This window comes from Rhinoderma darwinii, chromosome 4 (genome assembly GCF_050947455.1).
Source record: "Rhinoderma darwinii isolate aRhiDar2 chromosome 4, aRhiDar2.hap1, whole genome shotgun sequence".
Classification (NCBI taxonomy): domain Eukaryota; kingdom Metazoa; phylum Chordata; class Amphibia; order Anura; family Rhinodermatidae; genus Rhinoderma; species Rhinoderma darwinii.
The window spans coordinates 385199777-385271865 of record NC_134690.1 but is presented as its reverse complement, the minus strand read 5'-3'; the positions used below and the strand labels follow the sequence as shown (position 1 = coordinate 385271865).

The following is a 72089-nucleotide window of genomic DNA, read 5'->3' as shown; positions in this document are numbered from 1 at the left end:
TTATATTTTTCTCCTCAGTTTTATTTGTTATAAGAGATAATAAGATGATTATTCTGAGGTATGGTTGTGTCAGTATTGCTATTCTCCTTGTTTTGGTGCTCGTTGTGTTGCAATCTTTATCTTATATTATCTCTTTTATATAGTGTTCTATTTCTATGACAGATCCCATGGTTTTTATCACTATTGATAGTCGTCTTCTACACTACGATACGTTTCTTCTGGGTTTATTTTTCTAGTCTGTTGGAAAAACATTGAATACAGACATTATTCAGCCTAAGGGCTCATTCAGATGAACGTGAATAACGTCCGTGTGCTGCGCAGGAAAATCACGCGCAGCACGCAGACCCATTGATTTCAATGGGGGCCGTTCACACATGCAGGAGTTTTCACACAACGTGTGTCCGTTGCGTAAAACTCACTGCATGTCCTATATTGGTACGTTTTTCACGCACCTATCGCCCATTGAAGTCAATGGGGGCATGAAAATCACGCACAGCATACGGATGCACATCCGTGTGCTGTGCATGATTTACGCATCAATTCAATTGAAAATAATAATAAAAAAAAGATGTGCTTTGCTAGTAGGTGAATAACGCATGCCCCTCGCAAGCACACTGATGCATAACGGACCAGATTCACACGCATTTTTCACGTGCGGGAATCTGATACGCTCGTGTGAATGTAGCCTTACAGTTATATTGCTCCAATACATGTGATTAAAAGTATCCTTGTGTATAAAGCAACTCTGCAGACCTATGTGTCTTCTTGGATATGGTGTAGCTTAATTTTTTTTAATGAAAAAAATATCTGATAAACTAAGTTCTATATTTACTTTTAGTTGCCACCTATAATACCCCTAGGGCAACATAGTAACCATAAGACATAATCTATGATTTAAGAAATCCTATATACACCTCATATTATTGTATACACAAGACAAAAAATCCTCTAGACATATGTTAGTCCAAAAATAAAATTTTTATTGTTCCACAATGGGAATACCCCCCTAAAGATACCCATACAAGTACAAACAATTTAAAACATACTTAAAAACGAACAGAGACCAAGATAATCAATTCACCACCATGTCCCATATGTTATAGTGATACATAGTATACAACAAGTATATGGTGACACCAGTAACAGGAAGAGTATAGAATCTCCAAGCTGATATCAAGTCCTATGGTATCAGTCTCTCCACTATCTGGGTAAAAATGGTTGTATAAACCACCATACATGATATTTAGCATAGTTGCATATTACCTGTGGCTGACATGATGGATATTGATGGTCTCAGAGAAAACACCTCGACGCGCGTTTCGCACCCTTCGTCAGGACGTTGCCATTTTTTACTGGATGTTTGACCAATAAAAGAACATATTGATTGAAATTTGGGAGACGTGTGCTGCTGTTCAACCATGCTTTTTCTGAGGATTACATTACGTCAAACTGGGTTTGTCTGATTTTACAGCGGGACACCGCTCCTGATATCAGGATTTGTGCTGCTTCAAATACTTTATTTTTTGGATATCCTGTGGATATGTCATAAATGTCTCTCATGGGAAAACCCCTTTAAAGTTATGGTAATATGGTAATATTACTAAATGGTAATGTCACAATCTAGGGGTATGTGGACCCACTGGGCCGCTCTGCTGTAGCGGAGAGGCAGCTGACCAAGTCACAGTCAATGCACAAGTCTATACAATGAGTTCGTAGCATTAAAGTACTTAAGATAGTCCAGACAATGGCAGAGGCTTTAGCACGGATGTGGCAGGTTGCGCCATACGTGGCGGATGAGCGTAGGAGCAGCAGGTTGCACCAGACGTGGCGGACAACCAACAGTAGATGCAGCAAGTTGCGCCAGATGTGGCGGATGACAGCAGGTGCAGCAGGTTGCACCAGACGTGGCGGATGACAGCAGGTACCGCAGGTTGCGCCACATGTGGCGGATGACAGTAGGTGCAACTGGTTGCGCCAGACGTGGCGGACGACAGTAGGTGCAGCAGGACACGACTCCAATACTAGACAGGCTCAGGAACAAAGCACAGCATGGGATATAGGGTACTAGTAGCAGGGCTCAGGAATACTGGGAACAGGATAACACTAAAGGACCATTTGCAATACAGACATGGGAAGACTACAACAATGTTCAGGAGAGAAATGAAAGGGCAGGGCCCTATTTATAGTTCAAGGTGATCTGGAGCATAATTATTTAATTACATATGCGTGCGCTGGCCCTTTAAGGCCGGGAACCAGCACGCCCTCTAGTAGACACTACGGGACAGGCCGGCCGCATGTGCTGACGTCTCTGGGGAGGGAGACGCCTGAGGGAAGGGAGAGGTCTGAGGGTGGAAGGAATGTGGAGGTTGCGGTCCGTGACCGTGGTGGTAACAGGTAATATACCCACCGACATTCTAAAAATCCAAATTCGTACTCCTATCCCCAGAACTTTGAAATGAGCCACATAAATATAGCATACTATGTTAGTATAGGTTAGCAAGAAGTAGGGAACAGGTGGAAGGGAGTATGGCTGCACATACAGTAGATGGAGACACATAGCTCTGCATAGGAGCTGTAGACACAAAACTGTAAGAGATTTTTTTTAAATCAAGACTATTTGCAAATTTGCCTCATATTTTTTTTCAGATGCATTGGAGTAAATATTTGCAAATATGGTTTGTATTTCAGTAATAATCTGGATAAATAGCTATAACAACTTTATTAGTACGTTTATCCATGTCATTTTACTATTTGTTTTTTTTTTCTAATTAGAAATACGAAATGATTTAATTACATCGCAGTGCTGCAAAATGAAAAACTGTTCTATTTTACAATTTTGACTTTCATCCAAACAATCTCATTATTTGTGGCTGAGGGAAGACTATTTCAGCCTATGAATCTTGCTGTATATTTGTAAAAAATCCTATTTCTTTAGGGTGCAGTAAGAGGCGCAGCACATATATCCTTCATTACAAATGAAATACGTAACAAATCACAAAGCTATATTTTCCAGACATCATGTTTACTGGGAATATCACAATGACAGTTGTTTTATTCCAGCAACACTGAATGAGTCTCTGCTTCACGTTCTATTAAGAAGTTACTTCATGTCTTAGTTAGGGCAGTCATACAGAAGCTACCTCCGTCAGTCCCATAGAGAATGAATGGAGCGGCAGAGCGCATGTGTGACCGCTGCTCCATTCAAACAGAGGACTCGGACCCCATTCTCATGACCGGTTGGGTTCCCTGTGGTGGGACCCCCAATAATTAAACCCCCACCGACTGAACCCTCATCACCTATCCTGCAAATAGGTGATAACTTGCTATGGTGGAACAACCCCATTAAAGGAATACTCTGGGCAAACTAATACACAGAGAGGGCAGTGCATGACACAGCGACTCTCATGAAACACTCATATTCCTCCTCCTCAGCCCCTGCGCTAGGCATAGCACACTGTATCAGTTTTCCCTGGATTATCCTTTTAGAAGGCTTCTCCGCTTTGGACAATCCCTACTTGTTAGAAGGGGCTCTTGATAATCAGCTACTCTTTATGTGCCCCCCCCTGCTATTATCCCCAGTGATCAGCTGTAATTTGTTTTGGAACTTGGCAGTACAGTAAGTGTTCAATTTCTCTGCAGCACCACCACAGGGCACATTAAGCATTACACAGTGCCACATCAAATCAATGGTTTATCTGTGTAATGCAGGACAGGTCCACCAGAGTGAGGGTGCTATTTGTAACCGCTCTGCTCTCCGGCCAAGAGACGAGGAACCTGAAAAGAGGTCCCCCCATCTATTAACTCATACCCGAATAGGGTATATGAAAAAAATTTTTTTTAAATTGGACAACCCCTTTACAGAGGTGTTTGGTGGATGTGTTATTTTTTTCCCGGAAAGTAATTTAAGAAAAAAAAGAAAAGAAAATATTTACTAATATACATGTCATAGAAATTCCTTGTTCCTGAAAGACTACAGCCATATCTAAAAATTATACGACGACATCGGCATTCCATCCTTGTAAATTCCTGTCCATGACAATCACATGACTGCCTTGTCCCTAAGCTTTGGTGCTCTTCAGGTATCTGCCACTGCCTTTCACTGTACATGTATGGGAGGAGCCTAAAACAAGTCTGTGTATCATGGAGATGCAATGCATTATATAGCAGATATAACTTTCTGCGACCACTTCTCCCCATGTAGCTATAGCTACTGTAGCGCCCATGGCGATGGGCCGTCGGGGTTACTCATCTCCCGACGCCCGCAGCCATGGATCTGTGAGCGCTGGTCCCCATCTCCTTCGTAGGAGATGCCAGCGCTCGCTTCCACGCTCTGGTTTGCTGTGTCCCGTAGTGTGCGCGCACACGCTCGTGCACGCTCTTAAATGGCTAGCGCGCGCATGAAAACAATCATCATCATCAACTCACATGATTTTCTGGACTATAAGAAGGCCTCTGCCCTTCTGAACCTTGCCTGATTGTTGTTTGTTGTATCCTAGTTTGTCTTTTTCAGTTCCCAGTGTTCCCTGTTCCTGTATCCTGTTTCCTGTATCCCGTGCTATCCTGGACAAGTGCCGTGCTGAGCTGTTGTCGTGCTGTGCTGTATTCTACGCCTGTTCTGCTACTCCATGCCTGACGTCTGCCTGCTGCCTAGTCCCAGCCGAGCCTGCCTTGCTATTGTCCGAGCTGCCACTGGTACCCTATACGAACTATAGACTGTGACCTGCTCCCTGTTCGCCAGCTGCCATACCGCCAAGGCGGTACGGTCCAGTGGGTCCACGAACCCTACGTGACATCTACTGAATGTGTAGTCCCTCATACTGAAACATTATGTCACATTAATTACAATATCTTTATGGACTTAGTGCAGTTTAGTTGGGTTTTAAAGTTCAAGAGCAGATATATCACCTGTTATATATTCGGCAGTCTACTTACCTCTAGATTCATTTCAGATTTTGCTTGAAGATATTTCGTTGCTGGTGCCGTGGTTTTCTTGCATATTTCCCCTCTTAGACTATTAGTTGACATAACTCTGTATTGTAGTTAGTAACCATAACTGGAGGACTTTCTAAGTTGAAGTTATTCAAGTTGAATTGAAATATATATGTTTAAAGGGGGTGTCTCATAAAGACAACCTCTTCTCTAAAGAGAGTCGACTCGATCAGATGTTATCACCGCAGAAAGTGCTATTTGGCCATACATTTCCCAGGGTATATGTAGTATTATATGCTGGTCATTCAAATGAATGGCTAACCATGTAATACATGGACGGAGTAGGCCCGCTAGATTGGAAGTCGCTCTTGCTCTGGATTATAGAGTGGGGATCCCCATTAATGACGTCCATACGCCCTAAAACAGCATATGGACAGAAGTTGTTTTTGATGAACGAACCGTTTAAGGTGACATATTTTATTTTTCTATAAACAGAGAGAACATCAAACCCATGATGGATCTCCAAACTTCATAACGATACTTATGTATTGATTAGTAAATGCCTAGCTCAGTCCGATAAGGTGTTGGAACAACGCAGGGGCATAGGGGGTGCCGAGGTAGGAGTCGCATTAAGACCCTTCCAAGCTTCATGCTCTTCATAAATACAATTCTAAATTAGATTTTTTTAATGATGTATCATACAATTTTATTACAAATCTGAATGTCTGATCTCCATGTGATTTAAGCGAAGCCAAGAACCCCCATCCTCCAATAAATACAGAAACATGACAAATTGCAATGCTCATTTCTTTTTATGAACTTTGCTTTGTAGATTTTCACCTCTTGAGTTGAAGAATAAGTAGAATTGATTCTTGGGAAATGTGATAAATAAAACACTTTTAACGTTACCCTCCAGGCAAAATAACTGAGAGTTCTGTGCCGGTAATTACACAGTGCAATACTGGGATGTGTTGTTAATTTGATGCTCGGCTGTGCCTTGTGTATACGTTATTACTACATCATCCATGATTTGTTGTGTTGACTGCTTGAATTGCCTTAATGTGATTATAATCCCTGAAATTGCACCCAAATGTAACATGTATGATATTACACGATACACGCCAGCACTGTAATATAAAAGTCGTGAGGGGACTAATATCCTCTAAGTGGGCGTAATACTGAAAAATGACTTTTTAAAACAATCTATCTAATATGGTTATCTACGATATAGGGGCTACTCGCCCAGGCCACGCTTCTATTTCAGGCTTCGGGTGCTTACTTCTTACAGACATTAATTCAAAGGGTGTCTATACTACAGACATATTTAGATAATATCTGTGGCACTCTGTCTAGATAATTGGGTGATCTTGGTAGGGTTCCCACCCCGTAGATCATGAAGAGATAAACCAGAACACTCCGTAGTTTTAAATTGCAGTACTCTTTTATTCAGAGTAGGGCAAAAAGGAGTTGTGTAACGTTTCGACTCGTATTTTGGCCTTTATCAAACACTGCAAAAACATCCTGGAGAATATGGTGAAAATTTACAAAAACAGTCTGAAAATGATGACAGATCTATTTACAAATCTATATACGTGTATAAAGGTGACGATACAAGGATGTCTTTTTGAGGGCAGAATCTGTATGTCAAAATGACAATCTATCCACATATATTTTAATCATACATACAAGTGGCCCAAATCATGGTCCCAGGTAAGTATAGCACAACATCATGTGCTACATATACAACACTGATGCGCAGTGCAAAGCATTGAGATCACGTGGGTCCAGAGAAGACATCTATGGCAACAAATGGGGGAGAGACCGGTTCAAGTGTCCACTTTAACCTAACTTATACTCTAGATAAGGAAATAGGAACATAGGGAATCTTATCTAGGTAGCCTACATTAGGGCTCATTCAGACGAGCGTGATTCTCGTCCGTGTTCTGTGCGTTGAAACAACGCACAGCACACGGACCCATTGATTTCAATGGGGCTATTCACACATGCGTGAGTTTTCACACAACGAGTGTCCGTTGCGTGAAACTCACTGTATGTCCTGTATTGGTGCGTTTTCATGCACCTAGTCGCCCATTGAAGTCAATGGGTGTTTGAAAACCACAGACAGCACACGGACGCATCACTCATCAAATCAGTAGCCCGATACATTAGAGCCCTGTGCCGGTCTTAAAAAACGGAGCAGATTTGGGTCTTTTAAGCTGATTATTTATGTGCTTATATATCAAAACTATACAGAAATTATCTATGATACTTAGAACTTAAAGGGGTTTTCCGGAACCAATTACCTCATTTCTATTTCACTGCACATATAAAAATAATGTAATTTCTAATATACTTACTTTGATTTCATCTTCTAACACCCAATTCCAGCGCCGGTTACGTGATGCGTCTCCAGTAGCAAAGTCCTTACTTCCGGCGCTAGCCCGTCCATGATCTGAGTTCCGGTTTCCGGCTGGCTCAATATACGGGGACGTCATTCCTGACGTCACTGTACACTGAGGGAAGTGGTGGACCAGATACTCGCTTTCTTCTGATAGTTTCCGGTCTGCTGCTAGGGGAGAGAAAATGACGCGCAGGGGCTGTGATAGCGCAGGAGTGGGCATGCGTGGCAAGCAGTGCTAGTCTCTGAGCATGTGGGGTTTCTACACTAACAGTGTTTACCACGCATGCCCACTCCTGCGCTATCACAGCGCCTGTGCGTCATTTTCTCCCCCCTAGCAGCGGACCGGAAACTATGAGAAGAAATTATGTCAGGAGCCAGTAGCTAGTTGCTAGTAGCGCTCTGACAAGGACTCCGGCGCTGGGGTTAGGGGATTCTACAGAGTCCCAGAGCAGAGCCTATACTAGCGCTCTGCCCAGGACTCGGGTTCTTGCGAAGCCCCTGACAACACTGTCCATATATGGAGAGTGATGTCAGGGGATTACACAGAGTCCCGGAGTAGAACATATATTACTGCTCTGCCCGGGACTCCGGCTCTGGGGAAGCCCCTGACAACACTGTCCATATATAGACAGTGATGTCAGGGGATTCCACAGAGTCCAGAAGCAGAGCCTATACTAGCGCTCTGCCGTGACTCCGGCATTGGGGAAGCCCCTGACAACTCTGTCCCTATATGGGCAGTGATGTCAGGAGATTCCACAGAGTCCCGGAGCAGAGACTATACTAGCGCTTTGTTCAGGACTCTGACTCTGGGGAAGACCCTGAAAACACTGTCCATATATGGGCAGTGATGTCAGAAGATTCCATAGAGTCCCGGAGTAGAGCCTATACTAGCGCTCTGCCCGGGACTCCGGTTCAGGGGAAGCCCCTAACAACACTGTCCTTATATGGACAGTGATGTCAGGGGATTCCACAGAGTTTTTTTACCATTATGTAAGAGAGTGTTGTTTGGTACAGCACTGATATGTCGCACATTTATCATTAGCTCTCACTGATCTAATGAGAGCAGTAAAATGGCAACGGAGATTAGCAAATGTTTATAGCGGGGTGAAGTAGGCGAGATGAGTCCCTGCTGCCGGCGCATTGCATGCTGGGACACAAGTGGTGCATGCCGGGAACTGTATGATCGGATGAGCAAGACAACGGACACACAAAGGTAAACAAAAGAGAATAATGGTAAATTAAAACAATTTAAATTTAGATAACGATATTCAGGGGGCATTAATAGATCATTTGAGAAGCGTTGCAGTGATTAAAAAAAAAAAGTATTGGAATACCCCTTTAAGGCAGACATTTGCTGTAAAGTTTATTAAACAAGTTGAATAGGTAAAAATTAAACAAAAATTTAAATAAATAAATACTCATAGTTCAAATTTATTTTTGTAAGTAATGTCACCTGCAACATTTACTGATTCCTACTTCCATGTCACTAATGCCAACTTTAATCCTGTGCTTTGTAATTGGACACAATAGAAAGTTGATGTGTACATGTAATCCTGAGGGGACAGCTGAGCTGTGTTGTACCCACGGGCATAGAGAGTACATTTAGTGCTGAGTTGTCATAGACAATTGGAGAAAAGGTCAGAAAGCTCATGTTTATTAATATTTTTTTGTAGAATCTGAGACATCTACGCATATAATTGCCAGATATTCCCTATTTCAAGTTTTCCACAGGTCCCCAAAGACTTCCAATAATTTGATAACAAATGTACCTGCATTTGTGATCTTCGGCCTGACCCGTCATGCTTAGAGACGCTACTGCATGCTTGTAGAGTACAGATGTAGCCATCTTTATCTGGACTTTTAACGCATTAAATACACAATGTCAAGGAACTTTAACTTGACTTTTTCAATCACTTTCCAATGGCTTTTGTTGTGTGATATCACACTGCAGCAAGTCATCAAGATACACTTGGCTACATCTGTATCGTGCACGGGTTCAGTTCTAATTAATAGGACCACTGCACAATACTCTTCAGGTGTCGTAGAGGGTTGCCACTGCAATTGTACACACATCGTTCATTTTTACTTTGTAACCATGGAACCGCTGCCACATAGGTCTGCCTCGGAGCTGTATACACAAAGCGAGAAGAGATTTATAAACAAAACGATGAAATTTTTAAAAAAAAGTAGGTCTTAAAGGTGCGCATAACCTTTAGTGACATGTAAAGGATGTTTTAAATATTCAAGAAGAAAAATAAGTAACGTGACTGCGCAAACATTTGTGGTACAGTAGGTGTGGCCATGACAACCTGAATGGGATCACAGACAAATTAACCCAGTAATAGAAAATTAATGTACACACAAAAAAGAACAGCAAACAACTGACACAATGTAATATTGGTTGGGTCTACACTGCAATCTCCTTTTTTATTGAAATGAAACATTCATAGGGTAGTTGGATAAATATTTGTTGTGTGAATGATCTAAAACATAGATCTTACCCGGTGTTTTCATTACCTCATCGCTACGCTCATAAGTCTCTGTAAGGGAAATGCACCATTTGTCAATTTTATTTACAGTTCATAATTTTTAGATGAATGAACATTTTATGTATAAAAATAAGAAAAAGAAAAATATAAAAGGAAACAAACCTGAAGGGCCCTGTCATTAGATATGTAGACAAAACATATTGGCCTCCTGTTATTATGGGCATAGACATATGGGAGTGGGTGAATTAAAAATGTTGTCTGGTTTAGAAAAGCCATTTTAAAATACTATTTGGGGAATTCTGAGTTAATAAGGGGGATCCCATATTCAAAACCCTCATCTATTAACTAGAGTTGAATGGCTACAAAGAGTATCTCTCTGGAGGACCTGGCAAGTCCATGCATTACACGGGCAGTCTCTTAAATTGCAATGGGTATCGTGTAATGCTTCATTTCTCCTGTGGCGGCACTGTAGAGGAATTGAACACTGTTGCCAGATTCCACCTCAGATTACAGCTGATCGATGAGGGTTCCAGGAGCAGGTCACCCTGTCATCAACTTATTATTAGAGGACCATTCTAACAAAAAGGGAATGGCCAAAGCGGACAAGCCCTTTAATGTCAACAAAGCCTTTAACCAGCACAATACTTTTTGTGACAACCAATCAAAATGTCTTATTGTTTATTACAATGGTTTATATCAACATGTAGAGCTTATGTTTTTCATCAGTATGCATTCTTACGTTAGTATGATATTAATACCCTTATTGGAAATGATCTACATGTAAGATATCGGTAATATGTCCAATATCTTTTTTGATCGAGGCAATAGATAATGATTGTCAGAAAATAAATAAAAGGACAGAAATGTGCAGTCTGGGATAATTAGTTATGAAGGGTTTTTGACTTTTATTAAGGAGAACATTTCCAATGTCCAAGAGCTTACCTTTTTGTGCAAATTTCCATTGGGTGATTTTTTCGTTTTCAAAAGTTTATTTTTTGATATTTTTGATATCTCTTTGGTCTTTTATGGTTTCCTGTACTTCCTGGGGGTTTCCAATGTGCGCACTGGTTTGTTCCTATACTATTTATTGGTTAGCTGGCTTTCTATGAGCTTGACCCTATAGAGTGAACTTACATTCTAGACATACAGTAGGTCGGAAACAGTGACCAGCATGAGTGAATGTATTGTGTGTACTGTAATATTGGAATGATATAAATAACAGACCACAAATATTTAATGTGAGTTGTTGAGGGACTCAGCAACGCCTTGCCAACAAGGTCATCTCAAAATATGTTGTGATGTTGGGCACTCTTGCTGCAGGGAATTATTATTATATATTTTTTTATGCTGCTCTTAAAAATGTATGGCCTCTTTGTATGATTTATATGTATTAGGTCCATAGAGACCTCGTAGACCTCATAATTTTGGACTCAATGTAAGTTAGAGGAAGAGGGGGGTTGAGAGACCTTCTATACTTAAGTCAAAAACTGAATTTTTTCATATTTTTTTTAAATTGCAGCTAAATGTTTGACAAACTTCTGATATGTCATAGTGACATATCAGAAGTTTTTATTGCTGAGGGTCTGAGCACTGAGATCCCCACCAATCGCTAGAACGAAGCAGCTGAAGTACTCGTGTGAGCTCTCAGCCTCTGCGTGTCTGTTCTGCTTTTTTTTAGAGTACGGTCTCGTAGACTTTTTATTGAGTCCGTACACCGATACATTTATTTCCGTAAAAAGCCGAACGGACACGAAGCGGCTGAGAGCTCACACGAGCACTTCAGCTGCCTAGTTCTAGCGATTGGTGGGGGTCTCAATTGGGGTAATTTATTAAACGTATTACACCAGTTTTCTGGCGTTAAAAAGTTGCACAATTTGCTGCACATCATATTTGCGATAAAATATGACTTTTAATTTCTCTCTTCACTTTTGAAAAATGGCAAGCAAAGTGGGCAGATTTAGGCTGAAGGGGGTGGGGACAATGTGGGTTCGGCAGATTTACCAGAATTGACACCAGAAATTTACATAAATTAGAGCGCAAAATCTACGCCTGCTCATTGCAGGCATAATTTTCAATTTCTGTCTTTAGGACAGCCAAAGATGCACCAAATTGGCCTGTTAATAAATTTGGCGCATTTTACTCCAACACTTTTTTGTTTTAGACTGACGTAAAAAAATGCCAGTCTTAATAAATCTCCCCTCAAAATTTTAATTCTTACCATTACTGTGCTTAGACATAAAAACATTCTTGCTTTTCAAGCCCTTAGACAATCGTGAAGTAATTGAGTGTCCCTCACGTCTTCATTGAGCATTCTGTGGTCCACCACCGCCGAGAATTGGATGTTGATGATGGCTTTGGCTGAGTGGGAATTTCCGTTTATTAGATAAACATGGGTTACAGTTTTTGTAGAAAGTTTTGGAAAATCTTTGTATGACCAGAAGTGGAAAAAACCGTTTATGTTATTTTCAAGTTTTTATTATTTCTTGGCATTAATCTAAGAGTGAACTACATACCAAAAATGCTAATGGTATCAAATATTACAACCTTAAAGGGTAACTAAACTTTCAGAAAACTTCTGACATGTCAGAAGTTTTTATTGGTGGGGTTCCGAGTCCCCCACCGATCACTATACAGAAGCGGCAGAAGCGCTCGGGTGAGCCGCTTGGTTTCTGATCGGCTTTTCTCGGAAACCGAGCAGATGGTGTACGGACTCAATAGAAAGTCTCTGAGCCCGTACACCAATTGCTCGGTTTTCCGAGAAAAGCCAATCAGAAACGAACCAGCACAGTGCTCACATGAGCGCTTCTGCCGCTTCATTTTAGCGATCGGTGGGTGTCTCAGTGCTCGGACCCCCACCAATCAAAACTTCTGACATGTCACTATGAAGTGTCAGAAGTTTTCTGAAAGTTTAGTTACCCTTTAAGTATACATTACCCTAACACTAGTATACAAATGTTACCAAAACCTTTAATTCTTCAATAACCATAAATATATATACATTAGTATAACTTTTTGGGAAAACGTTTATTTAGAAAAGATCTGTGTATATAAATAGTTACAGAATAATTTCTAGTTACGTCACAGTTGACATTCTAATATGCAGTAAAATATTTGATCTTCTGGAGCCAATCTGCAGTTATTAAAGGGGTTGGCCACATTTGTAGAAGTTCAGCGCCGTTTTTTTCAGTTGTGAAGCCACGCCCCCTTGTTAGCCATGCCTTCATTCCTGATCGCACGATGCTTCCATGCAGAAAATGGCCACAGCTGGCTAGGCATGTGACAAGACACGTCTATCAAACTCCTCTATTGAAACACATTAGTATCATACCAAGATTTCTTCTACGCTTGCGCAGGTCCTGGGCGTCTAGGAAACTTGCGCAGTCATCACAGTGGACGTGGCCAACAAGGGGGAGTGGCTTCACAAATAGAGAAAATGGTGCAGAACTTCTATAAAGTTGATCTTAGTAAGTTGAATAAATACATATTTCCCAAACATTAGTTAATCTAAGACATAAAGTGGCAAACCCTTTTAATGCCAGATTCAAGGAATTAAACTGTAGTCATTTTTATTTCGTTTATACTGTTAATAAATCACGACATGAAAAAATAAGAGCTACGTACTATATATCATTTATAGTGCAATAAGCTGGTAATGTATTTTAGGAAAATTGTCTTCACTTCATTTATGTAATTTAGTTGTATTTTTTAACCGAGTAATGTGAAATACATGCAAAAAACGTCCCCAAATCTGTCTTTGACTTTACTACTTGTTTTGCTTGATTGTATATACGTACAGTTCACTTACTATAGTTTTCTTCGTAAAGAACATTTAAAGGCCACCTTCATCTAAAATGTAAATTGTGTAAAATAAAATCTGTTTATCTTATTGTAAAGTGCACAATATCTTCAGAATTAGAAATTCGTTGGATGTTAATGTACTGTATACTGTATATACATATATTATTATGGTTGGACTGGCCCACCAGAGTACCAAAAATATCTAATGGGCTGAGGCTCTGACACAATTATGGGCCCAAAATTTCCAGTAGAAGACAACCCTACTTGGAGGGGATTTTGGAGCCAAGCACTTGCCACTAGGGTCTATTTCTTATGGGATGTTTCACAAATGCCTTTTTATACTTTATTGATATATGTCCTGTGTGGACAATGATAAACAAAGATTACAACACTATTAAAAGTGTAAATGTATAGGTTCTATATGGCTGGAGAGCGGACCTTACAATTATTTCCTCTGGTGGACACATGGAATGCCAGTGCAACTTTTTATAATTTTATATGGTGATATTAATTTTCATTCTTAGAAAAAAGTGGGTCTGTGACAACATAGCATTAATTTTTTTTGGGTGTGAGGTCACTATATGAAATAGCTGTTGATATGGATGACTTGGATGGCTTAGTAAGTGTGATGTCCACTACAGAATCCTCTAGTAAATATCTTGGCGGGTTTTACGCTAGGTAAGGGTAGGGTCTTTTTCCACCCAACTACCAGACACTCACTTAGATCTGGTTAATCACATGGGTAATTTTACAGCACCAACAACAACAACATACAACTAAGGCGCCATACGGTCCGCAATTACGGACACATTCACTTCTATTGACGGTGGACACCTTTCCGTATATTTGCGGGAAGGTGTCTGGGTTGTAGACGTGTACCGCAAATTATGAAACGTGTCCGCTTTTGCTTTTTACGGACCGTGCTCCCATACTGTAATGTCCGTGGCTACGGGCTGTCAGCTCCAACCTCCTTCTTACAGCCGCAGCCACGAGTCGGCAAGCGCTGGCCTCAGCCTTCTCCACAGGAGACGCCAGCGCTCGCGTCCACTCACCTCTGCCGGATTTGCATAGACAAACTATAGGGAACACAACAACGCTCAGGCATAGAACTAGGGGGCTGGACCCCTCTTATAGTCCAGGGTACTCACGGGTCAAAGTTCGTCCATGAGGTCCGGTGCGCACGCTGCCCCTTTAAGAGCGGGCATGAGTGTGCGCGCGCACCGGACCTCATGGACAAACTGTGACCCATGAGTACCCTAGACTATAAGAGGGGTCCAGCCCCCTAGTTCTATGCCTGAGCGTTGTGGTGTTCCCTATAGTTTGTCTATGCAAATGGTCCCCTAGTGTTTCCTGCTCCCAGTGTTTCCTGTTCCTGTTCCTGTAACCTGTATCCTGATCTAGTGCTGCGCTTGCTGTAGTCGTGCTGTGCTGGATACCACGCCTGACATCTAACTGCTGCCTAGCTCCTGCCAAGCTACTGTCCGTGCTGCCACAGGTACCCTATATTCTATAGATTCTGACTGGCGCCCTGTTGGCCAGCTGCCTTACCGCCAAGGCGGTACGGCCCAGTGGGTCCACAGACCCTTCGTGACACATACTTTGTATGGGAGCATGGGCTGAAACTGCGAGTTGCTGTCCACGGCCGTCCGTGCCCGTAATCATGGGCTGTGATTACGGTCACAGCTGGGTGCATGGGGTCTCAGACTCTGTTCAGTGGCCCCTCTCAGGTGCTGCTTGATACCACCACACTCCTAACTACATTCAATGGGAGATCCTGGTGCCCCAATCCCTATTTTATTAATTGAATACATTTTCCACTTTCTAGTTTGCTAACATTGAGCACTTTCCTTTGCAGGTTCCCCCCACCCCTTAAAATGATGACCAACCTGGAACGACCTCCCTCTCCGATCTATGATCTGTACACCCTTGACTCTGTACGTACTAATACTTAAATATCACATTCTCCAATGTTTACATTTTTTTCCAGGAAAAAGAAGCTCTGACGCTAGTGTGAAGACAAGACACAATGATCGCCAGAAGAAATTTGTGAAAGCCTCAAGCAGCCAACCTACGATCTTTTACTAGAATCCAAACAACATAAACTAATAGCCTAAATGGCTAATGTAGCATCTGTTAAGAAGTCTAGAACGTATTTCAAGCTCAGAACTACAAAATAATCTGTAATTTCTATAGAGTGGACTGTAATCTCCATAGAGAGGACTGACAACAGATTGCCAAAAATTTGATTTCTTGAAATAAAATCATGTAGCATATTATTTCTGGAGGATTTTTTTTTTATGACCGTTTGATAATAATCCAGGATGTATGCTAATCTAAATCTTGTCAGGGTCAGATTAAAGAAATGTTACTGTACCAATATTTCCTTTGTTGACCTTCTATCTAAAGAATTGACAATTAAAAATAAAAAAAGTTCCGTAAAGGAAAACTTCACAGAGACTTTTTACAATAGGGCATTTTATAGATGTCTTAATAATGCGGAACACGCAATTGTGAGAATAGAAATGTCTACTGAGCAGCCAAACAGGTCGCCACATAAATTTTTTCCCACTTTATCAGTCTTCTCAGACATTCAGCAGAGCCAAGATGTGTGACCTGGTTTGCTTCCCTGCATCTAATGAGTTGGTGGCACTTCAGTGGTAAATTCCATTACATCCACTGACCTGGATTTTATAAATGCTAATCCAAAAAACTTACGGTGACAGGTTTCCTATAAAATCATGGTGGTGAGTAGGTTATATGCTTGCATATAGCAACCCAAAATGAAGTATCTTCTTGCAACCTCAACACATTAAACTATACATTTTACAACAAGTACATGTCGGAGAACTTCTCACTAGTCAACATTCAGGTGAACGCAACCTTTAATACCAGAGACATTCACTGCAGAGAGAAGTATGCACATAATGAGTAGGTTTCTAACATCGTAAGAAGACCCATGAACAGAGAAAGGAAAAAGTTACCCAGACAAGTCAGAATACGGTTTTATGTGGTGATGACAGATCCAATTTAAAGAGCTCCTGAATTTAATTGCTTTTCCGCTGTGACCCTGTGGACAGTGTAGAACCTGTAATGAGGCACGCTGAGGGCGCTGTCTTAGCAAGCTGGAATTTTGGATAACAAAATAGAAGGAATTTACATAAAAATATAAATTATTCCTGGAACAGACAACAGGTTCTCAACCTCAAACTTGTGTACGTCGTCCCACCCGAGAGATTGAAGGGCAACAGTCGTCATTCAAATTCAAGTCAAAGTATGACTTAAATATTTATTATTTTGAGAGTGAATTAATAGAATTTTCCAGATCCATATTTGGATTTTCTATATTTGGGGCTGCTGTGATTGAAGCAGTCAGGCAGTGCTAGTCACCCTGGAAGCTGAGGAAACCTGCAGACCCCACATAGACAAGGAGGTCCAGTGAACATCTGCCATATGCTGCCAGCAGATGGGTTTACTGTCCTCTCCATCATTAGCTTTGGACACGCAGTTGATTGACCTACTATCTCACATTTAAGGGGGTTTCTACGTTCTGACATCAGTATATGATCGGTGCGTGTCTGACACCCAGACCCCGCACCAATATGCCAATCCAGCTGCCTCTGGGCACTGGATGTTTTGAATAGTATGCAGCAATTTGAATCAGAAGCAGATAGCTCCGACCACTACACAGCGGCCGTTTGGACAGAACTGCAGCTCGGTCACAATTCTTTGACCGGAGCCATCTGCTTCCGGCAATATCGTCCGGTTCCTGAAGGCAGCTGGAGTTGCAGATCTGTGCAGGGTTCGGGTGTCGGACACGCACCGATCATATACTGATGACCTATCCGGTGGATAGGTCATCAGTTGTCAGAACATGGAAAACCCCTTTATGTGATATCCCCTGACAATTGATTAACGTTACTAGGTCTACTGCAGGTTGCCCAAAGCATTGTTATTCTACCCCTAATTTGGGGAATAAATCAGGGTTCTATTGGTGCTTGGCAGGACCATCATCAGGGCACTACTGGTAGTACTGCATTCAAGACCACCATCAGAGCACTACTGGTGGTACTGATTTCAGGACAGCCATCAGGGCACTACTGGTGTACTGCTTTCAGAGGTCCATAAAAATAAGATTAAAAATGGGGCCCACCCTCTCCAGTCAACTACCACCCATGGCCCACCATTCACTGCTTTGAATATAGCCACTAAATATATTGTATATACAGTTCATATTACGCCCCTTACTTTCCCCTCCATAAGGGCCCAGATATTACAAAAAATTCCCTCATCAAATTTTACACAGTGGGGTACAAAACGGAGAATGGGAAAAGGGGAAGAAGTCCAAGGGGGCCTGAATTTTTTCTGAGACCCACATATTTCAAATAGCAGCCCTGGTGCATGAGCCTGAGAAGCCTTGACTGAGATGAAATTAAAAAGAAAAAACCTTTGTGCTTCTTGGACGAAACCTGAATATATTATCAGGAGACTGTAGTGTTTCTGGGTTCAAACCTGGTGACATCCCAATAAATATTGATGAAAGGGCCAGCCCCTATGTTAATGTATCTTTCTATTGTGTGCTGTACAAAAAAAAATAAAAAAAATGAGTTTTATATATAGGACACAGGACAGGTGCCATGTTGTCTATGCTTTAGGTGGCACAAATTGGGGGATTTTAACACATTCATGTAGCCCTGGATAATATTAAATAACAAAATAAATATATATACTGTATATAACAAAGCTCTGGCATGTATTAATTCAAGTACTCATTGGATAAGGTTCTGCCGTACCTGGCGGACTTATACTTGAGTTCATGATAACACTGTACAAAACTGTGGTAAATGAATGTTATCGGCAATGCAAGGAGGACAATACCGCTGACCACACACACTCCTCCAAGTATTCTGCCAGGAACGGATATAGGGTACATGTCTCCATAGCCCACAGTGGTCATAGAAATAATCACCCACCAGCAGGCTGCCGGGATGCTTGAATAGTCCTCGTTCTTTGTCTCAAGGTCCAAGCCATGTTCCAGCAACTGAGAAAGTGCACCAAAAATGGCCATGGCAACGCAAATAAACACCAGCAACATGACCATCTCCCGGTAGCAGCGTTTCAAAGTGAGGCCAAGAGTCTGGAGGCCAATAAAATGTCTTGCAAGTTTTATTACCCAAAATATTCGCATCATCCTCAAGACTCTAAGAGTCATCCCAGCTCTCTGCAACTGAGGGTTTTCCCCCGTGAAAAGGGTCATGAGAACTGAGATGTAATAAGGAGAGATGGCCAGTAGGTCAATGATATTTAAGGGCCTTTTCACAAATTCACACTTATTCTTGGAGACAATGAACCTGACGATGCACTCTGCTGTGAACCAGCCAATGCAGATAGCTTCAATTATCCTGTGGAAACAAAACATGTTGAATAATTTATTTTCATAATGATATCTAAAAAGACGTCCTTCACGTAATAAAAATGGATCTGCTTTTAACCCACACAATATAGGGGCGCACACCGTATAAATATAGGAACACATACTTTACATTATATTTGTAAATGTAAGAGTTGCATATAAGAATCTTTGGAGTGCTATGGCACTTGTATAGCCTGTCATAGCCGGCTGTTAAAGTGAACCTCTCAAATTTTTATGTTGATTTAAATGTTTTTATTTAAATAGCTGAAAATTTCTCTGCTGATAAATTTCATAATATATCTTTGTAGGGGTTGCATCACTATTTTTCTACTACAAAGCTTCAAACCACTGATGTTCTTCACACAGCCATATAATGAAATTGTAAAATTATGGCAACTGGCTGCCACCACTAGAGGGAGCTTTTAACCTTACTCAAACTGATTTATTAGTTAACAGAACCTGTTTGCTCTCCTGACATGTCTATTTATTAAATACTTGTATTCTCCATAAAGTAACAACTCTAGAACATATTTTCTTAGAACGCTGCATTGTACGTTCCTCTGTTATTCTCCTAGAAATTTATAAATGAATTGACAACTGGGTGTTACTATTTTCTTTATCCAAGGGGAGTGTCCCTACACAGTCTCACTCTGTCAGCACTGATCGGACAGTATCAGTCATTGTAGTGACAACCCCCAACTGGTAACACCCAGTTGTCAATTTATTCATACATCACATGAGGAATAACAGGGGAACGGCACAACGTAGAGTTCTAAGAAAAGATGTTCCAGAATAGTTATTTCATGGGAAACACAATCATTTATTATAACAGACATGTCAGGTGAGGTGAGAGATCCCTTTTATATTCAGTGGGAGCTGAGTAAATTCGTTTTCAGGTCCTCCTAGTGGTGGCGGCAAGCAGGTAAAATTTCATCATTCAATTATGTGAAGGAAAACAGAGAATTTGAAGTTCTGTAAAGAAAAACTGCAGGTTGGCTTCACCCACAATCATACCACATTCATACATTTTAATGGCATTTACTAATTACTATATTTATTAATCAGTCCTGTGTTAGAAATCCTGTTTGGTAAATTTAGTGGAAAACAAACTGGGATGCATATTGTAAAACATTTTACTCAGCTGACTAATCCTTTTGGAACCATTAACCTTAAAGGGGTTATATCAATAGGACAACCCTTTTTAATATGCCCCATTAGGGAATATGACATGTCATAGAGGAGGGTCCCCCACATTAGCCAGAGTCGATGGCCGCCATTAAAGAGTGGCTCTCACTTTGGTGGACTCGCTCTAGCTTCCTATTACATGATCGGACACTTATTTAAATGACCGCCATGTAATACTACATTTCGCCTGTAGTGAGCACTGGAGCGGAAACGAGTGACCACTCACAGCCCGCAGGGATATCAACTGTTCACTGAGGGTTTCAGAAGACGGATCTGCAGCGATCAGTTGATAACTGGGCCCACCTTATAGTAATACGAGGACTCACATCTATCAGAAATGCATGGAGAATACTGTGGAAATGCCAAAAATGTCTGAAATGGTAAAATGTCAATGTTTGAACAATAATATAATTTTATAAATAGATTTATCTATTTTATTTTAGTATATGAGACGTGTCATCCATAATGTCATATTTTCATAAAAATGACAAACTCTAAGAAATTCCATAAAAAACGGGAAAGGTCGAAGGCCCTGTTCATATGTTTCTGCTCAAAACCTATGAAAAGGTTAAAGGCCTACAAGTTAAAGTCTCTATGAAGTCTATTAGAAAAGGGCAACGATGTTCTGCTTGTACTCCCACCGGACGGCTTCTCATCATAGGTCAAGGAAATGTCATTTATACAAACACATAAGCTTTGGTTAATATTGGGATTATTAGACAATGTTTTCTGGCCTTCTTGTCCACGGCGGAAGCCTAGGGTTGTTATTCTATGATTGCTCATGGCAGTTTTACAGCTAATGAAGATGAAGTGAAATGACATTTTATATATTTTATTCTATGAAGACTTTTTTTTTTTTGTTTCCTTCCACTGTTCAACTATTAGAAATTTCAGACCTTGGATATGAATTATTGGCCCGGAGAACCCATGACCTATGAAACAGAACTGCCAGAACATGTGATATAATTATGTAGAAGGACATAGGGTCATCAAAAGCTAGAAGTAATGCAGAACCTCCATAATGACAATAATAGACACTCATTTCTGTGTTGAGTGACTACCGGATGGGTCATTTAGGGCAACTGTACTCCAGTGCGCTAATGTATTGTAGGCTTCTAAATATGCCATCAGACAAATGCCTAGAACATTGCATAGCAACAATTCTAGAATGCATTTGGTGACACTCGCAAATCTTGTTAGCTCAGTATATTCTGCTGTTGTCCCTAAATCTCCTACAGGCTGCTTCCTCCTTCCTATAGATGATATACCACTATTGCCAACCAATCATCTCGGCCACACCCTGCAGTAAGCTGGAATTTTTACTCTGCCTGTGACATGCATGCTGCTGCACAGTTTACAGTCTTCTGCCTCTCCTGTGCATAAGTGTCTTTCCAGCTTCTTGCTCACAATGTGAAATGATCTGTATAACTAAGGTTTGTCCATGCCTGCAATACTCCATGTGTGGGCTAAAGTCTGATTTGCATAGAGGTAATATAAACCCCTTTTAATATATCCCATGATCTTTACCTTGGCAGCAGCTGCCTGGCACGGATTTCTTCAGTTTACTAACCACTAATATTCCCAAGATAAATCTTCATTATCCTAATAAAACCCTAATATATTTGCCAACATGTATGTGGATTTCATTTATTTTAGTTTATATCAACTTTTATATTGTGTAAAACTGAAGCAGAGTTTTCTACCAGACTTTCATGTATATATTTTGAAATCTCAAGAATGTATTGGCAAATAATGGTCATTAACAGCCTAGACTGCACCAACTGGTGGCCAAAGACCAAGGGCTAAAAAGAGCGCTAAGGGGGAGTAAAGTAACAACTGGATATCTCAAGCTTAAAAGGGTTTTCCCATCAAGGACATTTATGACATATCCACAAGCTATACCATAAATGTCAGATAGATGTGGGTCCAACCTCTGGGACCCGCACCTATCTCTATAACAAGGCCCCTAAACCCTGTTCTACCTCTCTGTGTTCCGGCTGACTCATGTGATTCCCGACCATGATTCTCCCTGAGCTACGCTGTTCCTGTAAGTCCCATAGTAGTGAAGTGAATGGCAGCTGCGGAAACAGCGTAGCACGCGGGCTACGCTGTTTCCGTTACTACCATTCAGTTCTACTTACAGAAACAGCGTAGCTCAGCAAGCTACGCTACTTTCTTCTTCATGGTCGGGAATCACATAAGTCAGCAAGAGCACAGAGAGGTTGAACAGGATTTAGGGGGTCCCGTTCTAGAGATAGGTGCGGGTTCCAGAGGTGGGACCTGCATCTATCTGACATTTATGGAATATCCTGTGGATATGTCATAAATGTCCCTGATATTAAAACCCCTTTAATGGTTGTCACTTTCGAAAGCCATTTAACCATTTGTCTGATGCATCGAGCTTTATCAGCACTACTATAATACTATTCTCTGTTGTCATGATTATACTGTACTTGCTATAATACTGCCCCCTATTGTCAATATTATACAGATGTAGCCATCTTCATCTTGACTTTTAACACATTAAATAAACAAAGGCAAGATCCTTCATCTTGACTTTTTCAATGACTTTTCAGTGGCTTTTGTTGTGTGATATCCCGCTGCAGCAAGTTATCAGTCAAGATAAAGATGGCTACATCTGTACTAGCTATAAGGGTATGTGCACACACACTAATTACGTCCGTAATTGACGGACGTATTTCGGCCGCAAGTACCGGACCGAACACAGTGCAGGGAGCCGGGCTCCTAGCATCATACTTATGTACGATGCTAGGAGTCCCTGCCTCTCTGCAGGACAACTGTCACGTACTGTAATCATGTTTTCAGTACGGGACAGTAGTTCCACGGAGAGGCAGGGACTCCTAGCATCGTACATAAGTATGATGCTAGGAGCCCGGCTCCCTGCACTGTGTTCGGTCCGGTACTTGCGGCCGAAATACGTCCGTCAATTACGGACGTAATTAGTGTGTGTGCACATACCCTTATACTGCCCCCCTATGGAAATGAGTATCACTACTATAATACTATTCCCTTTAGAACGATTAATCTTACTATAAGGGTATGTTCACAGGCTAGACTAAAAACGTCTGAAAATACGGAGCTGTTTTCAAGGGAAAACAGCTCCTGATTTTCAGACGTATTTTAAGCCACTTGCGATTTTCGCAGCGTCTTTCGCAGTGTTTTTTTATGGCCGTTTTTGGAGCTCTTTTCTATAGAGTCTGTGAAAAACGGCTCCAAAACATCCCAAGAAGTGACATGCACTTCTTTTTCGCAGCCGTTTTTTCACCCGGCCGTTTTTCATAATGGCCGCGTAGAAAAATGGCCCGTTGGAACAGAACGCCGTTTTTCCCATTGAAATCAATGGGCAGATGTTTGGAGGCGTTCTGCTTCCGATTTTTTGGCCGTTTTTCGGCCGTGTGAAAATACCCTAATACTGCACCTCTATGGACACGATTATAATCAAACCCCCTATGGAAAAGATTATAACTATTGTAATGCCCCTATGGACAGGAATATAACTACTATAATCCTGCCTCTTATTGACACGAATATAAATAGTAACAAAACACCTCCCTGTAATGGTCATAGTTTACTCATCCAATGAATCGGATCATTTTGTAAATTATCCGAAAGCTCATATTCTCACATTTGTCTATAGTTTTGTTGTTTTGAGAATGGAAATATTGCCATTCCGAATATCGACCCTCTATGGAGATCCTCGATTTTATTGTATATCTCAAAGGATCTGTATTTAAAATCCAGTCTGGACTTAGCAGCACAAGACTATTTCTGGGGACAGCAGATGTCAGATGATTTGGGTTTTTCATCGAAAAAGAAAAGAATTAGAAACAGTATTGTCTTGAAATGTATCTGGGGACGTTACATCTGCAGACAGATAATATGTCCTCATGACAGTGCGAGGATAGTGATCCTGAAGATTGTCAGCAGCCGCGCAATGTGCTGTAAATTCATGAACTCATCTCATCTTAAAGGAGTTGACCGGGCACAGACAACTAATGACCTGTCCACAGGATAGGTAGTCAGTATATGATTGGTGGGGGTCTGAGACCCGGACCCCGCACTGCGCCCATCAGCTGGTTCGGATGCCTTCGGGAATTGGATGTTATTCAGTATTTCGAGCCAGAAGCAGTTGTCTCCGTGCTCTGCATAGCGGCCGGATCGGAGCCATCTGCTTCTGGCTTACACATCCGGTGCCGGGACAGCTGATTGGTGCAGGGTTCGGGTGTGGGACCTCCACCGATTATATACTGATGACCTATCCTGTGGATGGGTCATCAGTGGTCCGTGCCCGGACAACCCCTTTAAACATAATTTCAGTATATTTAACAAACACCATATTCTCCTACAAAAAGTAGCTACTAAAAGTTATTAAAAGTGTATTAAAAGCTGATGTTTTGGATCTTGGTACTAGACATCGGTTGCAGCAACATTATATTGGTCTTCGGTGAAACTTTTAATAGCGCATGGTTGTGACAACTGTTCATTTTTACAGAACTTTTCTGTACTTTAAAGGGGTTGTGTCATGAAGACAATCCCTGTTCATTTTAAGGCATATGGACATCACAGAGGGGGGGTCTCTGTAAGAGTCGCTCACGTTCTGGCAGACCCTAAACGTACATTGTATTACATAGCGGACATTCATCTGAATGGTTACCATGTGTAATTCTACATTTACCCAACAGCGGCAGTCACAGGGGAAATGTTAGGCCAGCTTTTTGCCCCTTTAATTTCATCTCACCCCTGCATCTCACAGTTGTAACGTCTATGGCCACGGCCCGTCGTTCCTACTTCCCCCTCGACGGCCGTGGCCATGGACCTGTGTGTTCTCTGCTGCGTCGTCCCCCAGTGAGGCGCCAGCACTCACTTCCTGGTATCGAGACTGTTTCCCGGAGGGCGCGCGCGCCCGTGCGTGCACAGTCTTAAAGGGCCAGTGTGCGTATAATTGCAGGAAGTCTGCAATCAAGCCCAGAATGTTACTGGACTTTAAAAGGGGCTCTTGTTCTTTGCCTGAGCGTTGTTCGTTACCCAAAGTTTGTCGTACTAATGGTCTCCTAGTGTCTTCCAGTTTCCAAGTGTTCCCTGTTGCTGTATCCTGTATCCCGTGCTATCCAGATCTAGTACCGTGCTGAGCTGTTTTCGTGTTGTGCTGCATTCCACGCCTGTTCCACTACTCCACGCCTGACGTCTACCTGCCGCCTGGTCCCAGCCTAGCCTGCCTTGCTACTGTCCGAGTTGCCACAGGTACCCTTTCTGGACTATAGACCCTGTACTATACCTGTTTGGTCAGCTGCCGTCCAGCTACACGGTACAGTCCAGTGGGTCCGCACCCCACATCGTGACAACAGTGCATTTTATCCAGATGTATCAGAGCTGGTTATGTCATTTGATACAATATGTCATTATATCACTATGAGGTATCATGGTGTATTATAGGACTGCAGGTAATCCTACTGAAAGATCAGAATTTAGAGCAGTCATTCCCAACCTGGGTTCCCCAAAAGACGACAGCAGGAGCTGCAGGGATGGCAAACTCATCCTGATAGATGCTTGCCATGAGTACAGGCAGAGATGTCGACAAATCACATCCAAAATATGAAATCATGGAATACTATAACCTCCCCTACTGTTCCCCGGGAGGGAAAATATTTTTCAGGGGTTCCCCTACAGTAATGGGAGTCACTGATTAATAGTGTTATCGCAGTGCCCGAAAAACAGGTACAACTCTACTACATCTGTATTTGTCTGTGTAAATACTAGCTCGGAGAACGGTTTACATTCCCCCATTATATGTACAAGTGATTGGTCCACTGGGCAAAACCAGTATTTTGAACGTAGCACGGCTCTCCCTTCAGATCTCTTAGATTGTAAGCTCTTGTAACAAGAGTTCTTCTTTATTTACTTCATTGTTTGTAGCCTTTTAACATTTTTCTATATTTGTCAATCTGTATGTTTACTGCCTCTTGGATTGTAAAATGCGTTAGTGTATTTTAGAGCTATAATAAGTAAGGTTATTATTATTATAACTTCTCTGCCATACACAGTTCATTCGTAGGCTAAGTTCACACTTGCCTTGTATAAGCCGTTACACTGATCCGTTTTTAGATCAGAATAAGGATAAAAGCAGATCCCTTAATAATCCCATTGAAATCAATGGGATTTTTAATTGCATCCGTTCACGTCCGTTATGTTAGTCATCCGTTTTTTTGACGGAGATAAAAGTGCAGAGTACAGGACTTTTACACCGTTCAAAAAAACGGATGTGTAACGGATGGGTTATTTTTATCATTGGTGTCAATGTTAAACGGATACAAACGGAATGTAATCCGTTTGCATCTGATATTTTGATTTTAATGGGATTTTTAACTGATACGTTTTTATCCTTAGGCTCCTTTCACATTACCGTTATAGTACGTTTAGGACTCTTCCGTCAGAGGAAGAGGTGAAAGAGAGTCCAAATGGAAAGCATCGCTTCCGTTAGTATTACCATTGATTTCAATGGTAATTCTTTTGTTTCAGATGCTTTCCGTTTGCCTCCGTTTCAGATTTTTTTGGAATGGAAGCAAAAGTTCTGCAGACTGCACTTTTGCTTCCGTCAAGAAAAACGGAAACCTAGCAAACGGAGGCAAACGGAAAGCATCTGAAACAAAATAATTACCATTGAAATCAATGCTTTCCGTTCAGACTCTCGTTCATCTCTTCGTCCGACAGAAGAGTGCTACAGTAAACGGAGTTTAACGGTAGTGTGAATATAGCCTTATTCTGATCTAAAAATAGATCAGGGTAACATTATACAACGCAAGTGTGAACGTAGCCTAACATAAATGGTTAAGGCTGAGTTCACACGTCGCAGATTTCACACAGATTTTCAGCGCAGATTTTACACTTTGCAATGCAAAAGGGTGAGATCTGCGTCAAAACCACAACAAAATCTGCGACAACTCCGCAACGTGTGAACTCAGCCTAAAGGGGTTGTCCAGGATTAGAAAAAGAAAAGTATATGGCGGGGAGATACAATTTAAATTTATGATGTTATTAAGTCTTTTTTTTCTATGGATCTTGTCTTTTCGTAAAAATATTTTTGGGGAAAATAATGAAATGATGACTACAGGATTAGATCACATTCTGGGTTTGTTTGTAGTCTGTAATGAGTTGTCAATGTACGAAACAGCCTTGCCATATGACGACACTCATCACGATGTCACTGTGTGTTAAAGAGGCTCTGTCACCTGATTTTGCAGCCCCTATCTGCTATTGCAGCAGATCGGCGCTGCAATGTAGATTACAGTAACGTTTTTATTTTAAAAAAACAAGCATTTTTGGCCAAGTTATGACCATTTTTGTATTTATGCAAATGAGGCTTGCTAAAGTCCAAGTGGGTGTGTTTAAAAGTAAAAGTCCAAGTGGGCGTGTATTATGTGCGTACATCGGGGCGTTTTTACTACTTTTAGGGCATGACCACACGTGGCGGATTTCCTCCGCAACTGTCCGCATCAATGCCGCACAGAATCTGCGTTGCAGATTCTGCTGCGGATCTGCACAAAATGTGCAGTAAATTGATGCGGACTAGCTGCTGCGGACTGCGGTAAAAGTACTTCCCTTCTCCCTATCAGTGCAGGATAGAGAGAAGGGACAGCACTTTCCCTTGTGAAAGTCAAAGAAATTCATACTTACCGCCCGTTGTCTTGGTGACGCGTCCCTCCTTCGGCATCCAGCCCGATCTCCCTGGATGACGCGGCAGTCCATGTGACCGCTGCAGCCTGTTATTAGCCTGTGATTGGCTGCAGTCGTCACTTAGACTGAAACGTCATCCTGGGAGGCCGGACTGGAGACAGAAGCAGGGAGTTCTCGGTAAGTATGAACTTAATTTTTTTTTACAGATAGATGTATATTGGGATCGGTAGTCACTGTCCCGGGTGCAGAAACAGTTACTGCCGATCGCTTAACTCTTTCAGCACCCTGGACAGTGACTATTTACTGACGTCTCCTAGCAACGCTCCCGTCATTACGGGAGCCCCATTGACTTCCTCAGTCTGGCTGTAGACCTAGAAATACATAGGTCCAGCCAGAATGAAGAAATGTCAAGTTAAAAAAGCAAGACGGATCCGCAGCACACATGACATGTGCATGACAGCTGCGGACTTCATTGCAGAAATTAGAATCTCCATTGAAGTCAATGGAGAAATTCCGCCATGAGTCCGCCACTGCTCCGCAACAGACAGAGCATGCTGCGGACACCAAATTCCGCTCCGCAGCCTATGCTCCGCAGCGGAATGTTACGCCTCGTCTAAACGAACACTGCTAAATTAAAGTGTAAGTCAATGGACAAACGGCTCCGCTGCGGATTAACGCTGCGGAGTGTCCGCAGCGGAATTTAAGTGAAATTCCGCCACGTGTGAACCCAGCCTTACTAGCTGGGCGTTCTGACGAGAAGTATCATCCACTTCTCTTCAGAACGCCCAGCTTCTGGCAGTGCAGATCTGTGACGTCACTCACAGGTCCTGCATCGTGTCGGCACCAGAGGCTACAGTTGATTCTGCAGCAGCATCAGCGTTTGCAGGTAAGTAGCTACATCGATTTACCTGCAAACGCCGATGCTGCTGCAGAATCATCTGAAGCCTCTGGTGCCGATGTGTCCCCGCTCGTCTGACACGATGCAGGACCTGTGAGTGACGACACAGCGTGATCTCTCGAGAACACGGCTGTGTCTGCACTGCCAGAAGCTGGGCGTTCTGAAGAGAAGTGGATGATACTTCTCATCAGAACGACCAGCTAGTAAAAGTATTAAAAACGCCCCAATGTACGCACATAATACACGCCCACTTGGACTTTTACTTTTCAACACGCCCAGTTGTACTTTTGCAAGCCTAATTTGCATAACTACAAAAATGGTCATAACTTGGCCAAAAATGCTCGTTTTTTAAAAATAAAAACGTTACTGTAATCTACATTGCAGCGCCGATCTGCTGCAATAGCAGATAGGGGCTGCAAAATCTGGTGACAGAGCCTCTTTAACTGCGGTTATACATTATATTATTTTAACTTAACCCCGCAACGACCGGCGTATAGTATTTTTACGTCGGCTGATCAGGGTAGTTCTTCTGTGCTATGTCGGCACTTCAGAAGAACTTTCCCTGCATGGTGCTGCTGAAGCCCGGGCTGTTAGTAACTGCCTCGGGCTTCAGGGCAATGATCGGAGACCACTAGCAGTGTTTTCCGATCATATTTAACCCCTCAGATGCGGTGCTGAATAGCGAGCGCCGCATCTGAGTGATTTTAGAGGGAGGTGGCTCCCTCTCTCATCCCACTGGCATCCCCGCGTGCACCTCGGGGTGCCAATGGTTTCTATGGCAGCCTGGGGGCCTAACAAAGGTCTGCCTTTAGTAATTGCCTGTTTGGCCGTGCCAGAGGCATGACCTAACAGGTGCCTGTCAGTTTTACACTGACCGGCAATAATACACTGCAATACAGAAGTATTGCAGTGTATTATAATATTGATTAGAAGTGTGCACAGTAAAGTTCCCCAGTGGGACTAAAAATAAAGTAAAAAAAAGTTAAATAAAGTTTGAAATAAATAAATAAATGTCCCAAGTAAAAAAAGAAATAAGAAAAACACTTTTACCCCTTACAAAATACTTTATGAAAAAAAGTAAAAAGTTACTCATATTTGGTATCGCCGTGTCCGTAACGAACCCAACTATAAAATTATTACATTATTTAACCCGCACGGTGAACGCCGTAAAAAATATAATAAAAAACAACGCCAGAATTGCTGTTTTCTGTTCATCCTGCCTTCAAAAGAATTTGATAAAAAGTGATCAAACCGTCACATCTACTCCAAAATGGTACCAATACCAACGACAAGTCGTCCCGCAAAAGAAAACCCTCATACAGCTGCATCGGTCAAAAAATAAAAAAATTATGCATCTTAAAATATGGCGACACAAAAGCAAATAATTTTGAAAAAAATGTGTTTTTAGTGCGTAAAAGTAGTAAAACAAAAAAATCCATAAAAATTTGGTATCGCCGCAATCGTAACAACCTGCTGAATAAAGTTATTATGTTATTTATACCACACGGTAAACTGCGTAAAGTTAAGACGCAAAAAAAATGGCGAAATTTCAGTTTTTTTCCAGTACCCCACTAAAAAAAAGTTATTAAAAAGTTAATCAATAACTTATATGTACCCCAAAACAGTGCTATTATAAAATACAACTTGTCCCGCAAAAAAAAAAGTCCTTATACAGCTATGTCGATGCAAAAATAAAAAAGTTATAGATCTTTGAATGCGACGATGGAAAAACTTACAAAATTGCTCAGTAATTAAGGTTTAAAATACTTTCGATATTAAGGGGTTAAAGAGAACCTTTCACCTCCCCATACATGTGCAGCTGAGTGCAGCATGTAATGGGGAGGGCTGCACAAACCCTGGGGCGCTGTACATTTTTTTCTACCCTCCTCCGTTATTTAGATATCGGTGCCGTTATATTTGGCGCCCCATATATTTAAATAACCCCCTGAACTGTCAATGGGGCGTGTACTGGCAAGGGGGCGTGTAACTATGGCTGTGACACTGTCCAATAAGATACGGGCAGTGTTACAGCAAGAGCTGGATAGAGGAGAGGGTGTGTGCTGCACTTTTTTTTTTTTAAAAAACAGCGCCACGCTTGTCGTTGGCTTGGGTCTGGTATTGCAGCCCAGCCCCATTCTCTTTAAGGCGAATAAGACTGATTACTATGCTCCGTCCATACATTTGCCATGGCTTGTGATACCATGCAGCGGTGCAATATGAAATGTTACAGTTCTGAATAGTTTACAATGCAGAAGCCGGCAATCTCTATTACACAAATTGTTTTAAAAGTGCGAGACAAGAGGATGATGGGAGTAAGGATTGCGAATACATTTCCAAGTGACACATTTTGTTTTCAGTAGGAGTCTTAGAGGCCCCTACGCTCCCGCCTGTCACTACTCATGACCACACAGCCTGTCACTCCAGCTAGTGACATCATTGCTTCTCGCTGTGGGGACGCCTCTGGTGGATTTATGGACTGTAGTGTGTATGTAGGTAATAGATATTCTGTAAGAAGTGTGCAGTGTTGTGGAGACGGCTCCCTGTAAGTGATTACTAAGCATGGCTGGTATGTAAAGCTTCAAGAAAGCAAATCGGCTTCAGAAATGTATATAAACCAGGCGTTCCCAAGTGTAACAAAGTCCTACCAGTGCTAATTTTGAGAAGACACTCAGAGGTGCCACCGCCGAAGCCTGGGATGCCGAGTTATCGTTTGTTATGAATTTATAATAAAGGGGCATTACTCCTTCAGAAAATAATAATAATTGTAGAATAAAAAGTTATACAATTTACCAATATACTTGTATCAATTTCTCATGATTTTCAGGATCTCTGCTTGTTGTCAATTAATAGGAACTTTCACTGTTTACTTCCAGTGGATAAAATTCTGTCCATGGTCATGTGATAGACACACAGGTGCACGGCTCGTTTCATGGTCATGTGATAGACACACAGGTGCACGGCTCGTTTCATGGTCATGTGATGGACACACAGGTGCACGGCTCGTTTCATGGTCATGTGATGAACACACAGGTGCTGGGGTTGTTAGAAGACACATCTCTAATTCATACTGTAACTGTAACGAGCCGTGCACCTGTGTGTCCATCACATGGACATGGACAGATTTGTATCCACTGGATGTAAACAATGAATGTTCCTACTGAATATCAAGCAAAGATTTTAAAAACCGTGAGGAATTAATACAGCAAGTAAATTGGAACATTTTATAACTATTCATTATACAAAGAATAATCTTGATTTGCTGAAACTGGACAATCCCTTTAAATAATGAACTAACATTTACTAAGGTATATTGGTCATACAGCACAATGGTAATAAACACGCATGCACACCTATACACATACAAACAAGTGTACAGTATACAGAAACCCACACATGTACATAATGTACCCACAGGTACATATATATATATATATATATATATATATATATACATGCACATAACACATATATGTACGCAGTCACATAGTACAATGTATTTTAGCGTCTATATTAATGCCTAAACACTGGGATCCTGCTGGTTCTACTGAACGATCATATATCACCACAGAATCCTATTGACCTACCATATTCATGCATTTATGTATTTATAGGGACGTCCTCCGGATGTTTCTCCAGTTTTCAATAGTTTTAAACTGCGTTTATGACATTTCTGGTCAAGTTGTGGCCTAAATCCCCTGGTTAGGTTGTCCCAGGCGGCTGGTGGTATGTCCTCAGGACGCAGATACAGTTGAATCCAATGCTTACACAGGGAACCGTCAGCTCCCTGCTTCAGCATTCAAATATGGAGTCCCGGGCCAGAGCAGCGTAAGCTCTCTGGCCGGGGACTCCTGTCTTAGAAAAGCCCTTGGATCACTGTCCTTATATGGACAGTGACGTCAGTTGCTCCCCCAGGAGTGAAATCCCCGGCTAGAGCAGTGCCGACGCTCTGGCCAGGGATTCCGACATCTTGAAGCCCCTGGCATCACTGTACATATATGGATAGTGACGTCAGGACTACTACTGGAGGGGAATCCCTGGCCGAGGATTCCGCTCTAGAGGGAACCCCTGATGTTACTGAACATATATGGACAGTGACTTCAGGGGCTCCTTCTGAAGCAGAATGCCCGGCCATAGCATGGCCGATCCTCTGGCTGGGAATTCCCTTCCTAGAGGGACCCCAATGGAGCTATCTACAGGGAGGGAGGGTTAGCGATATCTACAGGCAGGAGGGCGATATCTTTAAGGGGTGTGTGGCACTATCTCCATGAGCACTGTGGCACTATATGGACACATCTACATGGACACTGTGGCACTATGTGGGCACTGGCACTTTATATGTGGGCACTGTGGCACTATTTGGCCACTGTGGCGCTATCTACATGGGCACTGTGGCACTATGTGGGCACTGGCACTTTATATTTGGGCACTGTGGCACTATATGGGCACTGTGGCACTATATGGGCACCATCTACATGGGCACTGTGGCAATATGTGGGCACTGGCACTTTATATGTGGACACTGGCACTTTATATGTGGGCACTGTGGCACTATGTGGGCACTTGCACAATCTATGTGAGCACTATCTACAGTGGGCACAGTGGCACTATCTACAGTGGCATTGTGGCATTATGGGGCTTTATACTGTATGGGGCATCATACTGTATTTGGGCAGCTATGGGGGCATTATACTGTATGGGGGCATCTTTGTGGGCATTATACTGTATAGGGGCATCTGTGTTGGCTTCATACTGTTTGGGGGCATCATACTGTATGGGGATATTATGCTATATGGGGGCATCTGTGTTGGCTTTATACTGTATGGGGGCATCTGTGTTGGCTTTATACTGTATGGGGACATCATACTGTATGGGGCATTATATTGTATGGGGGCATTATACTGTGCGGTAGCAGCTATTTGGCATTATACTGTGTGGGAGGCACTATGGGGTATTATACTGTGTGGGGGCAGCTATAGTGGCATTATACTGTGGGGAGGGACTTTAGGAGTATGATACTGTGTGGGCTGAACCGGGTGTGTATGGGCAGGGTTTGAGCGAGGTTAGAGGCGTGGCTTAAAAGAAAAAAAATTTCCCTCTTTGCGATACTTGAAAGTTGGGAGGTATGGTTGTCGTAATATGAAGAACTATGGAGATACAAGTAGACAGTCCCTGCAGCTGCTAAAGGAACCATAGGTCATATCTCAAGTTGCCCCATTTCCCTTCTAGGGGTAAACCCCATTTAGGTTACTAAGTGTCATGCTGCCTTTCTCCCATAACAGAGAAGTAGGAGGGTTGGGGTAAACAGTGTCAGGCCCTTCTATTAGAAATAGAAGATGTAATGGTATGAACCATCGCCACGTGGGACCATATATTGATATTTGCTCCCCATACCAATGTGAAAATATATCAAAGCCCAATCGAGAGATCTAATGATCTTTTCATACCTGGTTGTAGAGACATCCACTACATGTAGCAGAAAGAAGGTTACTCTATCAGCATAGTCGGGTTTCTTTACTGTAAAAGCAGTGATTCAGGATGTAATGATGGTTGATTGATTTAAAGGGGGACTGGGTTTTTTCCCTTAAATTAAGGACCACGAGCTTCTGTCTCATTGGGGTTGTTCACCTTTCTTTGTAGGATAACTGGTTAAACTATAAGGACTTACATCTTTTTTCAATCTTATTATGTACTCTATATACTTGTAGTTTTCTATTTTCCTTCCTGACACATTAACACAATTGTAATCCATACCCCTTAGATCAATGTGTAGTAACTCAGGTCCCTTATAGGAAAATCAATATAGCTGATCTGCCCTGAGCATATAATATTCCAACAAGACCCTGATGGCGTGGCGTCATATAGTCATTCAGTGAGACGTTCAGCGCTCTCGGACATATTTATACAGCGGTCACTGGAAAATGTAAATAAAAATCTGTCACCATGTCCCGGATTCGCAGATCGTCTTGTTGCTGAAGCAATAATTATCCTTGAGTGTAACGTGCGGTACACGGTGTACGGGAGAGAGGCATGCTCCGCAAACTTTATACTCGTGCTCTAAATCTGTCTGCTCAGAACGGCTACGTAATTACATTTCCAGGATCGCTGTATATAAGTACGGGTGGGGGAGGGGTGCAGGTCCGCTTCCTTTTTCTTCTTATTTCTTTCATCCTCTTAATTATTTGTAACCTTACTATGTTACTATATACTCTCTGATATTTTCCATTTTTCTTTTATTATTATATTTTATATTATAACAATTAAAATCTGATAATCCTTTATACTTGAGTACAGCATTCTCTATCACTGCCATAAACTTCAAGGCTATGTTCACACAGGGCGGATACGCTGCGTACAGGTACACAGGTACACAGCGTATCCGCTCTGGCAGCCGCAGGGAATTTCCACCGAAAACACGCGCGCACCTAATTGTAGTGCAGTTTTTCCGCCGTTATGTCCGTAGCGGACAACTGCATGTTAGAAAGAACAAACATACACATACTTACCCCTTGAGATCCTGCAGCCCGGCCTCCTAGGATGACGTTTTCTCCCATGTGACCACTGCAGCCTGTGATTGGCTGCAGCAGTCACATCATTGGAACGTCATCCCAGGAGGCCGGGCTGGATGCAGGAGCAGAGTATTCTATGTTTTTCCTGTCTGATTCATATGGAATCCATCAGAAAATTGTGGCATGTTCCATTGGCTGTCATACTGTAAGGTAGAATATCTTCTTAAAAAGGACCTGTCATTTCTCCCGACATGTCTGTTTAATTAAACACTTTCATTCCCATAAAATAACAATTCTGAAGCAACTTTTCTTAGAAATCTGAGATGTTCCTCTGTTATACCTCCTGGAAATGTATGAATAAATTGACAACTAGGACACACCCTTTAGACATTTAGGGTTACGCCCAGTTTTCAATTTGTTCATACATTTCTAGGACGAATAACTGAGGAACAGCACAACAAAAAAGTCAAAAAAATTGTTATTTTCTGACAAATACAAGTATTTACAAAAACAGATGTGTCAGGAGAGCTGACAGATCTTTTTTAATACGGTGCCATTTGGAGGCACAATATGGCGGCACAAAGAGTGCCTGCAGCTCTGCAGTACAGAGCCATAGGGACTCCATGCTCCAACATACAGACTCTGTGTACACAGCTCTGCCATGTGAATGAGCCCTTACATAGAAAGAATACAGGCTGCCATAAACAGCACCTATAACAAGGGATAAATCATATTTTACAATGCTTTACTGTATAATCTGAGTGCCGATACTTCAATCCTATGCTTGTGCAAAGCAGAATAATTATTGGACAGATGTCTTATCCTACGAATAGTCCAATAGTTGGGAATTATAATAGAATTAAAGTTAATTACTGACCAAGCTCTGCTATAACAGTGAGTGTAGCCCCCTCCTGGATCCCCCACAGCCGCCTATCACAGACACTCATACCACACACATTGCCACAGGGCTTGGAAGATAATGTCCATCCATCACTGGCAATAGCTTGTTATATACAACGCATGCCTGTATCCCACCCATTCCAGCCCTGTGGTATCATGAGCGTCTTGTCAGCTGGCTCAAGGGTGGGTAGACTCAGCAACAAGAAGGGATTCCTCAGTCAGCTTAATTTAACTCATTAGCTTGCTGAAACAGGCTGTTTGTGCTGTACAGATGTAGCAGAGCTGAGTTGTGATATCAGTATGTATTATGTGTGGTTAGACAAAGGGTTAATGGTCAAATACACAAATCCAGCATTGCTACATCTTTCTCTTTCTCCATATTTATATAGGAATCCTGGGGCTCTGCGGCTATTGTGGAACTACAGATCCCAGCATGCAGCTTTTAGGACATGCTAGGGGTTTTAGATTAAAATAAAGGTAAAAGAAAAGTGACATGTTGCAGACTGCTAAAGGCAGATAAAACTTAATGTATCACTCTATAAAATGTTGTACTTTAAATTTTTAAAAAATGGCGCTGATGTTATACGGCAGATTTTTTAAGAATTACACCATTTCCTGCGGTTCTTGAGATTTTATTATTAAAAAAAAGCGAGCTTTTAAGGCCAGCGTGATACCGCATATAATGTATCCCTATGGGGTCCCACTATGATTTTTTAGATAATCAAACGCATTTTTCCCCCATGTGGGTTCTGTTAGGCTGGGTTTAGATGTCGCAGATTTGTTGCAGATTTTCTGTGTGATTTCTCCGCCAAAAATCTACACCAATTTACAGTACAATACATGTAGATTGGAAAATCCCATCGATATGTAGCGGTGAAAATTAATTTAGTTCAATATTATCCAATCACGATTTGACACCATATTGTGATGCGAGAAGGCTTCACCCTTAAATCTCCGAACATCGCATGTGATACTACATAAGATGTACTCATCGCATGCAATTTTGCCGTGTGATATTGTGCGAGATTGCATCGCAAAAAATTGTGTACAATGCGTCATAATGGTCACTGGTGATGTGACGCGTCCAGGAACCGCACTTGTGAATAATAAACTGTCTCATATATAAATATATATTCACACACACATATACACACGCATAGATAGTGCAAATATAATGTGTTTGCAGATGTAATGGATACAGTATATGTTTATAAATGTCTGGTGTGATACTTTGTGCAGTATACAGTAAGGGTTAGTAGTATGTAAACAGTACATAATAGGTTAATATAATGCATCAGGTGGCATCTATTACTATTGACCTATGCCTGTTCTGTTTGCAGCAGGATATATTAATATACACCTATAGTGTGTGTGTGTGTGTGTGTGTGTGTGTGTGTGTGTGTGTGTGTGTCAATGACTGGGAGAGAAAGGGTTAATGGGTAATGCGCACAGATAATGAGGTCTATCAGGACTACTTTACAAGTGTTTATATATCTTCTAATCCCTCAGCTCTGCAAAACTCAAGTAACTTCTGTGGAGCAGCTGACTCCTATCTGGGTAATGTTATTTTCTTCACTTTAACATTGCTGGGGTCTTTTTTAGTTTTGAATGAGTTAGAGCAGTGGTCTCCAACCTGCCTGTGGATCTCCAGCTGTTGCAAAACTACAACTCCCAGTATGCTCTTACTGGAGTAGGCTGTAGGAATATAGCATGCTGAGAGTTTCGCTACAGCTGGAGAGCTACAGGTTGGAAACCACTGAGGTAGAGGGTACCAAGGGTGACATGACAATTTAATAAGACCCCCCAAGACAAACGGACACTGATAGTAGTGATAATGACTGCTCGTACCCCGAAGGTTCCCATAGACTTGCTGTATACCTGTGTTCTTCCACGCTATTATTCTGTGCTGTCTTCCAGTCAGGTAAGGTGCTGGCACATAAGACTACCATGGAGACAATGACAAAAAGAATAGATATCACAGCCAGGATCTGAGCTGCCAAGGATGAGGTGGGGTCCTCAAAAGTCCTCCTCATGCGCCCCAACCACTTCTTTTCCCCTGGTTCCTGAAGGTCCTCCTTGGCTGCGTCCTCATCAGGCTTGGTCTCATCAGACATGTAGGTGTAGGTGTCGGACATGCGGTCATCCAGCCTTCTTTGACAACAATATTCCAGTTGGGAACATTCCAGCCCCCAGTAGATCATCTCATTGTAGAAGGAAAGCTCACACATTTGCGGAACAAACCTTAGTTTTCCATACTTGACATACCTCATGATGAACCCAAATGCCTCAGAATGCCTGTCAAAGAAATACTCATTCCTCTCCTGGTCATAATCATCACAAACCTCTAAAACATCCTTCTCCGAGGAACAGCTGTGCAGCCTGCTCACCCTCCTCAATGGAAAATCCTTAATCACATCCTGAGAAAGGGAATACCTGGCACCCCCAACATTAAGGATAAAGGGATCCCTTGAAAAGTTCATTGCTGAGGCCAAACCGTTGGGCGCTGTCCTTCAGTACCACCCACCAGCAGGTGAAGGACAAGCCTAGAGTTGTTCTTCTCACCTCAAAGTTTTAGCTCTGCTGGCACCTCCTGATTGCTTCCAGCCTATCTCCCCTGGTGGATCCAAAGAGATCCTTGATACATGGCGCAACATGTTTGACCAGAGGAGCAGAATATCTCAAGGCACCAAGGAAAAGTTTAGTAGAAATTCTTGACCCAGAAGGTCCTGTGATGCAGCCTCCTCAAAGTCACCTCCTCAAACTCTTTAGTGTCTTCTTGTTCTTCGCAAACACACATTAGATCTCCCACACACAATGTATTAAGAATGAACTCCTTAGCGACTGAAAGGAAGAATAGGAAATATAAAAGGAAGGGAGGGAGAAGTGCTGAGAGCCACCAGCTCTGCTGCCTCCTGATCTCCAGTGTCTGCTGAACTTTACTCAATGTGAGGAGCACTCAGAGGGAGGAGGACGAGGAGGAGGAGGAGGGATGGGAGGTGGGAGCAGGCTTGTGTCTACAGAAACCTCTGTGGTTCTTTTCTGTCTGTGTCACATGAATGTACTGTATATATACTGTACAGCGATCAGCCTGCAGAGCTGTATATACAGCAGCTTCACACCGCCACTGCACAGGAACAGAGTCCTGGAAATGTCCTACTACTTACACCAGATACAGGTCCCTGACTCCTCGCTTCTTAGGCTATGTTCACACCTCATGGATTTGCCATAGGCAGAAATCCACAGCTGATGCTCGGATTTGTGCTGCAGATTGGTCAGCGGGTCCGCACTACGGTTAGCCCTGTTGTAATTCTATAGAGCTAATCCGTGGCTTTTCAGTGTGGAATCCGAAGCAATAACAAATTTTAAGATCTGCAGTACATTCATTCTCCATGTGGATAATTTCTTGAACATTTGTATGGGGTATAAACACTCACATGCATTGTTCACTGAAAGATAGCGGATTCTGACAGGATTTAGGCGTGGAATTTAGGCTTTAGAGTTTACACGTCGCAGATTTGATGCAGATTTTCAGTGCAGATTTTACACTTTGCTATGCAAAAAAGGTGAGATCTGCGTCAAAAGTGCAACGAAATCTGCGACAAATCCGCATCGTGTGAACTCAGCCTTATACCTAAATCCTGCCGGAATATCGGTCATGTGACTGACTTTGTTTTCTTGCTTCCCCCCACTTCTTTCTTTCTTTCTTTCTTTCTTTCTTTCTTTCTTTCTTTCTTTCTTTCTTTCTTTCTTTCTTTCTTTCTTTCTTTCTTTCTTTCTTTCTTTCTTTCTTTCTTTCTTTCTCTTTTCTTCCCTTTCTTTCTCTTTCTCTTTCCTTCCCTTTCTTTCTTTATCTAGTGATATCTATCTATCTATCTTCTTTCCTTCTTTCTTTCTCTTTCTTTCTTTCGTTGGATTGGGCCTCTTAGTTCTACTAAATGAAAATATTAAAGGTGCTTTGTAAGATTAGAATAAAAGAGAGTGTTTTTTTCCCCCCTAGAGACAGTGCCACCCCTATACTAAGACTGTGACTGGTAATGCAGCTCAGCGACATTCACTTGAATGAGTCTGAGCTGCAATACCAGAGATTGCACATTAGCGAAAGTGGCAGTGTTTCTGCAAAAAAATTATCAGACCTTTTTTTCTAATCCAGATAACATTTCATTGAATTGTGCATCTCTAATATTGCGGCAAAAGTTTTGGGAGACCCTGTTTCAGTATAAGGCTGGGTTCACACGTGGCGGAATTTCACTTAAATTCCGCAGCGGACACTCCGCAGCGTTAATCCGCAGCGGTGCCGTTTGTCCATTGACTTACACTTTAATTTAGCAGTGTTCGTTTAGACGAGGCGTAAAATTCCGCTGCGGAGCATAGGCTGCGGAGCGGAATTTGGTGTCCGCAGCATGCTCTGTCTGTTGCGGAGCAGTGGCGGACTCATGGCGGAATTTCTCCATTGACTTCAATGGAGAGTCAAAATTCCGCAATGAAGTCCGCAGATCTTATGTGTGCTGCGGAGCGTATTGGTTTTACTACCATGACATTTCTTCATTCTGGCTGGACCTATGTATTTCTAGGTCTACAGCCAGACTGAGGAAGTCAATGGGGCTCCCGTAATGACGGGAGCGTTGCTAGGAGACGTCTGTAAATAGTCACTGTCCAGGGTGCTGAAAGAGTTAAGCGATCGGCAGTAACTGTTTCTGCACCCGGGACAGTGACTACCGATCTCAATATACATGTATCTGTTCATAAGTTCATACTTACCGAGAACTCCCTGCTTCTGTCTCCAGTCCGGCCTCCCAGGATGACGTTTCAGTCTAAGTGACGGCTGCAGCCAATCACAGGCCAAGCACAGGCTGCAGCGGTCACATGGACTGGCGCGTCATCCAGGGAGGTCGGGCTGGATGCTGAAAGAGGGACGCGTCACCAAGACAACGGCCGGTAAGTATGAAATTCTTTGACTTTCACTAGGGAAAGTGCTGTCCCTTCTCTCTATCCTGCACTGATAGGGAGAAGGGAAGCACTTTTCCCGCAGTCCGCAGCAGCTAGTCCGCATCAATGTACTGCACATTTTGTGCAGATCCGCAGCAGAATCTGCAACGCAGATTCTGTGCGGCATTGATGCGGACAGTTGCGGAGGAAATCCGCCACGTGTGGTCATGCCCTTACAACATGCTTATTGACAAAGCAATGGCCAAAAAAAAAAGGTTTGCTGGTTTGGAGAACCATCACTGACTTTAACCCCTTTGACACTTTTTGGATGGACTGGAAAGTTGACGATGTGCCTATTATTGAATATTTTTACATCCGACCTCCCTGATGCTCCTGTGGATGAATGGTTTGGATCTCTGCTTTAAACTTGGAGGTTAACATACTTTTACTCATGTAGCATATTTGCAATTTTTAGATTATTTTATTGTCATTGCAGTCTTCACAGTTGTATTCAGTGATACAAATTGTATTTGTTTTTTTGTATTTGGTATTTTAAGGGCTTTATTGAATTCATTATGTAGACGTGACCTCAAGGCAGTGTCATTTATACAGCAAGTGACATCATGATTTTACTTGGTGGACAGTCTGGCCTGTCAGAGAGAAGCCTTCAGACAAGTATTTGAGCTGACTTATGATTAGTTCCTTTACTTGATCTGTCAAGACTTTTCCAGTCATTTGTAAGATTTACAGTGAATGTTCTTATTCGTCCTCTGATATACAGTCTAGTTCTTAAAAAATCTGGTTTAACCCCTTCCTACTGCAGCCATTTTTTGTTTTTTAATTTTCGTTTTTTTTATCCCCACCTACCAAGAGCCATAACTTTTTTATTTTTTCCATCAGCATAGGTGTATGTTGGCTTATTTTTGCCAGATGATTTGAAGTTTTTTTAATGACATCATTTAATGTAGCAAATAATCGATTAAGATTATGGCGATACCAAATTTATGTTTTGATTATGCTTTACTACTTTTACAAGATAAAAACAATACATTTTTTTGTCATATTCTGTGGCTCATAACGTTTTAATTTTTCTGTTGATGGAGTTCTTAAGGGCTTGCTTAAGCTGTTGTTTTTATTGGTACAATTGTGGGATAAATCCGACTTTTTGATCCTTTTTTATTTTCTCTAAATTTAAAATTTTTGGAGAGGCAAGGTAACCAAAAACAGCAATTCTGTCAGTTTGATTATACCAATTATGTTTATTTTCTTTATTATTTAAATAATTTTACATAAAAAATAGGAAAAGGTTTTTATTTTTCAGGAAGATAAAGAAAATCTTCCTTCTTATCTTCCTTCTACTCCATACGTGTGCCGACACGAGGACCCGTGCGCAAGTCCATTGATGCGATAAGGTGAGCTGGAGGAATCCTCCCAAACATTTTTTCTTTTTATTTTTCACTTTTAATGTTATATATATATACACTACCGTTCAAAAGTTTGGGGTTACCCAGACAATTTTGTGTTTTCCATGAAAACTCACACTTATATTTATCAAATGAGTTGCAAAATGACTAGAAAATATAGTCAAGACATTGACAAGGTTAGAAATAGTTATTTTTATTTGAAATAATAATTTTCTCCTTCAAACTTTGCTTTCGTGAAAGAATGCTCCATTTGCAGCAATTACAGCATTGCAGACCTTTGGCATTCTAGCTGTTAATTTGCTGAGGTAATAGGGAGAAATTTTACCCCATGCTTCCAGAAGGCCCTCCCACAAGTTGGATTGGCTTGATGGGCACTTCTTGCGTACCATACGGTCAAGTTGCTCCAACAACAGCTCTATGGGGTTGAGATCCGGTGACTGCGCTGGCCACTCCATTACAGATAGAATACCAGTTGCCTGCTTCTTCCCTAAATAGTTCTTGCATAATTTGGAGGTGTGCTTTGCGTCATTGTCCTGTTGTAGGATGAAATTGGCTCCAATCAAGCGCTGTCCACAGGGTATGGCATGGCGTTGCAAAATGGAGTGATCGCCTCCCTTATTCAAAATCCCTTTTACCTTGTACAAATCTCCCACTTTACCAGCACCAAAGCAACCCCAGACCATCACATTACCTCCACCATGCTTGACAGATGGTGTCAGGCACTCTTCCAGCATCTTTTCAGTTGTTCTGCGTCTCACAAATGTTCTTCTGTGTGATCCAAACACCTCAAACTTCGATTCGTCTGTCCATAACACTTTTTTCCAATCTTCCTCTGTCCAATGTCTGTGTGCTTTTGCCCATATTAATCTTTACCTTTTATTAGCCAGTCTCAGATATGGCTTTTTCTTTGCCACTCTGCCCTGAAGGCCAGCATCCCGGAGTCGCCTCTTCACTGTAGACTTTGACACTGGCGTTTTGCGGGTACTATTTAATGAAGCTGCCAGTTGAGGACCTGTGAGGCGTCTATTTCTCAAACTAGAGACTCTAATGTACTTGTCTTGTTGCTCAGTTGTGCAGCGGGGCATCCCACTTCTCTTTCTACTCTAGTTAGAGCCTGTTTGTGCTGTCCTCTGAAGGGAGTAGTACACACCGTTGTAGGAAATCTTCAGTTTCTTGGCAATTTCTCGCATGGAATAGCCTTAATTTCTAAGAACAAGAATAGACTGTCGAGTTTCACATGAAGGCTCTCTTTTTCTAGCCATTTTGAGAGTTTAATCTAACCCACAAATGTAATGCTCCAGATTTTCAACTAGCTCAAAGGAAGGTCAGTTTTATAGCTCCTCTAAACAGCAAAACTGTTTACAGCGGTGCTAACATAATTGCACAAGGGTTTTCAAGTGTTTTCTAATCATCCATTAGCCTTCTAACACAGTTAGCAAACACAATGTACCATTAGAACACTGGAGTGATTGTTGCTGGAAATGGGCCTCTATACACCTATGTAGATATTGCATTAAAAACAGCACATTAATAATGTATAGAGTGTATTTCTGATTAATTTAACGTTATCTTCATTGAAAAAAACTGTGCTTTTCTTTCAAAAATAAGGAAATTTCTAAGTGACCCTAAACTTTTGAACGGTAGTGTGTATATATATATATATATATATATATATATATATATATATATATATATATATATATATATATATATATATATATATATATATATATATATATATATATATATATATAAATATATATATCTCCTTGAGCGTTTTATTACAATTCTTTTTTAATTTTTTCAGTCCCACTGTGGGCCCTAAACATGCGATCCAAGCGTTTGATTGCTTAGATAATACACTGCATTACTTCCGTATTGCAACGTCCAAATGAAGAGGAAGTGAAGCAGCACTCAACCATTTTCAAGCCTTCATAGAGAAGGTGAAACATTGTAGTGGATGTTGGATGAATAAATCAATTTTTTTCTGAGTGCAGCTTCACTTTCTCTTGATTTGGACGTTCAAAATATAAGGAGAGGTCACTCCTTTATTTGAAGCACAGCACCGGCCTAGTTAGGCGTATAACCACAGTGCTGCTAAAATCCTCAGTTTTTTTGTCCGTATTGCAGTGTATTGTCCTCTTAGCATTCTCCTTTTAAACCCCCTGGCTGGTCTCAATAAAAGTGCTAACATGGCAGACCTGGGGGCCTTTATTAGGCCTTCGGCTGCCATGACAAACCATTGGCACCACAGGGGTAATGGGGTGACAGAGAGGACCCTTCCTCTGTCTGACGGCTTACATGCCGTGTTCACTATTGACCATGGTATTTAAGTGGTTAAAGGGCCTGAATCTGAGTTATCCCGGCCGTTACAGCAGGGTGTCAGCTGTAATAAACTTCCCCATCCGTCTTCTGTCGTACATGTACGACGAATATCTGGAAGGGGTTAAACTAAGTTCGACTAAACTAAGTGTTAGCAATATGTAATTTCTTGTGCCGAGCTGTGTCAAGGAGCTTGGTTGGTGGCACGTGGTGCTCCTATGGCTCTATACTACTGAACACTGGCAATATAATATATCGTCTGGGCACAATTGACACTGGCACTATGTATATGGACATTGTATGAGTCTATGTGTTCTCTGTTCAGTTCCTTTTGGTCACAGCTGTGACTATTCTGGGAAAAATGTGTGACTCTATGTATCTATGTGGGCACTATATGGCACTATGAGGGCACTGTATGGCTCATGTGGGCACCATTTGTCTCTAGTATGGAATTTTCTCTGCATTATCAGGCTCTTTGTGGGAAAAAAATTATTACTGTTTGGCTTTGTGTTAGCATTGTATTACACCATGTGGTCAAAGTATGGCGCTCTATAAAGTATTTGGTTAATTATGTTTTTTCATATGCAACAAAAATATTGGGCTATGTCAGAAAATAAGAAAATGCAGGGATATCCATGACCAGGGACCCCATCAATGGCAATAATTCAGAACTCATTAGTACTCATCAGAGATTTCCATAATTCAGTCTTTGATTCTATGGCCTTTCTAATCAAGCCCCAGGGGTGAAGGAGGTTCCTGCTGACAGATGCCCTTTAAATTCCCTTTTAAGTACAGAGATATAAGTTATAGGATTTATTTCTGGATGTGGCTCATACAGTTATTTTTTGTGATATTACTTTTATTAATCTGTCAAAATAGCAGTAGTGAAATTAGTTGCTAGATATTATGTGGATGCCAGAACTTAGAAAATGACATGAACATACACAAAACTGCTATCTTAATGGACATAGTTTTTTTTTTCCTTTTTCTATTGTAGACTCCCAATTCATTCTGTAGTCGTCTCTGTCTATTGATTTTGATTACAGATTTTCGGACTACGCCTGGTACAGAAAATAGATTAGGTTTAATCCCAAAACGAATCCAAATTCTACGTGCGTGTCTTGTGTATATTGTTAAAAATGTATTTTCAAAGGAAGCGTTCATTTATTAAACGACACAATAATATAATTGGGCAGTCATGTCTAAGAACGAATGCTGTTATACCTAACAGCATTTCAGAAAACTTTAATGTATGTAAGTATTCACCCCCTGAATCAATACTTTGTGGACCCCCTTTTGCTGCTATTACAGATGTAAGTCTCTTGGGGACTTCATTAGTTTATCACATCTAGACACTGGGATTTTTGCCCGTTCTTCCAGGCAAAACTGGTCCAACCTCTTCAAGCAGTGGCGGACACAGACTGCAAAAGGCCCCTGTGCAGATAATGTGCCAGGGCCCCCCCGCCCCCCCCCCAATACCGACAAAGTTACCTAAACATATATATGCATATAAAAATAAACCTTACTAATAAAAATTATGAAGGAAGATTTATATTGTACATTTTATTACCAGTTTAGAACACAAGTAACACATTTTTTTCCGGGTTAAATTCTTATCTAAACTAAGTCCCTAAATGTGGGCAAAGAAAATGAAAAACCTATACTCACCTCCTCCGGCGCCTCCGTTCCCCCTCCGCAGCCCCTATCCCTTTCTGTGTTTACAAAGCTGCTGTGGTGACGCGCGGTCGATGGCACATGACCGCTGCAGCCAATCAATGCCCTCAACAGCGATTTGCTGTGGAACTACTGTCCTCAGCAGCACACCAATGAGGAGTTATTGGCAGCAGCGGTCACGTGCCATCGGCAGCGCGTCACCAGTGCAGCCTTGTACACTTGTAACACAGACCGAGACAGGAGGATGGGGGCTGCGGCGGGTGAACGGAGGCGAGGGAGGAGGTGAGTATAGTTTTTTTATTTTCTTTGCCCACATTTTCTTTGCCCAGCTACTGTCCACGGGGGGCCCGCTGATGGGCTCGCAGCTACTGTCCACGGGCCTCTGTCCTCCGTCCCAGTCTCAAATCTCTGGCATTGAAAGATGTCCATAAGAATTGTCCTGTATTTACTGCCCTCCATCTTTTCTTCAATCCTGACCAGTTTGGCAGCCCCTGTCCCCACAGCATGATGCTGCCCCCACCATGCTTCACTGTGGGAATGGTATTCTTGGGGTGATGGTAAGATTTGGGTTTGCACCACACATAGCGTTTCCTATGATGGCCAAAAAGATACATTTTTGTCCCATCTGACCAGAGAACCTCCTTCCATGCGTTTGCAGAGTCTGCCGCATGCCATTTGGTGAACTCAAAGCGTGATTTCTTATATTTTTCTGTAAGCAAAGATTTTTTTTTTCTGGTTCTTTGAACAAATAATTCCATCTCTGCTGCGGATCTTCGGAGCTCCTTTAGTGATATGGTTGGTTTTTTTGTTGAGTCTCTGATTAATGCCCTCCTGGTCTGGTCTGTGAGTTTTGTTGGGCTGTCTCCTCTTGTCAGGTTTTGCCATATTCTTTCTATTTTGTTATAATGGATTTAATGATGCTTCGTGGGGTGTTCTAGCTTGGTATATTTTTTTTAAAACCCAACCCTGATCTATACTTCTCCACAACTTTGTATCTGAGCTGTTTGGAGGGCTCCTTGGTCTTCATGTCTCAGACTCTGGGCCTTTCAGAACAGTTGTATTTATACTGACACCATGTGACAGATCATGTGACACTTTGATACCCACAGGGAGGGGGACCTTATTCTACTAATTATGTGACTCCTGAAGTTAATTGGTTTGACCAGACCTTATTTAGGGGTTTCATAGCAAAGGGGGTAAATACATATCCACTCACAACTTTTCAGTTTTTATTTTTTTTTCCAATACATAAAATCAAATTTAAAATCCATTTTAATGCAAAGTTGTAATGCAACAAAACAGGAAAAACACTACGTGGGTTGCATATTGCATAGAGTTTTTACTGACAGCCAAATCCTGTTTGCATAGAAACTCCTACAATAATTACAGACTGTTTCTGTTGGACCCCACTACTAGTCTATTACAGCTTGAAGCCATAACCTCCCCACAGTTAAGGCCCTTTTACACTCGCCAATTATCGGGCAAACGAGCATTCACAGAATGCTCGTTGCCGATAATTGCCCCGTGTAAACAGGGCAGCGATCAGCCGATGAATGAGCAAATACTCGTTCATCAGTTGATCGTATCGTTTTAAATGCTCAAAATATTATCGTTGTCGGCAGCACATCTCCTGGTGTAAACAGAGAGACGTGCTGCCGACACAATAGAAATGTATGCGGACGAGCTGACTCGTCGATCGGTGCTCGTTGTACCGGACAAAATTGGCCATTGTAAAAGTGCCTTAACTCATTGTATTTGCAGATCACCTTTTGCTGGCCACTTATGCAGATGTCTTCACCGCCCTGGAGCTATGCATGTATTCCTATCTAATCTATCCAATATTAGTCTTATCAGAACCTAGTGAATAACATACAGTTGTTTGAAAGTTGATACATCACAAGTCTCTTTGATACATTGGCCACAGCTCACCGGAGTGGTCAACAGGGCTAATGCATGACATTAAATATTTCTCACAATCCTAACACCTCATGCACATGACCGTGTGCGCCGTCCGTGATCCGAAGAAAGATAGGACATGTTCTATCTTTCCTCGGATCGGGGACTCGGACCATTTTTCACTGACCCGATTCACCCGCTAAAGTGAATGGGTCTGTGAAGACTATCGGGTGCCACTCGGATGCCATCAAAAACGGCCCGAGTGGCACAACGGTCGTGTGCATGAGGCATTAAGGGTGTGTTGAACAATAGTTTATGTCTGCTAAACAGTTTGCAGGGCAGCCCACAGCCCTGCAGTTTATTCTTGGGACACTCCCACATTTTACGTTAACGTCTCAGAGGACAGCACAAACAGGCTCTAACCAGAGTAGAAAGAGAAGTGGGAGGCCCCGCTGCACAACTGAGCAACAAGACAAGTACATTAGAGTCTCTAGTTTGAGAAATAGACGCCCCACAGGTCCTCAACTGGCAGCTTCATTAAATAGTACACGCAAAACGCCAGTGTCAACGTCTACAGTGAAGAGGCGACTCTGGGATGCTGGCCTTCAGGGCAGAGTGGCAAAGAAAAAGCCATATCTGAGACTGGCTAATAAAAGGAAAAGATTAATATGGGCAAAAGCACACAGACATTGGACAGAGGAAGATTGGAAAAAAGTGTTATGGACAGACGAATCGAAGTTCGAGGTGTTTGGATCACATAGAAGAACATTTGTGAGATGCAGAAAAACTGAAAAGATGCTGGAAGAGTGCCTGACGCCATCTGTCAAGCATGGTGGAGGTAATGTGATGGTCTGGGGTTGCTTTGGTACTGGTAAAGTGGGAGATTTGTACAAGGTAAAAGGGATTTTGAATAAGGAAAGCTATTACTCCATTTTGCAACGCCATGCCATACCCTGTGGACAGCGCTTGATTGGAGCCAATTTCATCCTACAACAGGACAATGACCCAAAGCACACCTCCAAATTATGCAAGAACTATTTAGGGAAGAAGCAGGCAGCTGGTATTCTATCTGTAATGGAGTGGCCAGCGCAGTCACCAGATCTCAACCCCATAGAGCTGTTGTGGGAGCAGCTTGACCGTATGGTACGCAAGAAGTGCCCATCAAGCCAATCCGACTTGTGGGGGGGCTTCTGGAAGCATGGGGTGAAATTTCTCCCGATTACCTCAGCAAATTAACAGCTAGAAGGCCAAAGGTCTGCAATGCTGTAATTGCTGCAAATGGAGCATTCCAAGACGAAAGCAAAGTTTGAAGGAGAAAATTATTATTTCAAATAAAAATCATTATTTCTAACCTTGTCAATGTCTTGACTATATTTTCTAGTCATTTTGCAACTCATTTGATAAATATAAGTGTGAGTTTTCATGGAAAACACAAAATTGTCTGGGTGACCCCAAACTTTTGAACGGTAGTGCATGTGTCGCTATGGTTACAGACTACAAAACAAACCGTGTGTAGTCTGATTCTGCAGTCATGTGTTACTCTGTTTAGTCTGTCCTGTACTTATTGGTAACATACATTCAGTAGATTAGAAAGAAGTAGGACACAGAAGGGAATATGACTGCAGGGTTGTCCGGGACAAACATCAGAATTTTCCCTCAGATGTCAGTATCCTGGGTCCCTGTGTTATGTGTAGGCCACAGTGACGTTTCGTCCATACTGACATTAAACCACTAAAGACGAAACATCACTGCAGCATAACCATAACACAGGGCAGCGGGAGTCCAGTGGTGGCAAAGAATTCTAAAGGTAAGCGTAATAGGAAGTATCTTGTTTTTTTATACCCCTTTCCATCCTCCAAGTCCCTTTCAAGGAAAATTATTTGGTAGCAGAAGTAGTTCTCCATATAATACTATATAATGTCTTTAACCCACTGAAAATAACCACACAAAATCAATCTGCAGAATTCCTCGTATAGGATATTACAACTTAACTTAATTAAAACAAAAATTATTTTCATTGATTCTATTGGAAGTTGTCACCACCAGGTAAATGTAATTATTAGCTTAAGTGTGAATAGTAATGAAAGGGAAAATTAGTTTTGTTGTTTGCAGTTAATATATTGCGTACTTTGACGCATTGGAAGGGTCATGTCTCAATAGTGTTCATTTTACATAATTTTTATTTTTTAGTAATACCACCAAAATGGTGCCATTTGTGGCATTTACAACTCTAACTGGAGGGAATCAGGAATAACTGATCTCGACTGTTCTAATTGTACAGTTGCCATAATACATGCACCAATCAGCGATAACATTAAAGAAGTTCTGTCACCACATTATAAGTGCCTATCTCCTACATAAGGGGATGGGCGCTGTAATGTAGGTGACAGCAGTGCTTTTTATTAAAAAAAAAGGTCTATTTTCACCACTTTATTAGCGATTTTAGATTTATGCTAATGAGTTGCTTAATGCCCAAGTGGGCGTGTTTTTACTTTAGACCAAGTGGGCGTTGTACAGAGGAGTGTATGACGCTGACCAATCAGTGACCAATCAGCATCATGCACTCCTCTCCATTTCCTCAGCACATAGGGATCCTTTTAGATCAGTATGTGCTGTCTTATACTAACACATTAACAATACTGAAGTGTTTAGACAGTGAATAGACATTCCACTGGCTATGATAGAAAGGTGACAGAACACATAGAGAATCACAGCCTGCTGCATTTGGGGCTGCGTAGCCGCTGACCAGTCAGTGTGCCCATGTTGAGCCCTGTCCACCGACAAAAGTGTGTACATCAGTATCAGAACATGAATATGGAGAAATGGAGGAAGATGGCCTGGTCTGATGAATTATGTTTTCTTTTACATCTTGTGGATGGCCGGGTGCATGTGCTTCGCTTACTTAGGGAAGTGATGGCACCAGGATGCACTATGGGAAGAAGGCAAGCTAGCGGTGGTAGTATGATGCTCTGGACAATGTTCTGCTGGGAAACCTTGGATCATGGCATTCATGTGGATGTTACTTTGACATGTACCAGCTACACTCCTTCATGACAACATAATTCCCCGCATGGCAGTGGCCTCGCTCAGCAGGACAACTAACAGGACTTAAAGAATCTGCTGCTAACGTCTTGGTTTCAGATAACACAGGACACCTGCAGAGGTCTTGTGGAGACCATGCCTTGACGGGTCAGATCTTTTTTGGCGGCATAAGGAGATCTACACAATATTAGGCAGGTGGTTTTAATGTTATGGCTGATCTTTGTATTTTACAATGTTAAAGCTGTTGTCTGGGTTAGAAAAAACATTTTTAAATACCCTATTGTCCTCAGTCACGACCCTCAACTATTAGCCAGAGCAGAGAGCGCTACCCTGTGGTGGCACTGCAGGGAAATTGGACATTTGCTGCAGGATTCCTGGACATTCTGTGATCAGCTGTCACGTAGGGTTCGTGGATCCACTGGGCCGTACTGCCTTGGCGGTATGGCAGCTGGCCAAGAGGGCGCAGGTCACAGTCTATAGTTCGTATAGGGTACCTGTGGCAGCTTGGACAGTAGCAAGGCAGGCTCGGCTGGGACTGGGCAGCGGGTAGACGTCAAGCGTGGAGTAGCAGGACAGGCATGGAATACAGCACAGCACGACTACAGCACAGCATGGCACTTGACCAGGATAGCATGGGATACAGGAAAAGGAACAGGAAACACTGGGAACTGGAATCCACAAGGAGACCATTTGCTTAGACAGACTAGGATACAACAAACAACGCTCAGGCATCGAAGCAAGGGGCTGGGCCCCTCTTAAAGTCCAGGGCACTCATGAGCTGATTAACATTAGTCTGGTGCACGCTGCCCCTTTAAGAGCGAGCACAAGCGTGCGCGTGCACTGTACGGGACCCGGCCGAGGTGAGTTGAAGTGAGCGCTGGCGTCTCCTGAGGAGGAGACTGGGGCCAGCACTCGCAGACCCATGGCTGCGGCCGTCAGGAGGAGAGTGAACCTGACGGCCCGCAGCCACGGACATGACATCAGCTTATTATTGGTGGACCTTTCTCACAAAAAGGGACTATCTAGTCCCACCTATTTCCTAAAAAAAACAAAAAAGGAAGTAGCCTCTTAGTTGTGGGCTAAAGAACTGAATGTCCCTCATGTTTTTAGCTCGATACTTTCCTATGTACAGGTACTTGACCCATTTTTAATACATGAGCCTAATTTTATGAGCATTTGTCTGTTTCAGATTTACTATATGTAAGCAATCAGAACAGACTTGTCGTGAGAATATGCACATGCTCCATATATACTAGCAATTTTATGTGCCTTCTTTGTATTGTTTTTGCTTGGTAAAATAATTTTCTTGATTTAATTATTTAATACTTCCATTTTATCATTTATCACCACATATCAACCACCTTCACATCAAAGTGGTTGTCTGGATTAGAAAACACATACCCAGTACCCTATTACTGACATCTGAGTTAAAAGAGGATGGGAGGCACTGGCGTAGCTATAGGGGTCGCAGCGGTCGCAATTGCGACCGGGCCCCGAAGCCAGGGGGGCCCACGGCCCCCCGCACCACATCAATAAAAAGTTACTATAGTAACTCGGGCCGCGGGCCCCTGTTACTATAGTAACAGACTTTACTTACCTTCCTTGTTCCGGATCGCAGCGGAGGTCCTGATGTCAAGCGCTGTGCGCAGCGCATGACGTCACAGCGATATGCGCCGCGCACAGCATCGAGACGACAGAACTACCGCTGCGGCTGAAGAGGAAGGTAAGATTAGCCCTGACTGGCGGGGTCCGACTCCCGGCACCCGCCAATCAGCTGTTTTGAGGGGGCCGCAGCACTCGTACGAGAGCTGCTCCCCTTCATTCCGGTCACTTCATTCCGGTCACACTGTGAATCGGTGTCGGCGATTCACAGTGTGAGCGATTAATGAAATGAAGGGGAAGCAGCTCTCGTACGAGTGCTGCAGCCCCTTCAAAACAGCTAATTTGTGGGTCCCGGGAGACACATCAGCTATTGATGGCCTATCCTGAGGATAGGCCATCAATGTTTATGGACTGCACAACCCCTAAGCCTACGATGTAACAGGCTTTGGGAGCCCATGAGACAGGATCACAGATTGTGTGATCCTGTCTGCTGGGCCCTGTATCTAAGCCAATCACATGGTAGGCTTAGATACATGGCCCATGCGTGATCCTGTCTGCTGGGCCCTGTATATAAGCCAATCACATGGTAGGCTTAGATACATGGCCCATGTGTGATCCTGTCTGATGGGCCCTGTATATAAGCCTACCACATTGTAGGTTTAGATACAGGGCCCCAGCACACAGTAATCTTATACTGTATAAGATTACTGTCTGCTGGACCCTGTATCTAAGCCTACCTTGTGGTAGGCTTAGATACAGGGTCCCACAGACAGTATCACACATGGGCCCTATATCTAAGCCTAACACTAATCGTTTTTTTGTGTGTTTTCTTACAGGTTCGGTCGTTGGACTACGTCGGATTCCAGGACTACTTCAATGACGGCTTTTTTAAAATTATCAATAAAATGGTTAATGGTTGTGTGTTTTTTTTTTTATTTCAATAAAATATTTTTTCTATGTCTTTGTGTTTTTTTTTAAACTATATTACTACCGCCTTAGTAATGGCCGCCGGCTGATTGACAGCATCCATTACTAAGGCAGGGCTTAGTGTTAGCCGGTACAGAGGCTAACACTAACCCCCTTTATTACCCCGGTACCCACCACCACCAGGGGTGCTGGGAAGAGCCGGGTACCATCCAGTACTTGACCATCTGTAGTGATGGTTGGCCACTGGGGTGGCTGCAGGCTGGTATTATCAGGAGGGGAAAGGCCAAAAACAGTGGACCTTCCTACCCTGGTAATGCTAGGCTGCTGCTGCTTTATTGTATCTGGCTGGTTATGAAAAATGGGGGGGACCCCACGTCATTTAAAAATAAATAAAACAAAAAGCGCTGGAGCCGCAATGTCAGCGAGCTGAGCCCTGTATCTAATCCTATCATGTGTGATACTGTCTGCTGAGCCACTGTATCTAATCCTATCATGTATGATACTGTCTGCTGAGCCAATGTATCTAATCCTATCATGTGTGATACTGTCTGCTCAGCCACTGTATCTAATCCTATCATGTGTGATACTGTCTGCTGGGCCTATATCTAATCCTATCCTGTGTGATACTGCCTTCTGAGCCACTGTATCTAATCCTATCATGTGTTATACTGTCTGCTGGGCCTATATCTAATCCTATCATGTGTGATACTGCCTTCTGAGCCACTGTATCTAATCCTATCATGTGTGATACTGTCTGCTAAGCCACTGTATCTAATCCTATCATGTGTGATACTGTCTGCTGGGCCACTGCATCTAATCCTATCATGTGTGATACTGTCTGCTGAGCCAATGTATCTAATCCTATCATGTGTGATACTGTCTGCTGAGCCGCTGCATCTAATCCTATCATGTGTGATACTGTCTTCTGAGCCGCTGTATCTAATCCTATCATGTGTGATACTGTCTGCTGGGCCACTGCATCTAATCCTGTCATGTGTGATACTGTCTGCTGAGCCGCTGCATCTAATCCTATCATGTGTGATACTGTCTTCTGAGCCGCTGTATCTAATCCTATCATGTGTGATACTGTCTGCTGGGCCACTGCATCTAATCCTATCATGTGTGAATTAACACTTTTTGCTAAATTTTCCCACAAATAACAGCTAATCACTTGGGCTCTCAACAGATTGAGATCAGATTTTTGTTGGGTGACCCTTCTAACGTAAAGGCACTATCCAAATCTCACATCCTCTTTAAAAAAAACACTATACGAAGAGATCTGAAATGAGAATGTCAAACTATTCACCTAGTAAATTCCCGCCGAACCGGTGCTGCCTGCCGGTCTCTGTTGCTACCCAGCAGTGATGATGTTGCGACTACCTGCAAGTGACTGCTGCAGCTAATCCAGCAGTGATAGTAGCACGGTCAGTGATTGGCTGCAGCGGTCATGTGTGGGTAGTCGGAACGTCATTACTGCTGGACAGAGACTGGCGGGGAGCAATGGAGCGGTAAAGGATTTACCAGCTGAGTAATACTTATTTTGTTATTTTATCATATACCCTGCTTGCAGCCTGTCTTTTAAATGTCCCGGACAACCCCTCTAACCAAAATATGTGCTAGTAGTGCCTATGCCTTTATGATATAGCATCCTTTCTTTCTTACATACATTTGCTGTTATGGAAATGACTTGCTATATTTTTACATCTTCCAAGAAAAATACTATATAATTTCTGTGAAATTCCTAAAAATGCAGCCATCAACTCTGTAGAAATTGACAAGAGCTGAATGAACCTTGAAATGATTTTCTCTAAGAAGATATTATGTCTGTATGATATTTTATATAATGGGCAGTCTTATGCTGACTCTGGTGTAATATGGTTTATATGTTGTTGGTCCATTCATTACTAATGACAGAGCCATAGACTGCAAAGAGGATACAAAAGAAGGGTCCCTCATTTTTATGGGCCTAGCGGTGGGTAGAAGAGAGATCCTTAGTTGTTTAGGATTGTGTTCATCTCAGGATCTCTGTATGTTTTTTTTTACTTATTATACAGAAGAGTGAGTGGAACAGGGACCCCCTAATTTTACATGCAATTTATAGTACGGGTCTCCTTTTATGTGACAGAGGAATCAATGGCACCAGTTCCCAGGTGCAACAAAGTGATGTCACAGTACAGGGATAATAAACACAGTGATGTCATAGTACAGAGGTAATAAACACAGTGATGTCAAAGTACAGGTATAATATCTAGTGATGTCACAGTACAAAGAAAATAAACATAGTCATGTCACGGTACATGTATAGTAAACACAGTGATGTGACAATGCAGAGATAATAAACATAGTGATGTCACGGTACAGGGATAATAAACACAGTACAGGCATAAACAGTGATGTCACAGTGCAAATATAGTAAACACACTGAGATTACATTACAGAGATTGTAAACACAGTACTGTAATAGTGCATGTATGATAAACACAGTGATGTCACAATACAAGGAGGATAATATACACAGTGATGACACAGTACAGGCATAGTAAACCGTGATGTCATAGTACTGGGATAATAAACACAGTGATGTCACAGTACAATAAATACAGTGGTTTCATAAAGCAGTGATGATGCACATGGTGATGTCACAGTAATGATGAACACATTATCACTAAACAAAGATGATTCATAATTCAAGTGATGTTACAAAACAGTAATACCAAACACAATGATGTCACCGTATGTGAAAATACACACTGTGAAGTCATAAGAAAAGGTTATTGCACACTGTGATGTTCCAGCACTAGATTAATGTTCACGGTACAGGGATAATAAAAATAGCATCATAATATAAGCGATATAACAGTACAGAGGTAATGAAAAATGTGATGTCACAGAACAGGGATAATGTACATAGTGATGTCACAACACAAGTTATAAACTCGGTTATAAGTCTGAAAGATAATGCACTCAGTGTTCACAGTACTGGGATAATAAAAGTGATATCACAATAGAGAAAATAACACTGGTGCTCCCTTATGTGTCAGGGTGGCAGTTGGGTCCCCTCAGGATTTAGGGCTCAGGTGGGACTGTAACCTCTGCACCTCCTATTATAAGAGGGCCTTTTCCTGGCCGTCTGCACCTCCCCCGCAATCATATAGTTCCTACATGTTAATACTTTTGAGTATATAACATTAAAATAAATTGGATCTATTTATATCTTTTAGTGAACAGATATGTAAAATGTATAATTCTTTATACTATAAGAAAACATGACCTATAAATTCTTTATGGATTTTATGACAAATGGTTGGAGATGATGACTTGAGCTTGACAGCCCGTCAATCACTCGATCATGCTGATATGCTCAGTAAGATAGGGAAAATTACTGTTGTATCAAAAATATAAATAACAGCGGCAGAGTGAAATGATGCCACAGCTAATGCTTACTAGATGCCAAGAGTTCTGCAACACTGCCCCATTCAATTGACTGGAGCAGAGTTGCAATAGGCGCACAGCGCCCGGCCTGAAGTGTAGCCCCATTATCCTAGTAACCGGAGAAGATCCTAGAGGTCTGATTCCTATCAATATGATATATGTTACTGTGATGGAAATACATCTTTATCCCTGTCAACACACCTTGTTATGGTGGTGAAAGTTTTTTACGCTTATGTTACTTAATGGAGTTTTCCAGCCAATAAAAATTGGCTCAGGATAGGCCATGAATAGGTGATGGGTCAGGGTCCGACTCCCGGGACCCCCGCCGATCAGTTGTTTTGAAGTGGGTGCAGCGCTCATACGAGTGCTGCTTCCCCTTCATCTGTTCTCGCTCACTGTGAATCTTCGACACACATTTAGTGGCAATTCACAGGTATTGCAGCCTTCTCCCATTGAAATGAATGGCCATCAATTTTTACTGGCTGGAAAAACCCTTTAAAAACAAAAAACATACACATATTTGGTATCCCCATGACCGTAATGAGCAGAAAATTCGATTCAGCAGATTATGTAGTCTGAGCCATGAACAAAATATATTTTTTCTGAATTTGTCAGCAAAAGAAAAATTGTATAAATGACTACTATATATATACTACTTGAAAAAGCCCTACTAGAGAGGGTTTACTATATATATATATATATATATATATATATATATATTTATATATATATACATACACCCCAAATGGCACCTAAAATAAATTCTCAGACACATGGACAGCTAAACCCATCCTATAGTGCCAGGCCTTTGCATCAACCCAGATGTCTGATTACTAATTACTGCCCTTAATAAAGACAGACCTTGATAATATGCCCTATTAGGGACCACCTTCTTTATGACCGGACGGTAAACCCCCCTACGAGCCAGGACAGAGAAATGTAAGATCAGCCGTCCAGTCCATGGATAGCCATTCATACATGTGTGGCCAGATGTGGGTTCGCTGCGGGTTAGAGGAACAAAAAGGGATTGTCTTCATGAAAAGAATCCATGTACAGCAGAAAATGTATTGCAATATTTTTATCAGATATTAAGGGTTCACACGAGGGCGTCCGTTACGGCTGAAATTACGGGGATGTTTCAGCCTGAAAACATCCCCGTAATTTCAGCCGTACCGGCATGTGCAGGCGCTTGAACGCCGCGTCAATTACGGCCGTAATTAGCGCTGCTATTCATTGGAGTCAATGAGTAACGGCTCTAATTACGGCCAAAGAAGTGACAGGTCACTTCTTTGACGCGGGCGTCTATTTACGCGCCGTCATTTGACAGCGGCGCGTAAATATACGCCTCGTGTGAACAGACAAACGTCTGCCCATTGCTTTCAATGGGCAGATGTTTGTCAGCGCTATTGAGGCGCTATTTTCAGACGTAATTCGGGGCAAAAACGCCCGAATTACGTCCGTAAATAGGCCGTATGAACATACCCTAAGGATTAACAGAGATTTACATACAGCAATCATTTATGCTAATCTATAGATACATACAATCCTACATACGTAGCCGTGAGTTCTTTGGGGGTCAGTGGCTGCGGTCGGTCAGAATTGGCCGTTGGTGTTAGAATAATGTAGTAATGATGGCATGCCAGTAGTGTTGGGCCGGATATGGGGCCTTCATACTGTATGTACAATTTCTTCCATCCTTGACCTGCAGAGGATCCATTGGCAGACTATCAAGTAATTAAACTATAATTCAATATAGCATGGTATTAATTTCACCATGCTAGATTATCGCGATTTCGAAATCATCAGAGGAATTTACTGTACTGTTAGGGCTTATTCACATGAACGAGTGTTGAAATGGCCATGTGAATAGCCCCATAGAAGTACATTGATTTTATTACAGCCGTGTGACGGCCGTTAAAAAAACATCTGTTTGTGTGAATATAGCCTTAGGTTTTTTGTTTTTTTTTATGGGTTTTCATATTGTATTTGTATATTTTATTATTTTTTTATGTGTATGTTTGGCAGTTTTAGTGGTATCATTTCTTTATTATATCTCATTAAATTGGTTACTTGTACCAAAAAAAAAAAAGCACACAGGTATAGAAGGTGGGACATATTATACTGTTTCGTTCCATTTTGTTCATTTTGCAAAAAAAAATTAAATAATTGCAATTTTTTTTGCAGAAAAAAATCTTCATTTCTCTACACATTCATACGGGACAGATAAACTGCGTATTTTCCACAACGTATGTGATTGCAGAAAATTGACAGCGTATTACAGTAGCAGCAAAGTAGATGAGATTTGAATAAATCTCATCCAAACGCTGTTGAAAAACTCTGCTGAGAAAAAGTTCATAAATTGACCTGCGTTGTCGATTTATATTCTGCAGCATTTCAATTTATTCAGTGGAATCGTTCACTGCGAATTTGAAAAAAAACAAACAACCTTTTACTTGTTTAATTTAAATAAAAAATTCCATACTTACCCCCTGGCATTGCCATAGCGATGGCTCCTTGTTCCTCCAGCTATTCTTTGTGCTGCTGGCCTCCTGTCTGACTGCTGTAGCCAATCACAGACTTTAGTGGTCACATGTGCTGCAGCATAAATACAGGAATCCGGGCTGCACGGAGACCAGAGGTGGGGAACAGGGACGCCTCGTTATGGCAATGCCACTGAAGGTAAGTATTGACTATTTTTTTTTTTTTCTGCTCTGCTTTCCTCAGTGGCAATTTCGGACCAAAATTTGCTCTACAATTTAGTGCGGCCTTTCGGCAGGAATTCCCTGCAAGTTCTAGGTCAGATACGATGCATACTTTCGGCAGAGTATCCGACCTGTGTGAGCATACACAAAGGCTGGGTTCCTTGGCCAGCGCTCCATTGATTTCTATGGGACTTCCAGGACCACTGTCTCCATAGAAATAAATGGACCGCTGGTGGAGCATGCGCACCAGCACTCCATTCTATATGGAGCACTTTATGGGACTTTCAGTCACCCGTTCTTTTCATCACTGGGTTTCCCAGCGGTCGGACCCCCAGCGATCACACATATATCCTTTATCCTGTGGATAGGGGATACATGAGTTTTGTGGGAAAACTCTTTAAAGTCTATAGTTGAATATAAAGTGCGCCACATTAGATGCGTTTTTTTCCCCGTGGCGTTTTTGTGGTCAGTGGCATTTTTTCTAAACGTAGCATGCTCCGGCTGTTGCAGGTTTTTTTTTCTCCATAGGTGTCTTTCTAGGGATTCAAAATCAAATCACTAGAAAAAAACATATACAAAATTTCACTAAATGAAAAAAAAAAAAAACCCCGAAAAATACCATTTCAAAAAAACGGTGTAATATTTGTAAAAATGCTGACATTTTTTCATGGAGTATAAAATGCCAGAGAAAATCTATGTGTGAAGGAAATTTTGCGGCTGCTCCAGAGCTTCTCTCGAGATAACATCCAGACAGTTCATTTACTATAATTAGCGCTGTCACCTGGGTCCCCGAGGCTCTCTTGTATGTGAATGTAAACGAACAATTAAACAGCAACTCAACCAACTAATCCCACAGTGGAAGGAAATACTTAATGTTGGGTTATTCCAGTGATCATCTGCTGCATTCACATTTTCTTTTGCTGTAAAATTTAGTTGGACGCATTTATTAAGTGCAGCATGCGGCGAGCAGACTGAGGATATGAGCGTACCTATTATCTGTTAGGGTATGTTCACACTGTAAACAAAATACGGCTGAAAATACGGAGCTGTTTTCAAGGGAAAACAGCTCCTGATTTTCAGCTGTTTTTTTTAAAAATAAAACTCGCGGTTTTTACGGCTGTTTTTGGAGTCAATGATAAAACGGCTCCAAAAACGGCTCAAAAAGTGACATACACTTCTTTTTACAGGGCATCGCGCCACTTTCAAAAATGAGGCGTAAAAAAACACCCCGTCAGAACAGAACTTCTGATTTTTCAGCCGTTTTTCAAGACGTTTATGGCCCGAAAAACGACTGAAAATGGGTCGTGTGAACATACCCTCAGGGCTTATTCAGATGAACGTGATATACGTCCGTGCAACGTGCATGATTTTCACGCGCCTCGCACGGACTTATGTTAGTCAATCGGGCCGTTCAGATAGTCAGTGATTTTTACGCATGTGTCCGCTGCGTAAAACTCTCAACATGTCCGATATTTCTGCATTGTTCGCACATCACGCACCCATTGAAGTCAATGGGTGCGTGAAAATCACGCGCAGCACACGGAAGCACTTCCGTGTGACGCGCGTGATTCACGCAACAGCAGTAAAAACTATGAATGAAAACAGAAAAGCACGACGTTCTACAAACATACAAACAGAGTGTCATAATGATGGCGGCTACGTGAAAATCACGCAGCCGCGCATCATATGGTGATGACACACGGAGCTGTTATATACCTTTTGCGCGCGCAAAATGCCGCGTTTTTTGCGCGCGCAAAACGCACACGCTCGTGTGAATCCGGCCTTATAGTTTCCAACTCCTACGGGGTTGAATCATTTTAAGGCCAATGTCACACACACATAGAGATCTGATGCAGTTTTTGGCACAGTTTTTTGGAGCCAAAGCCAGAAGTGGATCCAAAAGGAAGTAAAGGTACAATGAAAATACATACATTTTATTGCTTTTGTGTCCACTCTGTGTTTGACTGAAAAACTGGAGCCGAAATCTGCATTAAAACTCTGTGTGTGATCCTGGCCTTAGAATTCTTGCACACCAGTGTATTATATCTCCATACAACCACCAAGTTGTAAGGAGCCATAATATGTTATCCATAGGCTGCATTCACACATGGCGTATTTGTTGCAGATTTAGTGAAGATTTTTGAGCCAAAGCCAAAAGTGGATCCAGCAGAAGTATAAAATCTTCCTTAATATTTCACATTCCTTTTGAAACCACTTCTGCCATTTTTTCCCCAAATCTTCATCAAAACCTGCAACAAATACAGTATGCAATGAATCTAGTCATAGACTGGAGACTGGGGACTGGGGACCTACTGTACCTAAAATATAAAATCCTACCCAAAAAATTGTGGCAAACGCCATCTGACGCTTTTCTTTATTACATGTCACCGTACTGAACAACATAACGCAGCACACGGAGTGCCTACAGCTCCATAGTACGGAGTCATAGGGACTCTGTACCTCCATGCACATGGCTACGATCAGAGAATACCGCCATAATTCACTATGAAATGGAACATAGCACATATAAATCCATGAGAAAAAGCCTCTCTATGAAATTGGGGGCACATGGAGGTACAGTATGGGCGCATAGACTTCTATAGTTGCCATATTGTGAATCCATACAAACATACACTAGTCCTTCTCAATGAATTAGAATATCATCAAAATGTTCATTTATTTCAGTAATTCAATTAAAAAAGTGAAACTCGTATATTCTATAGATTCATTACACACAGAGGGATCTATTTCCAGCATTTATTTTTCTTTTAATGTTGATGATTATGGTAACAGTTAATGAAAACCCCAAATTTCTCTCTGAAAATTTGAATATTGGGTAAAAGTTGAGATTGTAGACTCATGGTGTTACACTCTAAGGGCAGATACAGACGGACGTTGCGTTTTTGCGAGCGCAAACAACGCGACGTTTTGCGCGCGCAAAAAACATTTGACAGCTGCGTGTGTCATCCGTGTATGATGCGCGGCTGCGTGATTTTCGCGCAGCCGCCATCATAGAGATGAGGCTAGTTGACGCCCGTCACTGTCCAAAGTGCTGAAAGAGCTAACTCTTTCAGCACCCTCGACAGTGAATGCCGAACACAATATCGAAAAACCTGTTGAAGAAAAAGTTCGTACTTACCGAGAACTTCCCGGCCGTTGCCTTGGTGACGCGTCCTTGGTGACGCGCCTCTCGACATCGGGCCCCACCTCCCTGGATGACGCGCCAGTCCATGTGACCGCTGCAGCCTGTGCTTGGCCTGTGATTGGCTGGAGCTGTCACTTGGACTGAATTGTAATCCCGGGAGGTCAGACTGGAGGAAGAAGCCGGGAGTTATCGGTAAGTCAGAACTTCGTTTTTTTTTCTACAGGTTCATGTATATTGGGATCGGAAGTCACTGTCCATGGTGCTGAAACAGTTTAACTCTTTCAGCACCATGGACAGTGACTATCTCCTGACGTCGCGTACCGATAATTTTTTTGCCGGGTTCGGCCAAAACGAGTTCGGCCGAACCCGGTGAAGTTCGGTTCGCTTGTCCGGCTTCGCTCATCACAAAGACACTCCGTTTGGATGACAGCTGGTGCGCTGTTTCAGTCGGTTCGCACGGAAGTGCTTCCGTGCAACCTGCCTGGTTTTCACGCACCCATTGACTTCAATGGTTGCGTGATGCGCGAAATACGCAGAGTTATTGAACCTGTCGCGCTTTTTGCGCAGCAGACAAACGCTGCGCAAAAAGCACGGACTGTCTGTACTGCCCCATAGACTTGTAATGGTCCATGCGTGCCGCGTGAAAACCACGCGGCCCGCACGGACCGAATACACGCTCGTGTGAATCCCCCCTCAGGCTGGGTTCACACAGAGTTTTTTTACGAGTTTTTTGATGCGGAAACTCGTCAAAAACGGCCCTAAAATGTCTCCCATTGATTTCAATGGGAGGCGGGTGCGGTTTTCTCCCGCGAGCGGTAAAACCGCCTCCCCGGAGAAAGAAGGGACATGCCCTATCTTCGGGCGTTTACGCCTCTGACATCCCATTGACATCAATGGCCGCGGGCGAATAACGCAGCGAAAATTGGCGTGCAGGGAGAGGAAAATCTGCCTCAAACTTCCAAACAGAATTTTGAGGCAGAAATTTCACCTGTAAAAAACTCTCGTTTTTCATAGTGTTCAATGGAAAATCAGCTCCAAAAAACGCCTCAAGAAGTGACATTCTACTTCTTTTTATGGAGCGTATTTTTACGCTCCGTTTTTTAAAACAGCGGCGTAAAAAGACACCCCGTATGCTGTTTTTCCCATTGATTTCAATGGGCAGATATTTGTAGGCATTCAGCTTCCATTTTTTAAGGAGTTTTTCGAGGCGTAAACGCCCCGAAATACGCCTGAAAACACTGCGTGTGAACATACCCTAATCAGCTAATCAACACAAAACACCTGCAAAGGTTTCCTAAGCCTTTAGGGTAGGAACACACACAGCGTAAAAACGGCGGACTTTCCGCAACTAATAAATTGCAGAAAATCCGCAGCATATTACAGTAGCAGCAGTGTGGGTGAGATTTCAACAAATCTCGTCCCCACACTGCGGTAAATATCCGCCCAAAAAACGCAAATAAATTGACCTGCAGTGCGGTTACTTCAACCGCAGCATGTCACTTAATTCTGCGAATACGCAACTCTTCTGTTGCGGGTTTACCCATTGAATTCAATGGGGTGATTAAACCTGCAACAAAGCAGTGTATGTTGCAATATTTGCAGCAGAATCACAGCTATGCACGGCAAAAATCGCAAGTAAGAAAAAAATTAAAATAGAGTTATACTTACCCAGAGTTCCCTGCTTCTTCTCCAGTCCGGCCTCCCTGGATGATGTTGCAGGCCATGTGACTGCTTCAGCCAATCACAGGCTGCAGCGACACATGGCCTGCAACGTCATCCCAGGAGGCTGGACTACGCGCCGAGAAGAGGGAGGGGGTAAGTATGAACATTTTTATCTTCATTTTTCCGGCGCCCCTTCGCAGCAGAAATTTCACCGGAAAAACTCATCACAATCTGGTGCCATTTTCCGGACGCCATTCCCTGCGGTGTTCAGGGTGGGTATGCTGCGCAGCTTAACATAGTGTATCTGCACTGAATACATTGTGTGTATTCCTACCCTTAAAAGCTTAAAGAGGCTCTGTCACCACATTATAAGCGCCCTATCTCCTACATAAGGAGATGGGCGCTATAATGTAGGTGACAGTAATGCTTTTTATTTAAAAAACGATCTGTTTTCACCACTTTATTAGCGATTTTATATTTATGCTAATGAGTTGCTTAATGCCCAAGTGGGCGTGTTTTACTTTAGACCAAGTGGTCGTTGTACAGGGGAGTGTATGACGCTGACCAATCAGTGACCAATCAGCATCATGCACTCCTCTCCATTCATTTAGGCAGCGCATAGGGATCCTTTTAGATTGCTATGTGCTGTCTTATACTAACACATTAACAATACTGAAGTGTTTAGACAGTGAATAGACATTCCACTGGCTATGATAGAAAGGTGACAGAACACATAGAGACAGTGAATAGACATTCCACGGGATGTCTATTCACAATCCCTGCACTTCGTTACTGTTTCTGTGGTAGTTACAGCAGAGAAAGCGTAATCTCGCGAGATTACGCTGTAGAAGACAGGTTACAACGAGATTACGCTTCCTCTGCTGTAACTACCACAGACAAAGCAACGAAGTGCAGAGATTGTGAGTAGACATCCCGTGGAATGTCTATTCACTGTCTAAACACTTCAGTATCGTTAATGTGTTAGTATAAGACCGCACATAGCGATCTAAAAGGATCCCTATGCGCTGCCTAAATGAATGGAGAGGAGTGCATGACGCTGATTGGTCACTGATTGGTCACTGATTGGTCAGCGTCATACACTCCTCTGTACAACGCCCACTTGGTCTCAAGTAAAAAGACGCCCACTTGGGCATTAAGCAACTCATTAGCATAAATCTAAAATCGCTAATAAAGTGGTGAAAACAGATCTTTTTTTAAATAAAAAGCATTACTGTCACCTACATTATAGTGCCCATCTCCTTATGTAGGAGATAGGGCACTTATAATGTGGTGACAGAGCCTCTTTAAAAGGACTGGTCTGTCGCTCAGTGCATACCTGTAATGGCAGGAAGGAGGTGAAGGGAACAAGTGAGCCCTAATCTACCCACCGCCCTGTCCCTGCCTACTTGCAACGACCCGCCCTAGGCGACGGGGTACAACTTGGCGGCGGTCCCTACGCTGTCTAAGTGCAAGGGAGTACAAACAGGGAACACGCAAGGGAATACAGTAGCCCACGGAACCCGCGAGGAAACGGAGCGGTGAATGAGCCAGTCAGGATCAGGAAGTAGTGGAGTATACAAACGGGAGCACGGAGCAGAAGCAAGCCAGGGGCAGAGCAACGCAGGATAAACGGAACTGAAGCAAGGCAGAAGCACGGCAGAAGCAGGCTGGAGCAAGGCAGCAGTGGGGCCAGGAATCCAAGAAGAATAACAAGCAAGGAGGAAGAGAAAACGGCAGGTATAAATGGACAGGGGGCGGAGCTAACTCTGACTGACCAGGCCGCGATAGGCTCTCCCACTCCTGAGCCTGCCACCCTGATTGGTGGGAGCAGGTGTCAGTCTCAGAGGTCTGGCCTCAGGTGTCGACTGATTAATCCTGGGAGTATACCCAGACGTAGTGCCTGGCAGATCCTTTATAGTACTCCCCCTTTTATGAGGGGCCACCGGACCCTTACTAAGAGGACCCGGTTTAGTGGGGAAGAGAAGGTGGAACCTCCTTATCAATACCACAGCGTGAACATCTCGAGCAGGTACCCAAGTCCTCTCCGGCCCGTATCCTCTCCAATGGACCAGGTACTGGAGGGAGCCCTGGATCATCCTACTGTCCACAATCTTGGCCACCTCGAATTCCACCCCCTCAGGGGTGAGAACGGGAACAGGAGGTTTCCTCGAGGGGGACCAGGACGGGGAGCAGCGTTTCAGGAGGGAGGCATGGAAGACGTCGTGTATGCGAAAGGATGGGGGCAGCTCCAGACGGAAGGATACAGGGTTGAGGACTTCAATGACCTTATAAGGTCCAATAAATCGGGGAGCAAACTTCCTGGACGGGACCTTAAGGCGCAAGTTCCTCGACGACAACCACACCAGATCCCCGACGACAAACCGGGGGTTAGCAGAACGTCTACAATCAGCCTGAATCTTTTGTACGCTCTGGGACGCCTCTAGGTTCTTCTGAACCTGGGCCCAGACTGTGCACAGTTCCCGATGAACGTCCTCTACCTCGGGATTATTGGAACAACCAGGGGAAACGGAGGAGAACCTAGGATTAAACACGAAATTACAGAAAAACGGGGAGACCCCTGACGAGTTACTGACCCGGTTATTCAGGGAAAATTCGGCGAGGGGAAGGAATGAGACCCAATCAAATTGACAGTCAGAAATGAAACACCTTAAATATTGTTCCAGGGATTGGTTAGTCCTTTCCGTTTGGCCATTAGTTTCGGGATGGAAGGCGGAGGAGAAGGATAGATCAATCTCCAACTTTTTACAAAAAGCTCTCCAAAATAAGGAAACAAATTGTACCCCTCTGTCCGAAACTATATTGACTGGGGCCCCATGGAGACGCAGAATGTGTTCCACAAACAAAGAAGCTAACGTCTTGGCGTTAGGTAGTTTCTTAAGGGGCACAAAGTGGCACATCTTGCTGAAGCGGTCTACTACCACCCACACCACCGACTTGCCCTGAGATGGAGGCAAATCGGTGATAAAATCCATGGAGATATGGGTCCAAGGTCTCTGGGGAATGGGCAAGGAACGTAGTAAGCCCGCAGGTTGGGACCTAGGGGTCTTGGACCTAGCACAGACCTCACAAGCGGCGACGTAAGCCCTAACGTCTTTAGGCAACCCAGGCCACCAATAGTTTCTGGTAATGAGGAGTTTGGTACCCAAGATGCCAGGATGACCAGATAGAGCGGAGTCATGGTTTTCCCTGAGTACCCTTAGCCGGTATTGCAGGGGGACAAACTGTTTGTCCCCAGGGAGGTTCCCGGGAGCTGAACCTTGATCAGCCGCGATGTCAGAGGCTAAGTCAGAATCAGTGGCAGAAACAATTATACCAGGGGTAAAATACAAGCAGGATCCTTCTCAGAAGGAGGATTGGCCATGAAACTACGTGACAGTGCATCAGCCTTAATATTTTTGGACCCAGCCCTATAGGTAACCAAGAAATTAAATCTGGTAAAGAACAGTGCCCAACGAGCTTGTCTAGGATTAAGCCTACGGGCAGATTCTAGGAAAACCAGATTCTTGTGGTCAGTAAGGACCGTTACCTGGTGTCTGGCCCCCTCCAAGAAGTGACGCCACTCTTCAAAAGCCCATTTAATGGCTAAAAGTTTGCGGTTGCCAATATCATAGTTACACTCCGTGGGCGAAAACTTCCTAGAGAAGTAAGCACAGGGGCGGAGATGGGTGAGGGAGCTGGTACCCTGGGACAAGACGGCCCCCACTCCCACCTCGGACGCGTCAACCTCCACAATAAATGGCTCCCTTTGGTTGGGCTGAACCAGCACGGGGGCCGAGATAAAGCACTTCTTGAGGGTCTCAAAAGCCTGGACGGCCTCAGGGGGCCAATGGAGGACATCAGCACACTTGCGAGTGAGGTCCGTAAGAGGCTTAGCGACGACCGAGAAGTTGGCAATAAATCTCCTGTAATAGTTAGCGAACCCCAAAAAACACTGTAGCGCCTTCAGGGAGGCAGGTTGGACCCATTCCGCCACAGCCTGAACCTTGGCAGGGTCCATGCGGAATTCATGAGGAGTGAGGATTTGACCTAAAAATGGTATCTCCTGTACCCCAAACACACATTTTTCGGTCTTCGCAAAGAGATTATTTTCCCGAAGGACCTGGAGGACCTTCCTGACATGCTCCACGTGCGAGAACCAGTCCTTGGAAAACACCAGTATGTCATCAAGGTACACTACAAGAAAATTACCCAGGTAATCTCTCAGAATTTCATTAATAAAATTCTGGAAGACGGCAGGGGCATTACACAACCCAAAGGGCATGACTAGGTATTCGAAATGACCTTCGGGCGTGTTGAACGCAGTTTTCCACTCATCCCCCTCTTTGATGCGGATAAGGTTATATGCCCCGCGTAGATCGAACTTAGAGAACCATTGGGCCCCCTGAACCTGATTAAAAAGATCCGGAATCAAAGGAAGGGGATACTGGTTCCTTACTGTGACCTTATTCAAGTTCCGATAATCAATGCATGGCCTAAGACCACCATCCTTCTTCCCCACGAAGAAGAAGCCAGCACGTACAGGAGAAGTCGAGGGGCGAATGAAACCCTTGGCCAGGCATTATTGGATATACTCCCTCATAGCTTTACGTTCAGGACATGAAAGATTAAATATCCTCCCCTTAGGAAGCTTGGCACCAGGCACCAAATCGATGGCGCAATCGTAATCTCTATGAGGGGGCAACACCTCGGAGGCCTCCTTAGAAAACACATCAGCGAAGTCCTGAACAAACTCAGGAAGCGTGTTTACCTCCTCCCGGGGAGAAATAGAGTTAACCGAAAGACATGACATCAGGCAATCACTACCCCATTTGGTGAGATCCCCAGTATTCCAATCAAACGTGGGATTATGCAGCTGCAACCAGGGAAGACCTAATACCAGATCGGACGATAATCCCTGCATCACCAGTACAGAGCACTGCTCCAAATGCATGGAGCCAGCACGGAGATCAAAAACAGGAGTATGCTGAGTAAAATAACCATTAGCAAGAGGAGTGGAGTCGATACCCACTACCGGGATAGGATAAGGTAAATTAATAAAAGGCATTTTTAGAGACATAGCAAATTCCACAGACATGATATTAGCAGATGAGCCCGAATCCACGAAGGCACTGCCAGTGGCAGACCGGCCAGCAAACGAGACCTGAAAGGGAAGCAAAATCTTATTGCGTTTAGTATTAACGGGAAATACCTGTGCGCCCAAGTGACCTCCCCGATGATCACTTAGGCGCGGAAGTTTTCCGGCTGCTTATTCTTGCACCTGGGACAGGTGTTCAGTAGATGCTTGTCGTCCCCACAATAGAAGCAGAGACCATTCTTCCTGCGAAACTCTCTACGTTGTCGAGGGGACATGGAGGCCCCGAGTTGCATAGGTACCTCCGAGTCCTCCGTGGAAGAGCGAGGAGACGGGACCTCGGGGGGAATCGCAGGGCAGTCAGAGGGGAAAACATTGAAACGTTCAAGCTGACGTTCCCTGAGACATCGGTCAAGTCGTACTGCTAGGGCCATAACCTGGTCTAGGGAGTCAGAAGAGGGGTAGCTAACCAGCAGATCCTTCAGGGCGTCAGATAATCCAAACCTAAACTGGCACTTTAGGGCCGGGTCGTTCCACCGAGAAGCTACGCACCACTTTCTAAAATCAGAACAGTATTCCTCAACAGGTCTCCCACCCTGACGTAAGGTCACCAGCTGACTCTCGGCTAAGGCAGTCCTGTCAGTCTCGTCGTAAATGAGACCGAGGGCAGAGAAAAACCGATCAACGGAGGAAAGTTCAGGGGCGTCAGGAGCCAAGGAGAAGGCCCACTCTTGGGGCCCTTCCTGGAGTCGGGATATAATGATACCCACCCGCTGGTTCTCGGAACCTGAGGAGTGAGGTCTTAGGCGGAAATAAAGTCTGCAACTCTCCCGGAAGGAGAGAAAAGTCTTACGGTCCCCTGAGAACCGGTCAGGTAACTTGAGGTTGGGTTCTAAAGGTGAGGTGAGGGGTACTACAAAGGCAGTGTCAGACTGATTGACCCTCTGAGCCAGGGCCTGGACCTGTAGGGAGAGGCCCTGCATCTGCTGGGTCAGGGTCTCAAGTGGGTCCATGATAGCGTCAGCTTAGAAGAAATGGTAGACTAGGTAAGGGCTTGTTATTATGTAATGGCAGGAAGGAGGTGAAGGGAACAAGTGAGCCCTAATCTACCCACCGCCCTGTCCCTGCCTACTTGCAACGACCCGCCCTAGGCGACGGGGTACAACTTGGCGGCGGTCCCTACACTGTCTAAGTGCAAGGGAGTACAAACAGGGAACACGCAAGGGAATACAGTAGCCCACGGAACCCGCGAGGAAACGGAGCGGTGAATGAGCCAGTCAGGATCAGGAAGTAGTGGAGTATACAAACGGGAGCACGGAGCAGAAGCAAGCCAGGGGCAGAGCAACGCAGGATAAACGGAACTGAAGCAAGGCAGAAGCAGGCTGGAGCAAGGCAGCAGTGGGGCCAGGAATCCAAGAAGAATAACAAGCAAGGAGGAAGAGAAAACGGCAGGTATAAATGGACAGGGGGCGGAGCTAACTCTGACTGACCAGGCCGCGATAGGCTCTCCCACTCCTGAGCCTGCCACCCTGATTGGTGGGAGCAGGTGTCAGTCTCAGAGGTCTGGCCTCAGGTGTCGACTGATTAATCCTGGGAGTATACCCAGACGTAGTGCCTGGCAGATCCTTTACAATACCTCCCAACTTTTGAATTCGGAAAAGAGGGACATTTTAAGCCACGCCCTAACCACGCCCAATATCCCACATAAACACATCAAATCACGGCCAGATCCTTCTGCAAATAACATGCGCGCATTCTCACTGCGGATCTCTAGACTGTCTGGATATCACAGATATTATGGATCCGGTTATATCGTCTTTGTGTTACTTTTCCTATCTTGGGTATAACATTTGCTCATCACGGCAGCAGCGGCTGCAGGACAAACCAAGAGGCTGAGAACAATGAAAGTCAAGAGGGAGACCCTGTGGTGGATGTTTTTTCAATTGACAGGTAACAGAGATACAAGATGGGGATTTATTTTTTTCGGTTGTGTAACTCTGCTACCGGTCAATGGAAAAATCATCCACCAGAGCCC

General features: G+C 42.9%; 1 protein-coding gene across 2 annotated transcripts; it reads right to left on the bottom strand.

The window, feature by feature from the left end:
• Nucleotides 1-18200: 18200 nt before the first annotated feature.
• Nucleotides 18201-39130, bottom strand: KCNG3 (potassium voltage-gated channel modifier subfamily G member 3). 2 transcript variants are annotated; one of them, XM_075863247.1, is made up of 2 exons: nucleotides 38057-39130; nucleotides 18201-19016 (listed from the first exon to the last, which is right to left on the bottom strand). In XM_075863247.1, the coding sequence occupies exons 1-2, from the start codon at nucleotides 38686-38688 to the stop codon at nucleotides 18371-18373; spliced, it is 1278 nt and encodes a 425-aa protein (XP_075719362.1). In that variant the 5' UTR covers nucleotides 38689-39130; the 3' UTR covers nucleotides 18201-18370. The 2 variants fall into 2 exon arrangements, with proteins under 2 accessions (XP_075719362.1, XP_075719363.1); XM_075863248.1 differs by having other exon boundaries at nucleotides 38087-39130.
• Between the last annotated feature and the right edge of the window lie 32959 nt (nucleotides 39131-72089).

What these genes read in the sequence shown, in the direction of transcription:
- KCNG3 (XM_075863247.1), bottom strand. Translation starts at nt 38,688, where the DNA reads ATGAACTTTTCAAGGGATCCCTTTATCCTTAATGTTGGGGGTGCCAGG. An exon ending in AGTCTATGGGAACCTTCGGG is followed by an intron (nt 19,017 to 38,056) that starts GTACGAGCAGTC and finishes TTGTTTCCACAG; the next exon opens with GATAATTGAAGCTATCTGCA.